The 66,713-nt window shown below is 44.5% G+C and overlaps 1 long non-coding RNA gene across 6 annotated transcripts; it reads right to left on the bottom strand.

Annotated features, from left to right (window-relative positions):
- Nucleotides 1–7,075: 7,075 nt before the first annotated feature.
- On the bottom strand, nucleotides 7,076–39,733 carry LOC132208464 (uncharacterized). 6 transcript variants are annotated; one of them, XR_009444560.1, is made up of 7 exons: nucleotides 39,374–39,733; nucleotides 31,621–31,767; nucleotides 28,391–28,659; nucleotides 24,261–24,460; nucleotides 23,616–23,762; nucleotides 13,116–13,190; nucleotides 7,076–7,197 (listed from the first exon to the last, which is right to left on the bottom strand). It is a non-coding gene; the product is annotated as an uncharacterized LOC132208464 (long non-coding RNA). The 6 variants fall into 6 exon arrangements; XR_009444558.1 differs by lacking the exon at nucleotides 39,374–39,733 and adding an exon at nucleotides 38,381–39,020; XR_009444559.1 differs by lacking the exon at nucleotides 39,374–39,733 and adding an exon at nucleotides 35,452–36,744.
- Between the last annotated feature and the right edge of the window lie 26,980 nt (nucleotides 39,734–66,713).

Raw genomic sequence — 66,713 nt, 5'->3', positions numbered from 1 at the left:
GGAGGAGGAGGGTGGGGGGGGGAAGGAGGACGGGGGTGGGGGGGGGGGAAGGAGGAGGGTGGGGGGCAAACAGAGGAGTGGGGTGGGGGAGAAAGGAGGAGGGGGTGGGGGATATTTTAAAACATCCCTCACACCCCGCCCCCGCCACAACCGCCCCAAGAGGATCCCCCTCGTTCTCACACACCACCCTACCAACCTCCGGATACAACGCATTATCCTCCGACACTTCCGCCATTTACAATCCGACCCCACCACCCAAGACATTTTTCCATCCCCTCCCCTGTCTGCTTTCCGGAGAGACCACTCTCTCCGTGACTCCCTTGTTCGCTCCACACTGCACTCCAACCCCATCACATCCGGCACCTTCCCCTGCAACCGCAGGAAATGCTACACTTGTCCCCACACCTCCTCCCTCACCCCCATCCCAGGCCCCAAGATGACATTCCACATCAAGCAGAGGTTCACCTGCACATCTGCCAATGTGGTATACTGCATCCACTGTACCCAGTGCGGCTTCCTCTACATTGGGGAAACCAAGTGGAGGCTTGGGGACCGCTTTGCAGAACACCTCCGCTCAGTTCGCAAAAAACAACTGCACCTCCCAGTCGCAAACCATTTCCACTCCCCCTCCCATTCTCTTGATGACATGTCCATCATGGGCCTCCTGCACTGCCACAATGATGCCACCCGAAGGTTGCAGGAACAGCAACTCATATTCCGCCTGGGAACCCTGCAGCCATATGGTATCAATGTGGACTTCACCAGTTTCAAAATCTTCCCTTCCCCCACCGCATCCCTAAACCAGCCCAGTTCGTCCCCTCCCCCCACTGCACCACACAACCAGCCCAGCTCTTCCCCCCCACCCACTGCATCCCAAAACCAGTCCAACCTGTCTCTGCCTCCCTAACCGGTTCTTCCTCTCACCCATCCCTTCCTCCCACCCCAAGCTGCACCCCCAGCTACCTACTAACCTCATCCCACCTTCTTGACCTGTCCGTCTTCCCTGGACTGACCTATCCCCTCCCTCCCTCCCCACCTACACTCTCTCCACCTATCTTCTTTACTCTCCATCTTCGGTCCTCCTCCCCCTCTCTCCCTATTTATTCCAGTTCCCTGTCCCCATCCCCCTCTCTGATGAAGGGTCTAGGCCCGAAACGTCAGCTTTTGTGCTCCTGAGATGCTGCTTGGCCTCCTGTGTTCATCCAGCCTCACATTTTATTATCTATGTCTTTTGCCAGGACACTTGTCCCAAAATGATTCTGATCGAGTCTGTACCACCAGAACAACTCCCTCCTTCCCCAAAGCGATGCCCATGTCCCATGAATTCAAACACCTTTCTGCCATGCCACCATTTGAACAATGCATTTACATCTTTAATTTTGTTCACACCGTGCCAAATTGCTCAGATAAGAATCCAGAGATTATAACCTTTCAGGTTCTGCTTTCTCATTCAGCACCTCGGTGCTCATAATCCCTCAGCAGAACCTCTTTCCTCTTTCTTCCATATCAATGGTACATGTGTGTACCACGATAGCTGGATTTCTACTCCTCCCACTTCAAGTTCCTTTGTTGCCGAGATGGAATATCCTGAACCTGGGCACCAGGCAGGCAACACTACTTTCGAGACTCTCGATCCTAGTCACAACGAACAGTGTTCATTCCCCTAACTACACTGCCTCTGATTATAACTACATAGAACATAGAAAAGCACAGCATAGTGCAGGCCCTTCAGCCCACGATGTTGTGCCGTGGAATATTCCTAATCCAAAAATAAAATAACCTAACCTACATTCCCCTCAATTCACTGCTGTCCATGTGCATGTCCAGGAGTTGCTGAAATGTCACTACCGACTCCGCTTCCACGACTACCACTGGTAAACTATTCCATGCGCTCACAACTCTCTGGGTGAAGAACCTCCCTCTGACGTCTCCTCTATACCTTCCTCCGACCACCTTAAAACTATGACCCCTCGAGGCAGGCAAACCTGCCCTGGGGAAAAGTCTCTGCCTATCGACTCTATCCATGCCTCTCATTATCTTGTGATCAGGTCACCTCTCTTCCTCCTTCTCTCCAGAGAGAAAAGTCCAAGCTCAGTCAACCTCTCCTCGTAAGACAAGCCCTCCAGTCCAGGCAGCTCCTGGAAAGCCTCCTTTGCATCCTCTCCAAAGCCTCCACATCTTTCCTATAACAGGACGACCAGAACTGGACACAATAATCCAAGTGTGGTCTCACCAGGGTTTTGTACAGCTGCAGCATAACCTCACGGCTCTTAAACTCGATCCCCCTGTTAACGAAAGCCAAAACACCATATGCCTTCTTAACAACCTTATCCACTTGTGTGGCAACTTTGAGTGAGCTATGCACTTGAACACCAAGATCCCGCTGTTTCTCCACAGTGCCGAGAATCCTGCCTTTAATCCTATATTCAGCATTTAAGTTCAACCTTCCAAAATGCATCACTTCGCATTTATACAGGGTGAACTCCATCTGCCATTTCTCAGCCCAGCTCTGCATACTGTCAATGTCTCGCTGAAGCCTGCAATCGCCCTCAATACTATCAACGGCACCTCCAACCTTTGTGTCATCAGTAAACATACTCACCCACCCCTCAACCTCCTCGTCCAAGTCATTCATAAAAACTACAATCTGCAGAGGCCCAAGAACAGAGCCTTGCGGGACACCACTCAGCACTGACCTCCAGGCAGAATACTTACTATCTACAACCACTCTCTGCCTCCTGTCAGCCAACCAATTCTGAATCCAGACAGCTAAATCACCCTGTATCCCATACCTCCTGGCTTTATGAATGAGCCTGCCATGGGGAACCTGATCAAATGCCTCGCTCAAGTCCATGTACACCACATCCACTGCTCGACCCTCGTCAACCTGTCTCGTGACTTCCTCAAAGAACGCAATAAGATTTGTAAGGCATGACCTGCCCCTCACAAAGCCATGCTGACTCCCTTTAATCATGCTATGCTTTTCCAAATAGTCATCAATCCTATCCCTCAGAATTCTCTCCAAAATCTTGTTGACCGCAGACCTAAGACGGACGACTGACTGGTCTGTAATTTTCAAGGATTTCCCTATTCCTTTTCTTGCAAAAAGGAACAACATTTGCCTCCTTCCAATCTTCCGATACGACTCCCATGGAAAACGAGCAAGCAAAGATCTTGGCCAGCGGCTTAGCAACCTCCTTTCTCGCTTTCCGGAGCAACTTAGGATAAATCTGATCTGGCCCTGGGGACTTATCAATCTTAATGTTTGCCAAAATTCCAGCACATCAACTTCCTCAATCTTGATCTGTTCAAGCCTGTTTTCCTGCTCCTCAAAGTTCTCATTCACAACAACGTCCCTTTCCTTAGTGAAAACCGAAGCAAAAAACTCATTTTGGGCTTCCACTATCTGCTCAGACTCCACGCACAAGTTCCCTATGCTATCCCTGATCAGCCCTACCTTCTCCCTGATCATTCTCTTATTCCTCACGTATGAGTAAAATGCCTTCGGGTTCGCCCTAATCCTTCCTGCCAAGCCTTTTTCCTGCCCCCTCCTGGCCCTCCTCAGTCCACTTTTGAGCTCCTTCCGAGCAAGCCTGTAATCCTCTAAAGCTGTGCTGGACCCTTGCTTCCTCCACCTTACGAACGCTGCCTTTTGCTTTTTGACAAGAAGCACCTCTGTACCCGTCATCCAAGGTTCTTTAATCTTACCCCTTCTTACCTGTCTCAGAGGAACAAATTTATACATCACTCGCAACAACTGCTCCTTAAACCGCCTCCACATGTCTGCTGTGCCCTTTCTGTGGAACAATTGCTCCCAATCTCTACTTCCCAACTCCTGTCTGATAGCGTCATAGTTTCCTTTTCCCCCGTTAAATATCTTCCCCTGGTAACTGCTCCTTTCCCTTTCCATGGCTATGGTAAATGTCAGGCTGTTGTGGTCACTGTCGCCAAAGTGTTCTCCCACCACGAGATCTGACACCTGTCCTGGCTCATTGCCGAGCACCAAATCCAAAATGGCCTCCCCCATCTTTGGCCTGTCCACATACTGAGTAAGGAAACCCTCCTGAACACACCTGACAAAAACGGCTCCATCCAAACCATCTGCACGAAGGAGGTTCCAATCTACATCGGGAAAGTTGAAGTCACTCATAACAACAACCCTGCTACGTTTGCACTTTTCAACAATAGGCCAGCCAGTGAGTTCTTCGATCTCCCTACTGTGATTTGGGGGTCTGTAGAACACCCCCAGTGAGGTGGCTGCTCCCTTGCTGTTCCTAACTTCCACCCATACTGACTCAGTCGATAACCCTTCCTCGGCAACCTCAGTCCATACCACCTCAAAAGACGAGTCCTCCTCAAAAGTTCTTTCAGCCACCGTTATACGTTCATAGAACATAGATCATTACAGCACAGCACAGGTCCTTTGGCCCTCGATGTTGTGACGACCTGTCATACCGATCTGAAACCCATCGAACCTACACTATTCCATGTACGTCCATATGCTTATCCAATGATGACTTAAATGTACCTGAAGTTGGCAAATCTATTACCGTTGCATGCAAAGCATTCCATTCCCTTACTACTCTGAGTAAAGAAACTACCTCTGACGTCTGTCCTATATCTTTCACCCCTCAATTTAAAGCTGTGCCCCCTCGTGCTCAACGTCACCATCCTAGGAAAAACGCTCTCATATCCACCCTATCTAACCCTCTGATTATTTTATATGTTTCAATTGTCACCTCTCAACCTTCTTCTCTCTCACAAAAACATCCTCAGGTCCCTCAGCCTTTCCTCCATACCAGGCAACATCCTAGTAAATCTCCTCTGCACCCTTTCCAAAGCTTCCACATCCTTCTTATAATGCAGCGACCAGAACTGTACAAAATACTCCAAGTGCGGCCGCACCAGAGTTTTGTACAGCTTCACCATAAGCTCTTGGTTCCGGAACTCGATCCCTCTGTCAATAAAAGGTAAAACACTGTATTCCTTCTTAACAGCCCTGTCAACCTGGGTGGCAACTTTCAAGGATCTGTGTACATGGACACCAAAATCTCTCTGCTCATCTGCAATACAAAGAATCTTACCATTAGCCCAGAACTTTGCCTTTCGGTTACTCCTACCAAAGTGCATCACCTCACACTTGTCTGCATCAAACACCATTTGCCACCTCTCAGCCCAGCTCTGCAGCTTATCTATGTCTCTCTGCAACCTACAGCATCCTTCGTCACTATCCACAACTCCACCGACCTTCGTGTCGTCTGCAAATTTACTAACCCATCCTTCTGTGCCCTCATCCAGGTCATTTAAAAAAATGACAAACAGCGGTGGACCCTACACCACCCCTTGCGGTACACCACTAGTAACTGGTCTCCAGGATGAACATTTCTCACCAACTGCAACCCTCTGTCTTCTTTCAGCAAGCCAATTTCCGATCCAAACTGCTATATCTCCCACAATCCCATTCCTCTGCATTTTGCAAAATAGCCTACTGTGGGGAACCTTATCAAACACCTTGCTGACATCCATATACACGACATCAACCGGTTTACTCTGATCTGTCTTTCACCAACAAAGCCACACCTCCCCCTCTTTTACCACCTTCCCTTACCTTAATGAAAGATCTAAACCCTGGAACCTGCAACATCCATTCCTGACCCTGCTCCATCCATGTCTCTGAAATGGCCACAACATCGAAGTCGCTGACTTGGGAGCAGGTCAGGACTGCAGAGTCATGTCGCTGGGAGCGGGTCAGGACTGCAAGGGCATGTCGCTGGGAGCGGGTCAGGACTGCAAGGGCATGTCGCTGGGAGCGGGTCAGGACTGCAAGGGCATGTCGCTGGGAGCGGGTCAGGACTGCAAGGGCATGTCGCTGGGAGCGGGTCAGGACTGCAAGGGCATGTCGCTGGGAGCGGGTCAGGACTGCAAGGGCATGTCGCTGGGAGCGGGTCAGGACTGCAAGGGCATGTCGCTGGGAGCGGGTCATGGCTGCAGAGGCAAGTCGCTGGGAGCGGGTCAGGACAGAGGGGGCAAGTCGCTGTAAGCAGGTCAGGACAGAGGGGGCAAATCGCTGTTAGTGGGTCAGGGCTGCAGGTGAAATTTGTTCAGGTGAATTCAAATATGAAATTACACGAAAGACAGCAAGGAATTTGAAGCATCAAGAGGAAAGGGATTTGGAATAGAGCATTAGTTCGTGGGGATGGAGCAGCGCTTGGAATATTGCCTTCAGTTTTGGTCGCTTCATTATAGGGAGGATGTGGAAGCTTTAGAGGGGGTGTAGAGGAGATTTAGCAGGATGCTGCATGGAATGGACGGCACGTCTTATGAGGTAGGGTTGAGGGGGCGAGGACTTTTTTCATTGGAGCAAAGAAGAATGATAGGTGACTTGGTAGAGGTATGCAAGATGATGAGAGGCATAGCTGGAGTGGATAGTCAGAGATTTTTTCCCAGAGCAGAAATGACTATTACGAGGGGGAGAAATTTTAAGGTGACTGGAGGAAGGAATAGGGGAGATGTCAGAGGTAGGTTCTTTACACAGAGAGTGTGTGGAATGCACTGCTGGCAGTGGGAGTGGAGTCAGATACATTTAGAGACTCTTAAGCGACTCTTGGATAGGCACATGAAGGATAGTAAAATGAAGGGTATGCAGGGTAGTTTGATCTGAGTGGGATAATAGGTCGGCACAACATTGCGGGCTGAAGGCCTGTACTGTTCTTTGTTCTATGTTCAGCCAAAGGTTCTTTTCTTTTGAGGAGAGGGTAATTGATTGTCGTTTTTAAAGACAGAACTGGAGGACAGAGAAAGATATCAAGGAAGGTTGCACGTTAGTGACAGTATCAACAAGTCCACAGCAGATGCACTCTGAGTAACTACACTGCTTTCAAGGCGAGAGGACCAATGATATCAGTTAAGCCCCCCTTGTTTTTGTATTGTGTACTTCTGATATATGCGCAAATGGACAACCTCACTCTCCTGCTAAGCTGCAGAATGAATAATGCGGCAATATTTGTCAACCCCCAAATGGGCATTGATACATTAGTAAATCTCACATCAATAAACTTACATCTCAAGGTTCTCACCTTCTAGGACTGTTTGTAGTGGTAAATAACCCAAGCGAGGATGTTTGGCAAAGTATTTCTTTGATCTGAAGTTATTTTTCAGCACCTTGGTGAAATCACACACATCTTCACCTGATGTGGTCTAAAAATGTAATATAAATCAAATTTAGTAAAGAATTAATAATGAAACAATCTACTCAACTCACTCTATAATCCACGCTATCCCTGCTAAATGTCTTTGAGGATGTAAAATTAAAGAGTCCAGGCGGAATATGAGTTGCTGTTCCTGCAACCTACGGGTGGCATCATTGTGGCACTGCAGGAGGCCCATGATGGACATGTCATCTAAAGAATGGGAGGGGGAGTGGAAGTGGTTTGCGACTGGGAGGTGCAGTTGTCTGTTGCGATTCATTGTGGCACTGCAGGAGGGAACCTGGGAACCCTGCTGCCTAATGGTATCAATGTGGACTTCACCAGTTTCAAAATCTCCCCTTCCCCCACCGCATCCCTAAACCAGCCCAGTTCGTCCCCTCCCCCCACTGCACCACACAACCAGCCCAGCTCTTCCCCCCCCACCCACTGCATCCCAAAACCAGTCCAACCTGTCTCTGCCTCCCTAACCTGTTCTTCCTCTCACCCATCCCTTCCTCCCACCCCAAGCTGCACCCCCATCTACCTACTAACCTCATCCCACCTCCTTTGCCTGTCCGTCTTCCCTGGACTGACCTATCCCCTCACTACCTCCCCACCTATACTCTCTCCACCTTCGGTCCGCCTCCCCATCTCTCCCTATTTATTCCAGAACCCTCACCCCATCCCCCTCTCTGATGAAGGGTCTAGGCCCGAAACGTCAGCTTTTGTGCTCCTGAGATGCTGCTTGGCCTGCTGTGTTCATCCAGCCTCACATTTTATTATCTTGGATTCTCCAGCATCTGCAGTTCCCATTATCCTTGAAGGTGGCAGGACAGGTTAACACGATGATTAAGAATGCGTGCTGAGAACTTGCCTTTATCAGTCATGGCACAGATGGTTTCAGCTGGAAGGTTAAGTTGGAATTGTATAGAACTTTGGTTAAGCCAAAGTTGGAATACTGTATGCAGTTCTCATCACCATGCTGTTGGAAGGATGTGATTGAATTGGAGAGGGTGCAGAGATTATTCACTCGGATATTGCCTGGGGCGGAGCACTTCAGCTATGAAGACTGGCTGGATAAGCTCAGTTTGTCGTCTTTAGAGCAGAGAAGGCTGAGGAGGGACGTGACTGAGGTGCAGAAGATTAGGAGGGGCAAGGTCAGCAAGCAGCTGTATCCTTAGTTGAAGGGTCAATAACAAGGAGACACAATTATGAGGTGAAGGGCAGGAGATGTAGAGGGGATTTGAGGAAAAATATTTTTACCCAGAGGGTGGTGGTAATCTGGAATGCACTACCCAGAAGGGTCGTTGAGACAAGAGAGCTCACAACTTTTAACAAAGTGCTGGGATGAGCACATGAAATTAAAGGTTATTCTCCAAGTGCTGCAAAGTGGGATTAGTGCAGTTAGGTTTGCATAGACTTGATTGGCTGAAGGGCCTTCTGTATGCCATATTCCCAAATTCAAATCATGTATCTATCTCCAAAAATCAGTGTCCTAATACTTGGGAAACTGCTAATAGCGATCTTCTCATCTATTTATCATAACTTGCTGCTTCTGTCCTTCAGCCATCTTTTTTAACCAAATTTGATAGTGACCTATATATTCCATGAATCTCAATTTAATAAATCAGTCTTTTATGTGCACCTTCCCCTCATCCTTATCTAGGAAAGATTGCATTGCTTCATGAAGGCAGGCTAAAGTAATTCAGCATTACAGCCATACTCTGGTAGTATAATGACAGCATCAGTGACAGTACAATAAGTGCCTTATATCAATTGTTTCAAAACTGGGTTCTACAGTAGAGAGGTAATTGGAGATCTACAAACCAAATCATCTGTCATAACTACAGATTAAATATATTGGAAAAAAGCATACTAACTAACGCGAGCTTCAATGGTGATAAATTAAATGTAACTAATTGGAACAGTAATATTCCTCATCCAACCTTGCTAAGCACTGCCTTTCTGCACTGATAGGCTGGAAAGCTGCAGTCAAGAAAAGATATTCACTATTTATCATCAAGTCGAAACAATTCTGGAATGCTTTTATCTATCATGCATGTTTAATTATTGCAGTTTGAAACTCTCAACTATATGTAAATCATGAATATGTGATGTGAAAAATATACAAAAGGATCCAGCCCTTTTCTTGATTTATCAGGCTAACAATAGAAGAGCATTTGGATAAAGTGGATATACATTATGAGTGCCCGTATCAAACACCAGTCCAGGGACTAACAGATATCACAGTTGGAAGCAAATACACACATCGGGGCAGCACAGTGGCTCAGCGGGTTAGCACTGCAGCCTCACAGCACCTAGTACCCGGGTTCGATTCCAGCCTCAAGTAACTGTCTGTGTGGAGTTTGCACATTCTCCCCGTGTCTGCGTGGGTTTCCTCCGGGTGCTCCGGTTTCCTCCCACGGTCCAAAGATGCGCTGACTTGGTGGATTGGGCATGCTAAATTTCCCATGGTGTTCAGGGTGGTGTGTCGGTGATAGGGGGATGGGTCTGGGTGGGATGCTACAAGGGCCGGTGTGGACTTCTTAGGCTGAAGCGCCTGTTTCCACACTGTAGGGAATCTAATCTCATCTCCATGATAAGCGTCAGGAAGGAGCTTTTTAAAAAGATGATTAGAACACTTCTTTACACGTAGCCCTTTGTATTATGAATATGCAATTAATAATAGATAGGTTAGTGATTGCTATTAATATGTAGGCATTCAATCAAAAAGGTTTGAGAACGATTGCCTACCTTAAAAGGTTAAACACTGGAAGGGGCTCACATTTAGAAGGTAGAAGGAACTATGCAAAACCCATCAGATACTTAGAGAATCACCAAGCAATACAAAATATACACTGCTCCTCAAACGGATTCAAAGAGGAAATTGGTTAATATGTTAAAGCATGTACAGTCATAGCAACAAGGAGCAGGAATAGCAAGGACAGGATTTGCTGCCCATCCATAGTTCCTCCAAATTGTTTGACTATTTCAGAGTGCAGTTAAGTGTCAACCACATTATTGTGGATCTGGAGTCATATGGAGGTGAGATCAAATAAGAATGGCAGAGCTCCTTTCTTAAAGAACATCGGTGAATGAGTCAAGTTTTTATAACAGTGAATAGTTTAACAGTGACAGTGTAACCGTCACTGAGACCAGCTTTGTTTATGATTATATCAATTTGAGCATGTGTTGGATAACTGGCCCCCTCAAGCCTGCTTCACCATTCAATAAGGTCGTGGCTGACTTGACTGCAATGTCGGCTCCACATTCCTACCTACCCCCAAAATTATATTGAACTGAATTCAAATTCCATCAGCTGTTACAGTGGAATTTACGCCTATACTCTACAGCATTGTCCCAGGCCTCCAGATTACTAATCCTGTGACATTAATAGTGCTTCACTGACTACCCCAGCATGTCAATCCCCGTTCTGAGCATACTTCTTGGCTGAGGCGCCACATTTTCTGGAGTACAGAATTACAAAGTTCACCTCTCTGTGAGTGAAGAGGTTCCTCATCTATCGCTGTTGTTACATTTTATTCTGAGATTGATCTCAGGTTCTACAGCCTGATCTCTTAATTCAAATTACAATAACTTGGCTTTTCAAACGCCCTGTCACATTATCCTTGCCAAGAGATTGAATGTTAATGTTATATATACAGCAGAAGAAATGTCCATGTTGATTTTTCTTCATTTAAGTGCCGTCACCAATCTTATAGTCACCATTCTTATACAAGTGCATTTTGTCATGGGAGAGGTTGAAGGAGCAAAATCGGACCTTCATTTCTTCCCCACCCCAGCCTCAAAAAGTTTTGTCTTCATTTCAAATTTTTCACATCCAATGGATAATTCTGTACCTTTCTGGTCGCTTCAAGAAGTGCATCCTACCCAAATTGTCCCGAGCGTCTCATCTTAAAAATGAGAATATCTTTTGATATCCTCACTGTCGAACTAATCCATTATATACTTAACATAGGATTCAGGTCAAGGTTTTTTTCCCCCCCACTGTTTGTTTAACTTCCTGGCCAATGCCCCACGATTTCTCAAGAAACTATTAGTCTCTCTCTCTGTATCAGAACATTCTTCAAAAAACTAATACTTTCTCCAAATCTTGATATAACAACTGGCCAGTTTCGGTGCGAGATGAGTTCCACAGCGCAAACTCATACTTGAACCTTTTAGCCATATAAATCATTTGACAAGCAGATTCTAGGGAGTCAATCTGCAGGATCAAGTGACATCTGAAATGCTGTACATTTACTGCAAACAGTCAAGTTCAGTTTTTCTGGCATCCACAAATCTTTGACAGCATGGCTGTGGGTGTGAATCACCTAGGTCTGGCCAAATCAGTAAAATCCCACTCCTTTTCTCATCTGAACACTGCCCCAGAGCAATATCATGTGAATGCACTGCACTTTCCACATACATGGTGGCAATGCCCAGGTCTATCTCACCACCCCCTCATGCATTTCTTCCACTGTCTCTACATAACCGGACAGTTTCCATCTATTAAATCTGGTACAGAACGAAGCCATTATCTTTGGTCCTTGAAAGGACGTCTGCTTGCTAGCTACTGGTTTTCGTTGTACCCTTTGTTATTTTGACCCAGAGTTTAAATTCTGGCCACATAGGCCTGATGTCACAAAGTCTACTTATTTTCACATCCACAACATTTGGCCCCAGGTAAGTCCGTTAGTTTTGAAACCCGACCGCATTGATTAACTCTGAACATGACCATTCTTATGAATATCAAGTTGGCCTCCCAAGTTCTCCTTTCTTTAACATGGCATCATTTCAAAGTCCATTGACTCTGTCTTAACACGCACCAAGTTCCATTCACCCAACTTTCTCTGCGCACTCTGATCTACAATGGCTCACAGTTAAGCAGTGCCTTGGTTTTCACATTGCTGTCCTGGCTTTCATATCCCTCCCTGACCTGGCAACACCCATGAACATCCCCTGACAATGTCGAACTCATAGCCCCTCTAGGCACATTTACGCCTTTCATTCCAGCCTCTCAACACAATTTGTGCTGTTCCATCATCGACAGCTTTACATTCAACTTCTTGGAGCCTAAGCTTTATAGAATTACCTTGCTGAACCTCTGCATCATTCTTTCCTCCTTCAAAACAGTCCTTAAAATCTACCTCTTTGATGAGGTTTTAATCAATCTACCTTCGGATCTCTTTCAATACTCAGTATCAAATTTTACTCTATAAAGCTCCTATGACATGCCTTGGGATGTTTTATAAAGTCATGTCATAGAAGCTGTTGTGGCAATTGCTCAGAATATGGTTTTATTCGGGGCTGAAATTCTCCATGACACTCATCATTGAAGTATTTTTCTGTTATAAAATGGGTAAATAGTACAGTGACTTCAGGCCAAGGGATGATGTGGTTAAACGCCAAAGTTGCACTCCGTGCTATTGGCATCATGAAGACAGTGTCTCCCTTTCATTTGAAGAAATCTTCTGTATTTTCTCAAATACTTTCTTCATTGTACTTTTGTTGTTGATGGTTTCCAATGAACATAAACCATTACTTGCCTTTTCAATTTCAACCTTCCTTACGTTCTCTTAATTTCTTTTGCTGTACCTGATTTGAAACAAACCATTCCTCTTTTAATTCACTGTCCTCCTCGGTCCTTCATGTGGTTGTTTCCCAATCATTAAGAAGACATCCTGTTGCTTTCCTCATTCACTCTAGTCTAAGATGCCTGGCTGCCCTTATCAGATTGCATTTTCAGCAACTTTATAGACAAACGTCCTTTGAGTGGAAGGTTGTAAGGTCATGCCGAACTGATGTCTCAACAACTGCAAAACCAAGCTAATTGTAATCAATGACATCTGACAACAGGCAAGCAAGGATGCTCACAACAAAACACAGCACGAGATTACAAATTCTGCAATGTGTGAATGTACTCACAACAGAGTGCTTTCTGGAGTCGGCGGATCTTCATTGCTGGCCGATATGCAGAAAAACGCACGGTGTTTAAATCACCTGCATTCAAAAAAATCTTTAGATACATTTTTCCTAACTGTTAGTACAAACCATTTCAATTGGAACACATTCTCAACTACTCTGCAATGAATACAGGGGGATAAATATCTGCTGAAGAATACAAGGCACAGTAAAAGGAAATGATAACTACTAGGTTCAATTTATTTCCACATATTTTCAAGGATGGGAACATCACTGACAGGACCAGCATTTGTTACCCATTCCTCATGTAGGTGGTCAAAAGCTACATGAAATTCATGTCATAACTGGCAAACAGCATCTGGTGAATACAGTGGAACTCACGGAAGTCTCACTGTCAGCTTTATAGTAGGAGAGAAAAGATTCAGATAATCATGCTTGGTGTAAAGTCTGCAATCTCGCCGCCTGGTTTTTCAGGGCCACAAAGGGTTTTGAGATCTGAAATTGTATATTTGACTCATGAGCACACATCAAATGCAAGTTGCCATGGATGCTATTCTGACAATTCTATGTTGCATGCAGCAAATATCTGATGAAATGATGTCGAGGAGGCAAGATATTGCCAATACTGTGATATCAGAGCTCAATGCTTAAAGTCCCTCAATGACACATTGCTGAACGTATGATCACCAGGAACATGAATAACCCCTCTGCCAGAGTTATTTAAAGACACTGTCAGCTACTTGCAGATTAATTACTGATGGATTCATAGAGCATACAAACATACAACAGTACAGCACAGGACTGGCCCTTCAGCCCACAGTGTTGTGCTGAGCTTTTACCCTCAACCTAACGTCTAGCTAACCTCCACCCTTACCTTATACTATCATCCATATGCCTGTCTAATAGCTGCTTAAATGCTCCTAATGAAGCTGACTCCACTCCCCTCTCTGGCAATGCATTCCACGCTCCTGCCACTCTCTGAGTAAAGAACCTACTTCTCACGTCTACCCGAGATCTATCTCCACTTACTTTTAAACTATGCCTCCTCATAAGAGCTACCTTCACCCTCGGAAAAAGTCTCTGGCTATCCACTCTCTATCGATGTTCATACCTGTTATTGCCAAAATGGATGTGTGTTGATATTTTTTAGACTTCTTTAAAGTTGCCAAGGTCCACATCTAAGTTCTGAAGGACTCTGTGAAAACTTCATGGCTGCTACGCAAATCATTCACAGACATGGATGCAGTAATAGACATCTGCAAAAAACCATGTAGGTCAATGATTCACATCCTGGCAAATGTCATAATGCTTTCAAGTTGCAAGTCTGCTTTGCCAGCCACTTTGGGCCATCAAAAAATTAAGGGATAGCTACTGAGCTAAAGAGCCAAGCCAATAACAACTGGGCTTCTGACTCTTACACACAACATAGAACATAGAAAAGTATAGCACAGCACAGGCCCTTCGGCCCACCATGTTGTGCCGTGGAATAATCCCACTCCAAAAATAACCTAACCTAATTTACATTCCCCTCAATTCACTGCTGTCCATGTGCATGTCCAGCAGTTGCTTAAATGTCACTAATGGCTCTGCTTCCACCACTACCACTGGCAAAGTATTCCATGCACTCACAACTCTCTGGGTGAAGAACCTCCCTCTGACATCTCCTCTATATCTTCCTCCTAACACCTTAAAACTATGCCTCGTGGCAGTCAATCCTGCCCTGGGGAAAAGTCTCTGGCTATCGACTCTATCCATTCCTCTCATTACCTTGTACACCTTGAGCAGGTCACCTCTCTTCCTCCTTCTCTCCAGAGAGCAAAGTCCAAGCTCAGTCAACCTTCTCAACCTGGTAAACCTCCTTTGCACTCTCTCCAAAGCCTCCACATCTTTCCTATAATAGGGCAACCGGAACTGGACACAATATTCCAGTGTGGTCTCACCAGGGTTTTGTACAGCTGCAGCATAACCTCGCGGCTCTAAAACTCGATCCCCCTGTCAATGAAAGCCAAAACACCATATGCTTTCTTAACAACCTTATCCACTTGTGTGGCAACTTTGAGGGAGCTATGCACTTGAACACCAAGATTCCGCGATTCCTATACACTGCCGAGCATCTGCCTTTAATCCTAGATTCAGCATCTAAATTCGACCTTCCAAAATGCATCACCTCGCATTTATCCAGGTTGAACTCCATCTGCCATTTCTCAGCCCACCTCTGCATACTGTCAATGTCTCGCTGAAGCCTGCAATAGCCCTCAATACTATCAACGGCACCTCCAACCTTTGTGTCAGCAGCAAACATACTAACCCACCCCTCAACCTCCACATCCAAGTCATTTCTAAAAACTACAAACAGCAGAGGCCCAAGAACAGAGCCCAGCGGGTCACCACTCAGCACTGACCTCCAGGCAGAATATTTACCATCTACAACCACTCTCTGCCTCCTGTCAGCCAACCAATTCTGAATCCAGACAGCCAAGTCACCCTGATTTCCATACCTCCTGACTTCATCAAAGTGCCTGCCATGGGGAACCTTATCAAATGCTTTGCTGATGTCCATGTACACCACATCCACTGCTCGCCCCTCGTCAACCGGTCTCATGACCTCCTCAAAGAACCCAATCAGATTTGTAAGGCATGACCCGCCCGTCACAAAGCCATGCTGACTCCCTTTAATCACGCTCTGTGCATGTGCCACAGCACATCCACATGAAATTTGACAGGGCAGGTCCTCGTCTTCCTGAAACAAATTTTCTGCTGTCTGGATAACTCTGGGGAGGCTTCCAGCGCTTGGCAGGGGCAGCAATTGACAGAGTTGCATGATTGGGACTACAGTAGGTGAAAATAAAGGCATCACCTACTCACTAACACTCAGTTGGGTTTCTACCAGGGCCACCCAGCTCCTGGCCTCATTGATGCCCTGGTTCAAAAATGGACAAACGAGGTGAGGGAGTGAGGGCGACAGTCATTGTTCTTGACATCAAGGCCACACTTGACCAAATGTGGCATCCAGGGAACCGAGCAAAACTGGTTTTAACGGGAATGGGGGGAAAGCTCCCTGCTCGTAGGAGTCAGATTGAGCGCAAAGAAGATGGATATGTTTGTCTGGAGTTAGAATCTTGGTGGCCCACTGCATGGAAATAAGCCTTTCTGCCCAACACATTATGCATCCAGAGATTATGACATTGAAGGCTCTGCTTCATGGTGCCAAATTCCTCATTACAACTATTCACAAACTCCTTTTTTGTCCTGCCTACAATGTCTGGATTCTCCACCTCCCACCGCAAGGTCTTTTCCCGTCTGAGCAAATAAGACCCGAAGATATATGAGCAGAATTAGGCCATTCTGCACACTGAGTCTGCTCTGTCATTCAAGCACGGCTGACATACTTCTGAACCCCATTCTCCTGCCTTCTCCCCATAACCCTTGATGCACTTACTTGTCCACAAACCTATTTATCTCTGTCTTAAATACACTCAATGACTTAGCCTTCGCAGTCTTCTGTGGCAATGGCTTCCACAGTTACAGACTCTCACTCTTTGCTACACAGAATAGTGTCAATCCCACTGATTATACTACATTGCGTTTATCAAGCCCCTTTGAAAGTGTGTTTTTTACCACAGTGCGATAGTCAATTTGCACATCCACCCTAAAGCTCAGGCATTCTAGTTCCGCTATCAGCCTCATTCAGTCACAGAAGAACATGGAAACTAGAAGCAGGAATAAGCCAATCAGCCCTTCAAGCCAAGTCCACCATTCAATAAGATCATGGCTGATCTTACATCTCGATATCATATTCCCACTTTCCTGTATACTTATTGAATCTTTTAACATCTAAAAATCTATCACAAAATCAAAGAATCCCTACAATGCAAAATGTTTTCAGCTGATTAAGTCGACACTGACCCTTCGAAGTGCATCGTGTCCAAGACTGGCCCCTCCATCCTTGCCCCATAACTATGCATTTACCATGCCTTATCCACTTGGCCTGCATATTTTTGGACTGTGGGAAGAAACCGGAGCACCTGGTGGAAACCCACACTGACACAGGGAGAATGTACAAACTCCACACGGATAGTTACCCAAGAGTGGAATCAAAACAGGTCAGTGGCACTGTGAGGCAGCAGTGGTGAGCCACCGAGCCACCTTGTCTTGTTCTTGAATGCATTCAGTGATGGCCCCCATGGTCTTCTGTGGTTGAAAATTTCACAGATTCACTCTGCTTGAATGACGAGATGTTGTCCTCATCCTAGTCCTAACTGATCTACCCCAAATTCTGAGACTGTGACCCCTGGTCCTAGCACCACAAACAGGGAAAATAGCTTCCCTGCATTGAGTTCATCTGGCTCAGTTCCAACTTTCTATATTTCAATCAGATCCCCCCCTCATCTTTTTAAACTCTCATGAACACAGGCCCAGTTGAATTCATAACTCACCACAGGACAGTCCTACTTTCCCCAGTATTAGCGTAATGAACCTCCACCATCGACCTCTCCTGCGCCTGAAGACTGACCAAATCAGACAAACACAAACTTAAGGGCTGTGACTGCCTCTTGGTGCAAAGAATCCTTCTGATGTGTCCCAGCATCCCTAGATCAGCCTCCAGCTCATAAACAGAAGCTACTCAAACATTAAGTGCTTACAGCAAACATGCTTGCACCAGACCATAGTGGAACACAGGAGCTCTTACATGTTGTAGCCGAGTTCTAATTAATGACTTTGCTATTTTTATTTAATTATATATATTTACTTATGTTTTCATAAAGCTTATTAACTTTACCATCAGTTGCATCATGTTAAACCATGGGAAGAGAATAAGCCACAATCACCACTTCTTCTCTAGCACTGGAAGAATCAATTACTGAAGGCTGAGAAGTTAGAAAAGGCAATCGTAATTTTTTTTCTTGATTCAACCTCGGGATGAGGGCGTCACTGGCGAGCCAGCATTTATTGCCCAGCCCTGATTACCCAAAGGGCAGTTAAAAGTCAACCACATTGCTGTGGGTCTGGAGTCACATGCAGACCAGGCCAGGTAAGGATGACAGTTTCCTTCCCGAAAAGGCATTAGTGAACCTGTTGAGCTTTTCCAACAAGCAACAACGGATTCATGGTCATCATCAGATTGTGAATTCTGGATATTTATTGAATTCAAATTCCACCATCTGCCACAGCGGGATTTGAATCCAGGTCCCCAGAACATGATTTGTCTCTCTGGATGAACAGTCCAGTGACAATACCGTGAGGCCATCGCCTCCCCTAAGATGGATAATTTATACATCCCTAACACAAAAGGCTGAGTTAACTCAGTTGAGACTTGGGTTAATCAAGCCCAAACGCTCTTCAAAGGTGAATTTGTTAAAACTCCACTTAAAATTGGGAACTTCTGAACTTAAATTGCACAATTCAGTTATTGCTAATAAATTACAAATAAAATTAGGTTTGTCCAAAGGGTTAAGACTTTCTTACCCACAAACCACCTGTATTCAGTTCAGTGGATCTACATTCTGGCCAACACTTAGCATTCAATCAATATCACAAAGTAAGTGGTCATTTTTACAGTTCTGTTTGTGAAAGCCTTCTGCGCATATATTTGTTGCTGTGTTTCCGACATTACAAACATACTTCAAAAAATTACTTCATTGGTTATACAGTGCTTTTAGTTGTTTAGTGCCTGTCGAAGCTGAAATATGAACCAAAGTTCTTTGTTCTTGTTTTTCATTTAATGTCACAGATGTTGTCTGTCACTCCTAATTATACATTATTTCAAGTATTTTTAGCCGACATGAATGCATCTAAATAGATCTAAACACATAGGTATATTTGCCTAGAATCCAGAATTTACTTTGGTACCTTTTGGAGTCACAATGATCTGACAGTGGCACAGAACCAGAGTCCTATTATCAATCTACTGACCGAATGAGTGAAAATATTCAGTCATTTTTGGATGGTCCCAACAGGTACTCTGAGTCTGGTGGCTAGATAGAGGATGCACAAAACATAGAAGCTTCCACTATAACACTCTGAAAACATTTCTTATCAGAAGTATTATCTATTAATATATGAGATTCAATGGCAAGCCATTCAGAACTGAAATCAGGAAGCACTTGTATCTTAATACAAACAACAGTCAAGATCTCAAATACTCTCTCATAAAAGAATGTGGGTGCTGGATCAATAACAATGAGTGTAACTGAAATTATTTTTGATAGCTAAGGCTATGAAAGGACATAGAAGAAAGGGAGGTAAACAGACTGACGACAAAAAATGCCGGAGACCACAGTAGGTCAGGCAAGCAGCCATGGAGAGAAAGCAAGCTAATGTTTTCAGTCGACATGACTTTTCAGCAGGTAAACAGAGTTGAAGCTCAGACTAGCTGTGGTTTAACTGAATGGTTTATGCACAGAACAGCAAAACCGGTCTGCTTCTGCACCCATTTAGAATGGTTCCTTCTGTTTTATGTACTGTTTTTCGAACCAAACTTAACCACTTCACAATTTTCTGTATTACATTTAATCTACAACATCAACTGGTGCCTCTCCTCACCTTGACCTCTAACTTGCAGCCTCTCTCCACTCCCAAACCTCTGGGTTGTGCCCTCTCCTGCTTCTCAATCTCCAAGTAAGAGCCTCTTTTCCTTCCCTCCGTGACCTCAGGGTTGCAGTCTCTGCCTCCTCACCTCCTGCTGCTATTCAACAATAAATAAAACACAGAACACAGAACATTACAGCACAGTACAGGCCCTTCGGCCCTCGATGTTGTGTCGACCTGTCAGACCGATCTCAAGCCCATCTAACCAACACTATTCCATGTACGTCCATATGCTTATCCAACGACGACTTGAATGTACCTAAAGTTGGCAAATCTACTACCATTGCAGGCCAAGCGGTCCATTCCCTTACTACTCTCCGAGTCGAGAAACTACCTCTGACATCTGTCCTGTATCTTTCACCCCTCAATTTAAAGCTATGCCCCGTCGTGCTCGCCGTCACCATCCAGAAAAAAGGCTCTCCCTATCCACCTCATCTAACCCTCTGATTATTTTATATGTTTCAATTAAGTCACCTCTCAGCCTTCTTCTCTCTAATGAAAACAGCCTCAAGTCCCTCAGCCTTTCCTCGTAAGACCTCGTAATGTGGCAGGGGGATGGGAGCCAAATGCACAGGTTAGTGGGCAGTAACAAGATAATAACTACAGCCTGTAAGGAACTAGATAATGAAGTCAGTGTGACTAAGAGGAAGAGTAGACACAGAGCAGATGATGAACGCTGATGGACAGGTAGTCTGAGGTACATTTGTTTCAATGCAAGAAGTGTGTAGTGAGCTATCAACGCAAGGTAGCTCAACTGTGGGGTCCTGACAAAAGTTCTCAAAACTGAACGAGTTGAACTGCTGGGACAGGACAGATTTAGCAAATATCATGTGTGGCACAGCACAATTTTTGACAAAACAAATCTGAATTCTCAGACAAAGATGCATGAAAACTGATGCTATCATAAATCAGGAACTATATTCAGAATTCTCAGAAAGCTCAATGAGAAACTATGAAGAACTACTGCAATATTTATATTTTATTATCTACAATCTGATTTAAGTATTTCACAAACAATGAAAACGCATATTTTTTCACATTTTTCATTTCAGTGGTTCAGCCAGTTATTTTCTAACCACCATCTTTATCAGGCCGAAAAGCCATAACTAGTGGAGTGCCACAGGGATCAGTCCAAGGACGAGAATTATTTACTCTCTATATTCATAACTTAGAGGAGGGGACAAGGCATAAATTCATTCAAATTTGTTGATGCTACAAAAATAGAGTAAGGGAATGTTGTCATGAGGACAGAAAGAATCTGCAAGGGGATAGACAGGTCAAGCAAGTCGGAAAAAAGTTGGCAGAGAGAGTTTAATGTCGGAAAGTACACTTTGGTAGGAAGGATCAAAAGATAGACTCTAAAGAAAATGCATGGTAGGGGACTTGGATGCTCTCGTCCATGAAACACATACTAGCATGCAGGTGAATGATTGCTTTGTTGCTGACACATGTACTGAGATACTGTGAAAAGTGTTGATTTGCATGCTGTGTAGGCAAATCACACCGTACAAAGTGCAGAATAGTGTTACAGCCAGAGAGAAGAGGCTGAGAGAGAGAGATCAGAATTAACATTTGAGAGGTCCATTCAAAAGTCACAACAGGAAAGTGGCTGTTCTTAAATCTATTTGTACGCTTATTCAAACTGATATCCTCTGCCCGACAGAAGAGGACGGAAGAGAGTATAATCAGAGTGAGGGGGTATTTTGATTATGTTGGTTGCTTTCTCAAGGTAGTGGGAAGTGTAGATGGAGTCAATGGATGGAAGGCTAGTTTGCGTGACGGATTGGGCTGTGCTCATGATTCTCTTTCGCTTCTTGCGGTCTTGGGAACAGCAACTGCCATACCACACAGTGATGCATCCAGATAGGATGCATCTACAAAAACAGGTAGGGTCCTCATGGACATGCTGAATTTCCTTAGCCTCCTTGACCATCATGTCGACATGGATTGGCCAGGACAGATTGTTGGTGAGCAACATTCCCAGGAACTTCACACTATCAACCATCTCCACCTCAGCACCATTGCTGCAGACAGAAGCTTCCTGAAAAAAATGACCAGCTCCTCCATTTTGCTTATGCTGATGGACAGATTGTTATCTTTCCATCATGCCAGCAAGCACTCAATTGCTTTTCCTGTAATCTCACTTATTGTTGTTTGAGGTCCGACCTACAATGGAAGCGTCATCAGCAAACTTGTAAATGGAGTTGGGGCCACGCAGTCATGATTGCATAAGGAGTATAGAGTAGGGGCAGCTTTGCTGGGCACCGGTGTTGAGGCTTACGGTGGAGCAAGTGTTGTCATCTATCCTTACTGATTGTGGTCTCTGGGTCAGGAAGTCGAGAATCCTGTTACACAGAGGGATGCTGAGGCGCAGGTCTCAGAGTTTAGAGAGGAGTTTGTTTGGAATTACAGTGTGGAAGGTGGTGCTCTGATCAATAAGTAACAGACTGATGTAGGTATCCTTGTTATCCAGACATTCCAGGGATGACTGTCAGGCCAGGGAGACGGTATCAGCTGGAGACCTGTTGCAGTGGTAGGTGAATTGCAAAGGATCAAAGCACTTTGGTAGGTTGGAGTTGATGTGAGCCATGACGATGGTGATGCAAGTAATTAAGAAGGCAAATGGAATTTTGGCCTTTATTGTAAGGAGGTTTCAGTTTAAAAATGGGCAAGTGTTTTTGCAACTGATCAGGCTATTGAGGAGGTCACACTTGGAGAAATACAAGAAAGGATACACAGCCATAGGAAGCAGTTCAAAAGAGACTCACTGGGCTGATTCATCGGATCATGATTTATCAAGAATGGTTGCACAGAAGGTCTTTATTCATTCAAGTTTAGAAGAATGAGGGGTGATCTTACTGAAACACAAAATTTTGAGAGGGCTTGACAGGCTAGATGTGAAGACAATGTTTCCATTATTGTGGAAATCTCAAACTCAGCAACATAGTTACAGAAGAAGGGAACATTTATTGAAACCTGAGATGCAAAGGAATTTCTTCTTTCAGCAGGTAGCGATTGTTTAGAACACAAGAGAATTGTGAAAGGTAGATCACTGGAAGTATTTAAAGAAGGTGGTAGATAAGATTTTTGAAATAGAGAACTTGAGCGGTCTGAGAAGCTGGTATAGAAGAGGAGTTGAGTCCTGGGCAGGTCAGCCATCTCTTATCGGATGGTGAGGTAGGGTCAAGAGGTAGAACATCCAGATCCTGGTGCTATTTATGTTTTTGTCTGCTTGCTAGAACCGATAAGGAGTTTTATTGTGCTACATGGCCAAGCGAGCTGCTGACACAGAACAAGACTGAAATAATTTGCTCAATAAAACATTTCATGCGGCTTTATGGGATAAATAAAACTTTCATCTACTACTTTGCTGACATCAATCAAAATCTGCTCAATTGAAAGAAATACATGCAGTTCAGACAACTTTATGTCATTCTTCCCTTCAATGTATCAAGTATATCTTTGTTGTAATTCATTAAAGTATGTCTTTCTCAGGGACTTAAAATATGAAACAATACATAATACTGAAGTGTACAGCAGTGAGCACAATGTTCCAATTCCAAATTCTTTTAGATGGATCGGGAAAAATGCCTGCTACCTGCAGCTTCATCCTGAATATATTCAAATTGTTCCAGTCCTGAACCATTTCAGACTGTAGTTCGGATGCTCACATCTCTCACTATTTGGATTTTGTTTTGCGATTACATTCTAAAGTGCAAACTACAGACAAGAACATTGTATTTTTGAAAAAGGAATATGATAAAATTGGATAACTTCATAAACCATGATAATAAAATATTAATTGCTTGCTTCAGTTGAAAGGGTTCTTTATCTTGCTCATATATTTGAAGCCAAATTATTTGGACATACTTTCTTCAACAGATTGGCTAGTTTAGAAAATGTTTTCACTGTTACCTGTATAAATTTCAACCTCATATTTAGGTCATCAAGCTGGTGAGAAATCTTTGGAGAGAAAGAGACATTAAGCGGAGATAACTGACATCCCAGATCATTTAATATTTTGACTTCTTGTTTGACTGGGGCAATTTCTTCTTTAAAAACCTAATGGAGAGGAAGCGTATAAAATCTGAGAAACATCCTGAAATTAATGATTAAATGTTAATAAGAAATTAAGTTAAAACTAAAATCCTAATATTAAATATAATATACAAAAGCATCTGCTGGAAATGACATTTAATTAATAAAGATCTCGAGTTAAAAGTAACAGTGACGATGAAACTATCATAAATTATTTTAACAGAAAACTGAATTCACTAATCTATTCTTTCGGGAAGGGAATCTGCATCCCTTCACAATTCTGGTATCTGACTTCAAATTCACAGGAATATGGTTGACTCTCTACTGACTTCCAAAATGGCCTACCAAGCCATTCCTGGATGGGAAATGAATGTTAGCCTTGCTATCAGTGCCCTCATCCTGTGAAAGAATGCTTTAAAAAATGTGGATTTAATAAATGTAAAAGTAAGGAACAAAACAGGACAAATCAACTCAACAAGGCTTTGAAGGATAATACTACTTAGTCCTGTTCTTCTTTCTTACGTTACGTTCTCTCGCATGAAGGGTCGAGGCCCGAAATGTCAACTTTTGTGCTCCTGAGATGCTGCTTGGCCTGCTGTGTTCATCCAGCTCCACACATTGTTATCTCGCATTCTCTAGCATCTGCAGTTACCATTATCTCTCGCAAGCAAAGGTTGATGTGTTTCAAAACCCAATCTCAGATTTTGCAGGCAGTCCTTAACCTGAAAAAATACCAAATATGTACAAAGAAGAAAACTGGAGGTGAAACCATTCAAACAATTTTCATTGGCACAACAAATGTTCAAACTGTAAAAGCAGGTTAAGCACCTGTATATGAGGACACTGTACTCAAACTTTAAACAGACACTTACAGCCAACAAATGCGAGAAACATCCATTTCTTTCTGGATTACCAATTTTGCTGTTGAGAAAATAGGCCTAGACTTAGCAATGTAAATTCAAACAAGATAGCACCCTCTCAGATCTCAACACTCACAGTCATAGAGTTCTGTTTTCACAGGTTGGAGTATAATAGCATCAAGTACAATACACCAAATCTTCTTTGGTACCTTTTCCTTCCATAAAACTGCTTGTAATAGATGCGCACAGAATTCATTTTATACACATTTAAATGTTTCTAAGTTCAAGAGGCCAGTTCCAGCACTTCGACTTGCATCTTCTTCATCATCACAACAGAACAAAATAAAGACCCACTCTTTCTAAGTCACGTTTTCAATTGTTAGTGACAAGGTGAAGTGCGAGAACTGCTCACTCGATGTTAAAATCACTTAACTATGTACCTATATATTTCAATCCTGTGAAATATGTGGAATGAATTCGAGAAAAGGATTAATTTTTTTGCTCTGGGAGAGAGCTGGTACAGATAAAATAGGTTGAATGGCCTTCTCCCATGCTAAAAATGTCCATAACTGTTCTTGGCGCTGCTAAATTAAAGTGGGCATCCTTTCATTATGACTGTGAGGCGCAGCATGTTATGATAGATGGCATAATGGAGAAATCCTTTGTTATTAATAAACTTTTCAGCACGAGGCATCCTTCCGAAGTCAAATGTTCGACCTATGCCTGTTGCACTGACTTGGTTCCAAACACTTATAATGTGGAGGTGCTGGTGTTGGACTAGGATGGACAAAGTCAGAAGCCACATGGCATCAGGTTATAATCTGACAGGTTTATTTGAAATCACACAAGCTTTTGAAGTGCAGTCCCTTCATCACGTGCGGTCAGAGAGGAAAACACACAGGCACACAATTTATAAGCAGACAGATCAAAAGATCATACAACTGGTGTGAGTGGAGTGTCAGATAATAAGTCTTCATCCAGGATGTTTGTTTAGTTGCAGATATTTTGTTGAAGAAACACACAGCTTGTAGTCACAGTCAGTGTGGTGTGTTATAAATTCCTGGTTTTGAAATAAAGGTTAAAACTCTAAGACAGATTCTGAACACAAGCCTCTAAACTACAAGTCAGAGTCTGACCCGAGATGTCACCTTGTACATTCCAGTTGCGCTGCCTGAGTATCATGACAGCACAGCACTGACATTGACTATATAAACACTTTACTTGCTTATACAGGCTACCAAGAGTGTTAGAGAGTTATTATCTGACACTCCACTCAGGCCAATTCTATGATCTTTTGATCTCTCTGCTTATAAATTGTTTGTCTGTGTGGTCACCTCACCAACTGCACCTGATGAAGGGGCTGCACTCCAAAAGCTTGTGTGACTTGAAATGAGCCTGTTGGACAATAAGCTGGTGTCATGTGACTTCAAACAGTCATAGACTGTGTTTTCAGTCCTACCGTGACTTGACAAGAAGCCAACTTCTTAAAATTTAGAAAATGAGAAGTATGTCGAGCCTTGAGCCTTTAAAAAAGGAAATATTACAACCATAGTACAGTCAGACAGTAAAGACAGAAGGAATGATTTAATCAACTGTGTCTGACACCACACAATTAATCCCCCTGATGGAAGAAAGGTTGGCTGTGTTCTCTTTCTTCAGGAACATTCAGCTAATACCACCTTACTACTGCTTGTTTTATTCATCTGGTGTTCCATCCAATTCCTTTCAGTCTTGGTCAAACCTTCATGTAATTTATTTAAATTTTCAAGAAAATAAATTTAACTTTATATTCCACAATTTTAACATTTCCTTTGAAGGTTTGAATGGTTCACTTAGTACACTTCACATGTGGTGTTCATAATTGGAGAAGATGGTGGAAAAATCAAGATATATTAACAAGTAAACAAATGGCTAACTTCTGTTTTCTTGTCAGTAATGCCTTTTGAACAGAACATAAAGTTGCGGAACTATGTAGAGATAACAATTTAAAACTGGGAAGACCACTGTTTGTGGTCCCCACACCAACCTCTATTCACTGCCTACTGACTGCATTACTCCGCCTTGGCAACAATGTAATGTTACGCTTGTCTCAGCACAACCTTGGCATCTTGTTTATCCCACGATGAACGTCCGACCACACATTCATGCAATCCCTGAAGCTGTCTCTTTCCATCTTTTCAATCCTGCCTACCTGTCTCTTGTCTTGGCTCATTAGCAGTGAAACCTTCATCTGGAACTACTTCACTCTGGGCCTGACAATACCAATGCATTCCCTGCTGGAGTCCCACTTTTGCCCATTGAACACTTGAGGTCATCTAAAACTCCAGTGCATGAGTCTCATCTTGAACCAAGTCCTATTCTCTGTACTTTCCACCTAACTGATACTATTAACAGTAATTTTATTGAATTCTCATTTTTGTTCCTTGGCTATGCCTATCGCTACTTTGGTAATCCCCACCAATCCAACCATACTTGAGGATATCGGCACTCGTCTAATTACGTCCTCTTGCCCACTCTTGATTTCAAACGGCCCACTACTGGTTGCCAAACATTTAATTGTGTAGGCTTCAAACCCAAGAAGAGACTTCCTCCACCTTCAGCGAGCAAACTCGCATCCAGAACCTCAACCTGAGCACAAATCTTTCAAAACTCACTAACTTCCTACACCTCTTAGCCTCTGTACATTTCCTCTTTTAAGGCACTTTTTCAAACAATCCTCTTTGATCAAGCTCTTGATCATCTGAACTAACAACTTAATAAGGCTCAGTTGTATTCTGGGATCGTTAATACTCCTTTCAGATGTCTTCAAAGTATCCCTCCATTAAAGAGATTTTATAAGTGGTTGAAGTCATTGCCAAGCAGAGGGGGACGAATTGGGGAGTTATTTCAAAGAGCTATGATATGCCAAATGACCTCCTTCCACACTGGCCAACTCTGATTGCACAAAAACAAAAATGATTTTCAGACTTGGGAAGATCCTTCAAAAATGTCACAAGTAACCAGCTTTTGGGCAGAGTCAAGCTGCTGAGATGATAGACCAGGATTTAGGGGTACCAGGAGTGATAATATGCTGAACACAATCAAATTTTGAGGTTGTACAAGGATGTGGTCTTCAGCATTTTTGACACTTGGACCATCTTCCTTCCTTTCCACTGAACAAGTCAAATAGCGGCAGCACAATGTTGCATGGCCGCTCAAGCTTGCTCCACCATTGATGATGATTGTGGCTGGTCTTCCACATCAATTAAACTTTTGCTCATATCTCATCCGCTTTTCAAAACATCGATCTATTCAGTAGTATCCCTCTCGTGTAGTATCCCTCTCGCTAACTTCATGAGAATTCTATTCAAATTCCGTGGGCTGAACAGTTGGTTTGTGATGCAGAGTGATGCCCTGCAGAGAGGGCTCAATTGCCACACCAGTGACCTTACCACAAAGGATCTTCGCCTCAACCCCTTTACTTGCCCGAGGCATGGTGATTTCAGGTTAAATCATAACCAGTTGTGTCTCTCTAAGGAGTGGCCAAATGGCGTGGTCAGACTTCACCTTTAGTCCTGATAACATGGCAACAAGCAGATAACTCACTTGATGTCACTGACCAATAAAATCCTCAATTATACTCATATTACCAATGTGATATCATCAGAAGGCATGCTCAACTAAGTTTTAATTTACAAATTAAGTTAACAACCATTCAATCAATATTACTTCACTACTCATATTACTGATCGTCTCGATACAACATTGCGGTTACATCTGTTCATAAGTGAAGTGTAAAGTAATTGCACTTACTGTGGTTTTATCCATGTGATCCTGCAATGCGTCAATAAACAGGTCATTCACAGGTTGCCAATCAATGTGGACCCCCTCAGGTGTTATCACATGAGACTCAAGATCATCCAGAGCTTTCTGCAGTTCTTGAAGTTTCTCTAACGCCTTTTCCACCTTGTTCTGCCAGTTGCTCGCATGGGTTTTCAATTGCTCCCAATTTTCCTTCACGTCAATTGACTGCTTGCAGACAGCTTTGGCAATTCTCTGGGCTCTCTCTTCCGGGGTAGATTCTGGAAATATGAAGTGCAAATAATTTATCAACTATTCATGACTTGGATCTATAGAACTTAAGTGTTCTTTCTAAACCCCTTTCCTTTAAAAGGTCTCTGGACTTTCTCCTGAAATTGGGAATACATAGTATAAGACTAAAGATTTTATGACAGGCACATCAATGATAAATTCTGTAATTAGCTAGCAGGTCACGGAGCCATTAACGGGGAATCACGGAGAACCAATACAAAGCCGAATAAAATTCGGCCGATATTTGAAATTTATGACTACCAAGCAAACTTTAAAAAAGGAAAAGGATTAGAGTGACTAAACGGGTAAAATTCTCAACAAAAGATATGAAAAATCCTTTCAGGATATCTTTCATAGCTATGAAACAAACATCCAAAATAAACCAACTTTCATCTTTCAGGACAGGCAAGTTAGAATGACAAACCCTAAGTCTCCCCTGCATAGTTCTCTCCAGAACTCACTTAATGAGGTTGTTAAGACACATCGAGATCACAAAGTGTGCAGCTGGACGAACACAGCAGGCCAAGCAGCATCTCAGGAGCACAAAAGCTTAGATGTTGGGCTGAGACCTTTCATCAGAAAAGGGGAAGGGGGAGAGGGTTCTGAAATAAATAGGGAGAGAGGGGGAGGCGGATTGAAGATGGATAGAGGAGAAGATAGGTGGAAAGGAGACAGACAAGTTAAAGAGGTGTGGATGGAGCCAGTAGAGATGAGTGTAGGTGAGGAGGTAGAGAGCGGATAGGTCAGTCCGGGGAGGACGAACAAGTCAAGGAGACGGGACGAGGTTAGTCGGTACGAAATGGAGGTGCGGCTTGAGGTGGGAGGAGGGGATAGGTGAGAGGAAGAACAGGTTAGGGAGGTGGGACAAGCTGGGCTGGTTTTGGGATGCAGTTGGGCTCGTTTTGGGATGCAGTGGGGGAAGGGGAGACTTTGAAGCTTGTGAAGTTCACATTGATACCATTGGGCTGCAGGGTTCCCAAGCGGAATATGAGTTGCTGCTCCTGCCCCCTTCAGGTGGCATCATTGTGGCACTGCAGGAGGCCCATGATGGACATGCCGTCTAAGGAATGGGAGGGGGAGTTAAAGGAGTTAAAATGGTTGGCGACTGGAAGGTGCTGTTGTTGATTGCGAACCGAGCGGAGGTGTTCTGCAAAGCAAACATGAGATTTTTGTCTTCAACCTTGCACTCACTGGAGCACTGCAGCAAGCCTGAGACAGAGATTTTGGCCAGGGATCATGATGGGGTGCTCAAGTGACAGGCAATTGGAAACCTGGGGCCATTTTTATGGACAGAATATAGGTGTTCAGCCAAGTGGTTGGTCAGTCTGTGTTTCGTCTCCCCGATGCAGAGCGAGACAATATTGAGAGCAGTGAATACAGTAGACTAGATTGAGTGAAGTGTGGGTAAATCGCTGCTTCCCCTGGAAGCCTTGGATAGTGAAGCGGGAGGAAGTAAATGGGCAGATGTTATGCCTTCTGTGGTGGCATGCAAAGTGCTGTCGGGTTATGGGGAGGTGTTGTGAACGGATCAGGAGTGGACCGAGGTGTCCTGATGGAATGGTCCCTGCGGAAGGCTGACAAGGGAGGGGAGGGGAATATATGCCTGGTGGTGGGATCTTGTTAGAAATCGTGGCTGATGTTCTTCTCGATGTGGATATTGATGGGTTGGTCATTGAGGACCAGGGTACCTCATCAGGGGTGAGGCCAAAGTGTAGGACATGGGTTGGACATGGCCGAGAGCTCTGTCAACCACGAACGCAAGGAATGCTCAGTTGAGGAAGAATGCAGACATTTCGGAAGCCCTCCAACAGAAGACGATATCATGAGAACAAGTGGATCTGTCTGGACAGTCCTGTTTGAAGATTTTAGGAAGTAAGACTCTGTTGTTTGTCATAAAGGATATGGTTAAGTGATCATATTCAAACTGAAGAGACCAAGAATGTGAGCCTGCAGAATGGGTGGAGAACCATGCCTCTAGGAATTCCTCTGCGTGTCTACACTTGGCTTGGGCCACTATGGTTACCTTGTCCCAGTTTCATATGAGTGGCGTGATTCTCCACCCATAATGCAACCAACAAACAGATACAATTGGACCGCACATACAAACCCATACAGATCAAAACCCGAAATGACAGTACTCATGGTAACAGACCGGACAGTATAAATTCCAGACAGAGTAAAGTAACATTGTTTCGTTGGAGGCTCTACTGGTGATGTCACCAATCATGGTGACGAAACGTCTCAATGAAAACAAGCCAGCTCGGCGAGCAAGTCAACAACCTCAATTTGAGCTACCTTGTTCAAGTGTTTCATTTTTGATCTTGAATGTTAAATCTCGCTCCAACACAGGGACGGAGGATTACTGTTAACAGCTGCATTCTAACTAATTCAAATCGAATCATTGTTTTGACCAGTCCAGAGATGTGCAGGTTAGGTGGATTGGGAATGCTGAATTACCCACATTGCCCACATACGTGTAGGTTAGGTATATTAGCCATGGGAAATGCAGGCTGACAGGGATAGAGTAGGGAATGGGGATGGGTCTGGGTGGGATGCTCTTTGTAGGGTTGCTGTGGACTTCTTGAACTGAATGGCCTGATTCCACACTGGGGATTCTATAAAACTAGGTTTTACTGAATTAGTGAGAAAGTGAGTTTATCAATTGCTAAACGCAAGAAGTCATAAGGCACCACAAATACACACAAGTTAGAAACAAGAAATTAGCTCAAAAAACATAACCGTTAAGAGGGATACGGATAGTTCAGCCTTTGGATTGTTTGTGAGGAATAGAAAGTGGGATGTTGTGGCCACTACATTGGGCGATCCCCGGAATGCTTATGTGAATTCAGCAGTTAATTTTGAGATTCTTGTTGAAACTTTTGACCTTGGTTCCTTTTTGACATTGCCCTGGTTTGCAGAGCTCAGAGCAAGAGATTTTCTTTTCTTCTTACCTGCAGCAGAGGCCTATGAAATGGCTGTCCTAGAACTGTGACCTCCACAACTCCGTAGACCACACGAGCATAGTCGCCCAGGAATACACACACACTGACATTAAAGAACTATTGGGATAACAATACTCAGCATGGGACTGGAAAAGACTGCATGTAGAAACAGAAAACAGCTGTAAATAGTGTCAAGAGGTGAAATAAAGTTATAAATCAAAATTAATGACTCTTTGCTTGCGTGCTCATTGTATTCAGAACAAAATCAACAAATTCGTAGCACACATACAGGTTGACGGGCATGATTTGAGAGCTATTACAAAGACATGGTTATAAGGCGATCAACACTGGAGGTAAATGTGCAGGGCTACGTGACATTCCAAAAAGACAGGCAAGAGGGAAACTGACTAAGCGATGAAATTACTGTGAGAACAAGAAACGATCTTCAATCGGAAGACATAGAATCCAATTTTATTTATTTGCTAATGGGAGGACGACATCACTAGCTCGGCAGTGTTTATTGTCCATCCCGAATTGCCCAGGGGACAGTTCAGAGTCAATCATCTGGCTGTGGGTCTGCAGTCACATGTAGGCCAGACCATGTAAGGATGGCAGTTTCCTTTCCGAAAGGACATCAGTGAAGCAGGTGGGTTTTTCTGACATTTGACAATGGATTCATGGTCATCATTAGATTCTTCATTCATGATTTTCTTTTGTATTCAATTCAAATTCCACCACCTGCTGTGCTGGGATTTGAACACAGGTCCCCAGAATGTTATCTAAGTCTCTGAATTAACAGTCCAGCAATAATACCACTCGGCTATTTCCTCCCCAACCTTGGAACAAGAAAACCTGTAGTTGACTCCCACATGGGGAAAAACACTGAACCAGGAGCTTCTTAAACGGGGTGATCGCCTCTCCTTACATTTTAAGATAGCTATGAATAATCAGGACCTTGGGGGAAGCTACGAAATTGTGGGAAGGAAAATTACATCAGTATTAGGTAGGAGCTGAGCAGTATTAATTGGGAGGAGCTTTGATTGAACAAGTCGGCATTTGATACGCGGGAGATATTTAAAGACCTACTGATCAGCGTTCAGAACTGGCCTATTCCAGGGAAGGAGGAATGACAAGGATGGCAATCTAAGGACATATGGACAGAAGAAATAAAGGAGTAGGTCATCTGTCTCTTCCAGCTCGCTCCGCCATTCAATAAGGTCATCGCTGATCTTTTTGCGGACTCAGTTCCACTTACCCTCCCATTCACCATAACACTCAATTCCTTTCCTGTTCAAAGATCTATCTGTCTTGGCCTTTAAAACATTCAACCAGGGAACCTTGACTGTTTCACTGAGCAGAGAATTCCACAGATTCACAACCCTTTGGATGAAGAAGCTCATCCTCAACTCAGTCTTCAAACTGTTCACCCTTATTTTGAGGCTGTGCTGCCTGGTTGTAATTTCACCCATCAGCGGAAACAACTTCCGTGTTTCTTTCCTATCTATTTCTTTCATCATTTTAAAAGGTGCTATTAGAACACCCCTCATTCTTCGAAGTCTCAGAGAGTGCAATCCAAGTCTCCTCAATCTCTCCCCATACAGCAACATTTTCAATTGTGGAATCAATCTTGTGAAGCTCCTTTGCACCCCCTCCACTGCCAGCACATCCTTTCTCAAGTGAGGAGACTAAAACTGTACAAACTATTCGACATCAAGCCTCACCAGCACCCTATACAACTTAAGCATCCCCTCCCGATTTTTAAACTCAATTCCTTTGCTGTTCAAAGATCTGTCTGTCTTGGCCTTTAAAACATTCAACCGGGGAATAGCAGCATGCTACAATTTTTCACCATTTAACTAATACTCCATTTTGCCCTAATTGCTACCAAAATGGAGTCTCACATTTACCATCGTTGCACTCCATCTGCCATTGTCCATTCACTGACACTTTCTGCGTCCTTCTGCAGATGTTCATTATCCTTTTCACACAACACTAAAATGAGTGGTAGAGTAATCTGTGAACTGTAACTGAACATAGAAGAACACAACGCAGAACAGGCCCTTCGGCTCTCCATGTTACGCCGACCTGTGAACTAATCGAAGCCCATTCCCCTGCACTATCCTATTGTCAAACATATGCTGATCCAAGGGCTGTTTAAATGCCCCTCATGTGGCTGAGTTAACTTCATTGGCAGGCAGGGCATTCCACGCCCTTACCACTCTCTGAGTAAAGAACCTGCCTCTGACATCTGTCTTAAATCCATCACCCCTCAATGTGTAGCTGCACCCCCTTGTACAAGCTGAAGTCATCATCCTCGGAAAAAGACTCTCACTGTGCACCCTATCTAATCCACTGACCATCTTGTATATCTCTATTAAATCCCCCTGAGCCTCCTTCTCTCCAATGAGAAGGGACCCAAGTTCCTCAGCCTTTCTTCATGAGACCTTCGCTCCAGACCAGGCAACATTCTGGTAAATCTCCTCTGCACCTGTTCCAACGATTCCACATCCTTCCTGTAATGGAGCGACCACGCAATATTCGAACCGAGGCCGCACTAGCGTTTTGTAGAGTTGCAGCATGACATCACGTCTCCGCAACTCAATCCCTCTACCAATGAAACCTAAAACACCATCAGACTTCTGAACAGCACTATCAACCTGGGTGGCAATTTTCAGGAATCTATGTAGATGGACACCAAGATCCCTCTGCTCATCTACACTGCCAATAATCTTTCCGTTGACCCGGTGTTCTGCCTTCCTATTATTCCTCCCAAAGTGAATCACCTCACATTTATCCATATTAATCTCCATTTGCCAAATTTCGGGACAATTCTGCAGTTTATCCAAGTCTCCCTGCAACCTGCAACATTCTTCCACACTGTCCACCACTCCACCGACTTTAGTGTCATCTGCAAACTCACAAACCCATCCACCAATTCCTGCGTCCAAGTCATTTATACAAATGACAAACAGCAGTGGTCACAAAACAGATCCTTGAGGCACACCACGCGTAACCGGACTCCAGGCTGAATATTTTCCATCAACCACCACTTGTTGCCTTCTTACCGAAAGCCAGTTTCTAATCCAAATGGCTAAATCTCCCTCAATCCCGAGCCTCTGTATTTTCTCCGAGAGCCTACCATGGGGAAACTTATCAAAGACTTTACTGAAGTCCATGTACACCACGCCAACTGCCCGACCCTCATCCACATGTTTGGTCACCTTCTCAAAAAACTCAGTGAGGTTTGTGAGACACGACCTGCCCTTGACGAATCCATGCTGACTATCTCCAATCAAGTTGTTGCTTGTTGGATGATTATAAATCCTGTCTCTTATAATCCTTTCCAAAATTTTTCCTGCAACACACCTAAGGCTCACAGGTCTATAATTGCCTGGGTCATTCCTACTGCCCCTCTTGAACAAGGGCACAACATTTGCAATCCTCCACTCCTCTGGTACGAAACCTGTAGATAATGAGGACTCCAAGATCAAGGCCAAAGGCTCCACCACCTCCTCCCTAGCATCCCAGACAATCCTCGGAAAAATCCTATCAGGCCCAGGGGCTTTACCTACCGTCACACGTTGTGGAATTGATGACACTTCCTCCTTACTAACCTTAACCCTTTCAATTCTAGTAGCCTCTAACTCAGTCACCTCCTCTACAATATTCTCCTGTCCCTCAGTGAAAACAGATGAGAAACATTAATTTAGCACCTCTCCAATCTCCACAGCGTCCACACACAACTTCCCACTTCTGTCTTTGACTGGCCCTATGCCTACCCAAGTCATCCTCTTATTCCTCACATACCTATCGAAAGCTTTCGGGGTCTCCTTTATTTACCTGCCAGTGTCTGCTCGTGTACCCTCCTTGCTCTTCTTAACTCTCTCTTTAAATCCTTCCTAACTAATCTGTAGCTCTCCATCACCTCATGTGAACCATCTGGTCTCATCGTCACATCAGCCTCCCTCTTCTGCTGAACAAGAGATACAATTTTTTTAGTAAACCACGGTTCCCTTAGCTGATCGCTTCCTCCCTGCCTGACAGGGACGTACCTATCAAGGACACGCAATATCTGCTCCTTAAACCAGCTCCACAATTCAATTGTCCCCATTGCCCTGCATTTTGCTAACCCATTCTATGCCTCCTTAGTCTTGCCTAATCGCACTACAAGGGAGGAATGGAGAAGCCGATAGTGAAGGGGACTATCAGAGGTTACAGCAGAACATAGGTAGACTGGAGAGTTGGGCAGATAAATGGCAGATGGAGTTCAATCCGGGCAAATGCAGGGTGATGCATTTTGGAAGATCAAATTCAAGGACGAACTATACAGTAAATGGAAAAGTCTTGGGGAAAATTGATGAACAGAGAGATCTGGGTGTTCAGGTCCATTGTTCCCTGAAGGTGACAACGCAGGTCAATAGGGTGGTCTCGAAGGCATATGGCATACTTTCCTTCATTGGATGGGGTATTGAGTACAAGACTTGCCAAGGTCATGTTGCAGTTGTATCGGACTTTGGTTTGGCCACATTTGGACTACTGTGCACAGTTCCAGTCGCCACATTACCAAAAGGATGTGGATGCTTTGGAGAGGGTGCAGAGGAGGTTCACCAGGATGCTGCCTTGTATGGAGGGTGCTCGCCATGAAGAGAGGTTGAGTAGACTAGGATTATTTTCATGAGAAAGATGGAGATTGGGGGGGACCTGATTGAGGTCCACAAAATCATGAGGGTATAGACAGGGTGAACAGCAAAAAGCTTTTTACCCCCAGAGTGGAGGACTCAATTACGAGGGGTCATGAGTTCAAAGTGAGAGGAGCAAAGTTTAAGGGACATATGCATGGAAAGTTCTTTACACAGAGGTTGGTGGGCACCTGGAACGTGTTGCCAGCGGAGGTGGGAGACGCAGACACGTTAGCGTCTTTTAAGATATATTTGGACAGGCACGTGGATGGGCAGGGAGCAAATGGACACAGACCGTGAGAAAATAGGTGACAGGTGAGACAGAGGATCTTGATCGGCGCAGGCTTGGAGGGCTGAAGGACCTGTTCCTGTGCTGTAATTTTCTTAGTTGTTTTGACTGACTAGAGGGAGCGAGGGAGGGAGGAATGGATGGCTGGTGGGAGGGAGCGAGGGAGGGAGGGAGGGAGGGAGCGAGGACTGACTGGAAGAAGGAATGGATGAATGGAGGGAGCAAGAGGAAGGGGGGGCAAAGGGGCAGGAGGAGGAGGGGGGGCAAGGGGCAGGAGGAGGAGGGGGGGCAAAGGGGCAGGAGGAGGAGGGGGGGCAAAGGGGCAGGAGGAGGAGGGGGGGCAAAGGGGCAGGAGGAGGATGGGGGCAAAGGGGCAGGAGGAGGAGGGGGGGCAAAGGGGCAGGAGGAGTGGGGGCAAAGGGGCAGGAGGACGAGGGGGCGGGGGGGCAAAGGGGCAGCAGGAGGGGGGCAAAGGGGCAGGAGGAGGGGGGGAACGGAGGAAGGGAGATGAACACAGCAGACAGGCTGACATCAGCTTCCCTGGCCTCTGATGCTGCATGTCCTGCTGTTTCATGCTCATGAACACCTCGTTACCTCCCATTCTCTTTTGTTTGTGTTTTATCACTCTTCCTCCCTCACTCTGATTCTCTCCCCCTCTCTCACCTCTGCTGGCCCTAATTTCACTCCCTTGTCATGCTCCTTTATTTCCATCTTTCTGTCCCTTTTCTCTCTCCCACCACAAACTCTCTCTCTCTCACTCTGGCTTTATTCACAGGGGGAGAGAGTACAAGAGCAAAGGAAACCAAAGCACGCAGCGCCTTCGGCTGAGAGAGAAATGAAGCACTGCCGGAGATTTTCCAAACCCTGACACAGGGGTTGCCTCTCTCTCTCTCTCGACAGTCTCTGTGACTGCCCCATCAAACCCCGCACCCATTCCCTTCCCATGGTGTCTCACCACAAACCCACCTCCGGGTAGAAATGCAAACACAAGTTGCTGAAAATGCTCAGCATCTGTGAAGAAAAAGTACCGAGATAACGTTTTGGATGCGATGACCCTTTCCCTCAGAGCTCCGGCTAGAAATGCTCCAGCCTCTGAGACAGGGTCCCCTTGTAGTCGGAGAGCTGCGGGTCGATCTCGGCTGGTCGCTTGGTGCAGGGCATCAAGAGCTCCCCATAGCCCCTGGAAGGGGTCTGTTCAGCCCCTAACCTTATACTGACCCTGGTTCTGTCCTTCCCTCATCCCCAGGAGCCCCTCCTGCCTTCCCACCTTGTCGTCGGAGTGCTGTGCGATAAAGATCCTACTTCCCACAGCGGCGGGGTGAGGGAGCATCCCCTCACTCCGAAAACACCTTCTCCCATCTCATCTTGTGGCAGTAGCTGTTCAGCTGCAGAAAGCAGCTCTGCCCGTGACCCCAAACCTCCCTACAACACCCCTCTCCTAAACCGACCCTTTTGCAGTAGCTGTAAGCCATTCAGTCACTGGGCTGTACAATAGTGACTCTCACCATGTCCTCTCACTTCCAGGACGGCTATCCTCGAAACCCCACCCCATTCCAACCCCCTCCTTCCCTTTACCTTGTAGTACGAGAGCAGTAGGCTGTTCGGCTACGGAAACCCGCGCAGGGCTGTATAATAGACACCCTCCCAATGTCCCCAGCCTTCCCTCACCCGAGGAGGGCTATTCTCACCCCCAAAACATACATTCCCAACCCCTCGCCTTGTGATAGGAGCGGCGCAGGATGTGAAACAGGGACCGTGCTCATGTCCCCAGTCCTCCCTTCACCCCAAACCCCGCTCTCACCTTGCAGTAGGAGATAGTTTTCGGCTACTCAGCCCCGGAAGGCGTCGCGGACCCTAGGCCGGGTGCTCGGGGAGCGCAGGCTCGGTGCCAGGCAGCTGTTCAGGCAGGTAGCTGTGCCCAGGAGCCGGGCGAAGAGGCCTTCTCCCACCTCGGATCCCCGCTCCCGGCAAAGGCGGCGCAGGGCTGAGCCACTGAGCAGCGAGCGCTCCGGCAGCCCGGATGCCTGCTCCTAGCCCGGTGGTCATGCTGGAGGCCGCTGGAGAACAGGAGGTTGTAGGGGTCCAGGAGCGTGGTGCGATGATCCCCGCTGCCGAACCGCTGGGTCCTCAGCCCACTCCTGGGTAAAGGGATCCAGACAGCGGACTCATCGCCGAGGCAGAGTCGGGGGGTGGGAAAAGGCGTGAGTAGGACCAGGAGAGGAAGGGGATTGACTGAAAGGGAGAAAGAGACAGTGTGTGTGTGTGTGTGTGAGAGAGAGAGAGAGAGAGGGGGGGGGGGGATTAGAAATGCAGTCTGATTGCGGATGGGTTGGGTTCAAACAGAGATCTTTAAACTTTGTTCGAAAGAAACTCACAACGCTCCCTGCTGAGCGGGTGGAGAGGCTCGGCTAGAGAGTAAGAGAGATGGAGGAAAAGGCGGGGGGAGGAAAAGGCGGGGGGAGGGGCGGCGCAGAGTGGGTGGGGGGTCGACGGAGAGAGAGAAAGGCAGAAGCACATACAGAGGGAGGCAGAGACAGAGAGGGGCACACACACACAAAGACCAAAGAGACAGTGAAAGAGAAGGAGAGAGACAGAGAAGTGCACAGCGAGAGAGAGAGAGACACAGACAGACAGAGAGTGAGGCGCACACACACAGAGATGGAGAGACAGAGATTGTGTGTGTGGTGGGGGGTGGGTCTGGAGCAAATGAGAGAGGGGGAGGGGGAGGGGGAGGGGGAGGGGGAGGGGGAGACAAAGAGACAGAGTCGCAGAGTTGTACAGCAGGGAAACAAACCCTTCAGGCCGACCAGATATCGTAACTGACTAGTTCCATTTGCCAGCATGTTGCCCATATCCCTCCAGACCCTTCCTATTCATGTGTCCATGCAGGTGACTTTTAAATACTGTGAGTATAATAGCCTCTGGCAGTTCATTCCATACACAAACTACACCAGGGAGGACACATTGGCTCCAAATCCATCTCCCATCCTCTGAGAGAAAGAACAGGAAATGACATCACCAACCCAAGGAAACCGAAACACTTGAAGAGAAAGCGGGACCGAACTCCAGCGCTTCACCGGAGGCTCACTGATGATTTTACCTGGAATGGTGACGAATCATCTGAAAACTAACCTTCCAGCTCATTGAGCAATCTTACATCCAGAACCTGAACCCTGAGCTACAAATCTTCTCAAAACTCGATAATGCTTTGCCACTTGATTAACAGATGCATCCTATTTTTAAAAAAAAATAAAGTTTTCTTGCTGGATGTATGACTGACTGATCAATGTTTGTTGTCCTTCCTTAACTGAGCCTTGGGAACTCTGCAGCCCAATGCTATCAATGTGGATTTCACAAGCTTCAAAATCTCCACTCCCACCACTGCATCCCAAAACTAGCCCATCTCGTCCCCACCTCCCTAATCTGTTCTTCCTCTTACCCATCCGCTCCTCCCAGCTCAAGCCAAGCCCCATTCCCTACCTATGAAGCTCCTCCCACCCCCTTGACCTGTTCGTCCTCCCCAGAGTGACCTATCCCCTCCCTCCCTCCCCACCTACACTCACCTCTAATGGCTTCATGTCCAGCCCCTTAAGACCACAAGATACAAGTCGAAGTTGGGCCATTCGGCCCATGAAGTCCACTCCGCCATTTAAATCATGGATGATGGGCATTTCAACACCACTTCCCTGCACTCTCCCCGCAGCCCTTGATTCCTTTTGAGATCAAGAATTTGTCGATCTCTGCCTTGAAGGCATCCAACAACCCGGCCTCCATGCACTCTGCAGCAATGAATTCCACAAGCCCACCACTCTCTGGCTGAAGAAATGTTGTCTCATTTCAGTTTTAAATTTACCCCCTCTAATTTTAAGTCTGTGCCCACGGGTCCTCGTCTCCCCTCCTAACGGAAACAACTTCCGAGCGTCCACCCCTTCTAAACCATTCATTATCTTGTAAGTTTCTATTAGATCTCCCCTCGACCTTCTAAACTCTAATGAGTACAATCCCAGGATCCTCAGCCGTTCATCATACGCTAAACCTACCATTCCAGGGATCATCCATGTGAATCTACGCTGGACACGCTCCAGGGCTAGAATGTCCTTCCTGAAGCATGGGGCCCAAAATTGGACACAGTATTCTAAATGGGGCCTAACGAGAACCTTATAAAGCCTCAGAGGCACATTGCTGCTTTTATATTCCAACCCTCTTGAGATAAACGACATTACATGCGCTTTCTTAATTACTGACTCTAGGGACTATTAACGTTGTCCTACTATGAACAAACGGAGAGAGGAACAGACCAAGAAATTTATGGCCAGTCAGAATAATCTCAGCACTGGAGAAGCTATAAAGAGGCATTCTTAGGGGTAGAATGTACTTGCATGAATTAATCAGGGATAGTCAGTATGGATTTGTTAAGATGAGGTCACATTTCAGAAATTTGATCCTTTTTTGAGGAGATGTTGGAGTGTTGATGAGCTTATGCATTTGATGTGGACTTAGTAAAGCCCGCCTTGGCAGAGTGATCAAGAAAACAGCAGTCAACGGGATCAAAGGCAAAGAGGCACACTGGAGCCAAAACTGGCTGAGGCAGAGAGCACAGGGTGATTGACGGTAGAGAGATATCTATCTGACAGGATGTTTGCTTTGAGTGGGGTTGTGCAGGGCTTGCCACAAGGGCCCTTGAAATTTGTCAATGAGATTCATCATTTCAGCTTAAACACAGAGTGTATGACCGTGTCGCTAGCAAATCACTAATTCAGTGAGGAGGATATCGGTGGAATGGTCATGTAAATAACAGCCATGGGATCAAAGGCAAAGTGGCACACTGGATCTAAAATTGGTTGACAGGCAGGATGAATAAACTTCAGGAGGAGATCAACTGACTGGTCAGCTGGGCACAGCAATTGGAACTCAACCAGGAAAAATGTGGGCTAACGAACTCTGGAGGGCTAACAAGGCCTAATGGGTGGTGACCAAAACGCCACACACGACTCCAGCTGTGGCCGAAACAAACTTTTAAACAGCTCCAAAGTGACCTCCCCATTCTTAGAATCTACGCCACGACTGATAAAGGGAGATGTCCCATATGTCTTTGTAACAACCCTTACTAGCCTGTCCTGACCCCTTCAGGAATTTATGAACAAGCACCCCAGCATCCCTTTTCTCCTCTAAGCTTCCCAGTGTCCTGCTATGCATTAGATTTAGATTTAGGTTTTATTATCACATGTATTCAATACACGGTACAAGAGTACAATGTCACCTCAGATGGTGTCATCTCAGGGACAAAGTACCTTGGTACGAAATTTTAGTTGCAGAAGTAGAAAAGGTATCCATCCTTCTTTACTCAGAGTCGTAGGGGAGTGGAATGCAATGCCGGAGAGGGTAGTGAAGTCAGCCTCATTAGGGGCATTTAATTGGCTATTAGACAAGCAAATGGATGACAATATAAGGTAGGGGTGGAGGTTAGATAGACCTTAGGATGAGGGTAAAAGTTTGATACAACATCGTGGGCCGAAGGGCCTGTACTGCGCTGTACCGTTCCACGTTCTATGTTAGAAAAATAAATGAATAAGTTAAAAAGTTCAGCACGACAGTCTTCTTAGTATAACAGTAGAAAAATAAAAACAAAAGTTTAAAAAGTCAAACATTACAGTCCTTTCTTAAGCCACGAATTTGCAGACACTCTGAACGAGGCTTCCCCCGTGACGGTTTGTATTCCCCTGCGTTGGGCTAGGGCCCGCCCATCCTTGCCAGTGGACTTCACTGCTGACTGCCATTGCTGACCTCCATCGGGCACGACAGGCTTTGCCACGTTAAGTACTCTCATCTTATTCCTTCTTCAGGCTACATCAATCCGCCACTGACCTGCCCATCTGACCGATGCCAAGATTGGAGCAGACTAGGGGACATGGTGAAGGTGTTTAAGATTTTGAAGGACATGGAAAGGTTAACTGGAAGTTGCTTTTTCCATTCGTAGACATGTCAATAAACAGGGGGCACAGATTGAAGTTCACAGGTAGAAAGCTAAGAGGGGAGCTGAGGAGAACCTATTTTCCCAGTGTGGTGGGAGTCCTGAGCTCACTGACTGAAAGTGTGACTGATTCAGAAAGTGTCTGAATATTTAAGCAGTATTTAGATGTTCACTTGTGTTGCCGTAGGCTCCAGGGCTATGGGCCAAACAATCAAAACGGAAATCAATGCCATGTGAGTTCAATGTAGACAGAGCTTTGTTGAGCAGTGCAGGAACTACGGACCGCACGGCCTCCTCCTGTGCACCAAACATCCATGAGTCTATAATTACACAGCTTTTCTTTGAGGCATTTCTCCACTTGACTGATTCTTTGTAAATGCAAGGCCGACAAAATAAATCCTTTTATTAAAAGCTTCCATCTCACTGAGAAAGCTTCAGGCCAATTTGATAATCTGCTCTCAAAAATCTGCTCATATTTTGATAGTTATGACAAATTCTACTATCAGGGCTGACACAATCCACAACATTCTAAATCAATCAACAATATTCCAGAAAGATGATCATTTGCCGTTCCTACCAATTTTAACAGATGCTTTAGAAAATAGAGAAATAAATCTAGATCTGTCAAGAACTAATCAGTTCTTCCTTGGACCATACTCATATGTATCAGTTTTCAATGAAATATGCCCATTAGTTTGTGAGTTACATTGCTGACCAACAGAACAACAAATGGGCAAAAACATGACCTCACATTAAGTGTTATCACTGCTGCAAGTGAGCAGTAGAGTCATACCACACTTCTGAATATTTTTCCCAGTATTCTAATGATGAAAACATGATTGGGAACAAAAACAGCTGCTGAGGCTAGTGTCTTTGAGAAACAATAGCATCATACATATGTAGCGCATCATTTATCTTGCAGGAATGCACTGTGCACATTCTGCACAGACCAAGTTATGATTTAACACTCATCATGGCAGTGACTAAATACAGAAATATACTAATACAGCAAACCTTTTGTTAAACAGCACCTGTGGTCCCAGGAATGTGCTGAATAATCAAAAATTCCAGTTGATCAATAGGTCCACACACACAAAAAACACACACTCGATAATAGGAACATAATGCACAGGATATACACATCACTGTTCTCCTTCATTTACAGCATAAATAACTTCAGTAATGATGCAACTTTGCGTGAACTAAAACTTACTGGCAGAGAGCCTTCTCACTTGCACCCTCACCAGACATCACAGAGATTATGAGAAGACAGTAAACATCTGGTATGTAATTTTTGTCAGTTTATTGAGTGTGCTAGTTTATTAAACAAAGTTTACCTCCAGTTAAACCTACAGTTTACAAGTGTATCAGCAATGATAGATTTAGTACTGACACTTGTATTTTTCCTCCAGTTGACGCTTGGATGGACAGATCAAGACAATTTTCAAAGAAAGCACTCTGATTCTTCGACTCCAACCCCTGGAAAAGGAAATTGCAGAATGTCACTGACTCACTTTACTGATTTGAATACAGCATAAGATACATAGAACATCGAACAGTACAGGCCCTTCAGCCCACGATGTTGTGCCGAACTTTTACCCGAAACCTCAGGTCTATCAAACCTCCACCCCTATCTTATATTACCATCCATATGCCTGTCTAATAGTCACTTAAATGCCCCTAATGAGGACGATTCCGCGACCCACTCGAGCTAAAACAAAGATCTCTTTGAATTGTCATTTGTCAGACATGTATTGAATCAAAAAACAAATTTCTCACTTCCATAGATTTCTATAGCACCTTAATATGATTTGTGAAAATTAATATTTCACCCTTTCATTTTATAAATACAACTTTAAACAAAATGCTACTATATAGAACTTCTATGTTGGTATTTGCGCATATGCCATTTCAGTTTGTGTGATCTGTTTCTATACAACGAGTGATAAATACTTCGATTAAAATGGTTGAGAGCAGTATATGTGAGATTTAATACCATGCTTTATCGGCAGACAGTCCATGAGCGGGTAGTTATTCACGAGACTCAACTGACATCATGTCTCAGGGGGGCTTGTGGCCTCTGGGTTACGTACTGTTTGACCATTGCCTACTGGTCACTGGTTGAGAGCAAAGAGAACTACTGGCTGCTATCCATTTTCAACAAGTGATCACGATAATCTACCTGCGTTTCAATGTCCCATCAACATTCAAGAATTGTTGCTCGAAGAGGCTACTGTGTCACAAACAGGAGCAGAATCAAGATCAACCAGAGATAATGGGAACTGCAGATGCTGGAGATTCCAAGATAATAAAATGTGAGGCTGGATGAACACAGCAGGCCAAGCAGCATCTCAGGAGCACAAAAGCTGACGTTTCGGGCCTAGGCCCTTCATCAAGATCAACCATGTTCTTTTCCCTATCTGAACAAGCTGCCAACACCAGAAATATGGGACCGTCTGAATCAATCTTATACAATTAACTTTTACAGTAGACAACAGGTGCAGAAGTAGGCCATTCAGCCCTTCGAGCCAGCACCACCATTCATTATAATCATGGCTGATCATCCACAATCAGTATCCTGTTCTTGCCTTATCCCCATAACCCTTGATTCCATTATCTTTAAGAGCTCTATCCATCTCTTTCTTGAAACGATCCAGAGACTTGTGCCTCTATTGCCTTCTGGGGCTGAGCATTCCATACATCCACCGCTCTCTGGGTGAAGAAGTTTTTTTCTCAACTCTGTTCTAAATGCCCTACTCCTTATTTTTAAACTGTGTCCTCTGGTTCTGGACTCACCCGTCAGCGGAAACATGGTTCCTGCCTCCAGAGTGTCCAATCCTTTAATAATCTTATACATCTCAATCAGACCCCCTCTCATCCTTGTAAGCCAGGGCCCTGTACAGCTGCAGAAGGACCTCTTTGCTCCGATACTCAATTCCTCTTGTTATGAATGCCAGCATGCCATGAGCTTTCTTCACTGCCTGCTGTACCTGCGTGCTTGTTTTCATTGACTTCTGTACAAGAACACCTAGATCTCGTTGTACTTCCCCTTTACCTAACTTGACTCCATTTTGATAGTTATCTGCCTTCCTGTTCTTTCCACCAAGGTGGATAACCACACATTTGTCCACATTAAACTGCATCTGCCATGCATCCGTCCACTCACCTCGCCTGTCCAAGTCACCCTGTATTCTCATAACATCCTCCTCACATTTCACACTGCCGCCCAGCTTTGTGTCATTGACAAATCTGCTAATATTACTTTTAGTGCCTTCATCTATATCATTAATGTATATTGTAAACAGCTGCAGTCCCAGCACCGAACCTTGTGGTACCCCACTGGTCACCGCCTGCCATTCCCAAAGGGACCCGTTTATCACTACTCTCTGCTTCCTGTCAGACAGCCAATTTTCAATCCAACTCAGTATTTTGCCCCCAATAACATGTGCCCTAATTTTGCTCACTAATCTCCTCTGTGGAAATTTATCAAAGGCTTTCTGAAAGTCCTGGTCCACTCCATCCACTGGTTCTCGCTTGTCCATCTTCACAGTTACATCCTCAAAAAATTCCAGAAGATTAGTCAAGCGCAATTTCCCCTTCGTAAATCCATGCTGGCTCTGACCTATCCTGTTACGGCTATCCAAATGAGTTGTAATTTCATCTTTTATAATTCACTCCAGCATCGTTCCCACCACTGACGTCAGGCTAACCGGTCTATAATTTCCTGTTTTGTCTCTCCCTCCTTTCTTGAAAAGTGGGACAACATTAGCCACCCTCCAACCTGCAGGAACTGATCCTGAATCTGTAGAACATGGGAAAATGATTACCAATCCGTTCACGATTTCTAGAGCCACCTCCTTAAGTCCCCTGGGATGCAGACCATCAGGTACCGGGGACTTAGCAGCCTTCAGACCCAACACCATTTCCTGATGAATATAAATACCCTTCAGTTCATCCATTACCCTACGTCCTTCAGCCACCATTACATCTGGGAGATTGCTTGTGTCTTCCCTAGTGAAGACAGATCCAAAGTACCTATTCAACTCTTCTGCTATTTCCTTGATCCCCATAATAAATTCACTCTTTTCTGTCTTCAAGGGCCCAATTCTAGTCTTAACCATTTTTTTTTCACATACCTTTTTCTATCCTCCTTGATAATGGGAACTGCAGATGCTGAAGAATCCAAGATAACAAAGTGTGGAGCTGGATGAACACAGCAGGCCAAGCAGCATCTCAGGAGCACAAAAGCTGATGTTTCGGGCCTAGACCCTTCATCGAGGCCCGAAACATCAGCTTTTGTGCTCCTGAGATGCTGCTTGGCCTGCTGTGTTCATCCAGCTCCACACTTTGTTATCCTTACTATCCTCCTTAATATTTTTGGTCAGTTTTCCTTTGTACCTCATTTTTTTCTCTGCGTATTGCCTTTTTAGTCAACTTCTTTTGCTCTTGAAAACCTTCCCAGTCCTCCGGCTTCCCACTCATCTTTGCTATGTTATACTTCTCTTTTATCTTTATAGAGTCCTTAACTTCCCTCGTCAGCCATGGCCGTCCCTGCCTCCCCTTAGGATCTTTCTTGCTCTTTGGAATGAACTGATCCTACACCTTGTGCATTATATCCAGAAATACCTGCCATTGTTGTTCCACTGCCATCCCTGCTACGGTATTGAACCATTGAACTTTAGACAGCTCCTCCCTCATCGCTCCATAGTTCCCTTTGTTCAACTACAATACTGACACTTCCGATTCTCCCTTCTCCGTCTCAAATTGCTGATTAAAACTTATCATATTATCATCACTACCTCTAATGGCTTCCTTACTTCGAGGTCCCTGATCAAATCCAGTTCGTTGCCCAACACCAGATCCAGAATTGCCTCCTCCCTGGTAGGCTCCATACTGACTCTGCATCTCCTGATTCTATGTCTCCACTCGCAAGGGGCTGAAGATTTTATATTTCTTTACATTCATAATTTCATATTCATTTTACTATTTACTATTTCTTTATTATTTCATTTTCTTTACTTCTGACTATTTTAAATACGACATGTTTTCTTATGCTACATCAGTGACGACATTTCAAAAGTAGTTTAGCTGCCTATAAAGTACTTTTTATACCGGAGACCATAAAATATGCTACATAAATGCAGTTCTTTCTTTTATTAACTGCTGTAGTTGTGTGCTTCTTTGCCAATGGAGGATTGGCTACAATTACGCAGAGGAGCATAAGTGAAATACATTTCCCATGACAAAATTCCAAACCAAAGTTACGAAATTAGAATAATAAAATATTGCCTGTTTGCAACTGAACTGTAGATGAGCAAAGGTCACTTAGTCAGTAAAGTACAAATTAACTATGTTCCCGACATGGAGAATACAAATGAAAACTACGGTAATGCTCACAGGAACTTGGACAATGTTCTACTTTATGATCATAGCAATGCCATATCATCAACACAGGTTTTAATAGATAATAAGTCAATCTGGGATATTTATTCATTTGTTTTATATCCTCAAGATCATCTTCGCAAATCCTGTGAACAGGGACCACTGAACAGCTGACTTAGAATTTTTTTCCACCTATAATATCCATGTTTTATCCTTCTCCCCTCGAAGTTTGTCTGCAGGAAGATGAGTTTACAGGGGCCTTACAGTTTTAATTTGTACATATATGTGTCCAATCTTCGTAAATATCTGTCTGTAGTGAGAATCCATGCATTTGCAATAAATAGGCATTCTTGTTAAGAACAGAAACCTGGACCGTGGTCTTCATCAGTTTGGATCTAAAAGACAGGTAAATTAGGGAAATTTACATACTTTTTAAAATCTTCCACATTGGGATTACTCTGGAAACAGCAGGCTCGAATTGCAGCATGGTACCCTTCTGAATGTAACACCTGAAATCACGAAAGTAATAAATTCCTTGAAAACGAACACAGATTCTATACATGAAGGTTACACAAATCCACGAGCTACAACATGGGGAAAAATACAGTGGATGCTATTTTTAACGAACAGTGTGACTACATCAACTGTTCTGTCTGAGAGTGAAATCTGAGAAATGAAAAGTGAAAACTGCCGGGTTAGAAAGATCCAGTTACGTGCTTACCTGATGGAAATGCATTGATTGTGATATTAATATATATATGATTGTTAATTGAGAGTACTGATGAATTTTGCTTATTGTTTCTGTGATCATCTCAACAATCCATTTGTCAACACAATAAAGTAGATATTGTTATTGTAAAACACCCCTGTAAATCCAAAGAAAATTTCAAGAGGGGCCAAATAAGTAGTGTTGGGGAACAAAGAAATGGCAGAGGAACTGAACAAGTATTTTGCATCAGTCTTCAGGTTGGAAGGCACCAGTAGTAGAACTTTAAGGGAGTCTGAAGCAGAAGTGAGTGCGGTGGCCATCACTAAGGAGAAGGTACAGGGGAAGCTGAAGGGTCTGTGTGGAATTTGTACATTCTCCCCATGTCCGCACGGGTCTCCGCCAGGTGCTCTGATTTCCATCCACAGTCCAAAGATGTGCAGGCAAGGTGGATCAGCCATGGCAAATGTGAGCTTGCCGGGACACAGTACAGGGCTGGGTCTTGGTGGGATGTTCTTGACGGAGATGGTGCAGACCCAATGGCCTCTTTCCGCTCTGTAGGAATTCTATAATTCCGAGAAGATGGTAAATTACATGGACCAGATGGACTGCCCCCCAGAGTTCTGAAGGAGATAAGTAAGAAGACCATGCAGGTATTGATGATCTTTCAGGAATTACTGGAGTCAGGGTGGGTCCCAAAGGAGTACAAAATGGCAAATATAACACCCCTGTTTAAAATGGAGGGAGGCAAAAGACAAGAAATTAAAAGACGAGAAAAACCTGTTAGCCTGTCATTAGGTCAGATTTTAGAATCCATTATTAAGGATGAGATCGGAGAGTACTTGGAAGGACATGGTAATACTTGGAACTACATGTTAAATTGGGCTGAGAAAACACAACTTTGTCAAGGGAAGGTCTCTGTTAGATTCTTTGAGAATGTAACCAGTGAGTAAAAACAAAAGAGAGCCATTGAACTTTATCTGTTTGGATTTTCAGAAAGCCTTTGACAAGGTGCCACACAGGACGCTTCAAAATAAAAAAAATGAGCTTATGGTGTTAGGGAGTAGGTACTGGCATGGATAGAGGATCGGCTAACTGGCAGAATGCAGAGAGTGGCAATAAAAGGGTCTTTTGCAGGATGGCAGCCAGCAACTACAGGAGTTCCACAGTCATCAGAGTTCAGACTACAGCCATTCACGTTATACATTAGCAATCTGGACAAAGGAACTAATGGTATTGTTGTCCACAGGGGGTTGTTGCTAAGTTTGCAGATGACATTTCGATAGGTGGAGAGGCAAGTAGAACATAGAACATAGAACATAGAACAGTAGAGCACAGAACAGGCCCTTCAGCCCACAATGTTGTGCCGACCATTGATCCTCATGTATGCACCCTCAAATTTCTGTGACCATATACATGTCCAGCAGTCTCTTAAATGACCCCAATGACCTTGCTTCCACAACTGCTGCTGGCAACGCATTCCATGCTCCCACAACTCTCTGCGTAAAGAACCTGCCTCTGACATCCCCTCTATACTTTCCTCCAACCAGCTTAAAACTATGACCCCTCGTGCTAGCCATTTCTGCCCTGGGAAATAGTCTCTGGCTATCAACTCTATCTATGCCTCTCATTATCTTGTATACCTCAATTAGGTCCCCTCTCCTCCTCCTTTTCTCCAATGAAAAGAGACCGAGCTCAGTCAACCTCTCTTCATAAGATAAGCCCTCCAGTCCAGGCAGCATCCTGGTAAACCTCCTCTGAACCCTCTCCAAAGCATCCACATCTTTCCTATAATAGGGCGCCCAGAACTGGATGCAGTATTCCAAGTGCGGTCTAACCAAAGTTTTATAGAGCTGCAACAAGATCTCACGACTCTTAAACTCAATCCCCCTGTTAATGAAAGCCAAAACACCATATGCTTTCTTAACAACCCTGTCCACTTGGGTGGCCATTTTAAGGGATCTATGTATCTGCACACCAAGATCCCTCTGTTCCTCCACGCTGCCAAGAATCCTATCCTTAATCCTGTACTCAGCTTTCAAATTCGACCTTCCAAAATGCATCACCTCGCATTTATCCAGGTTGAACTCCATCTGCCACCTCTCAGCCCATCTCTGCATCCTGTCAATGTCCCGCTGCAGCCTACAACAGCCCTCTACACTGTCAACGACACCGCCGACCTTTGTGTCGTCTGCAAACTTGCTGACCCATCCTTCAATCCCCTCGTCCAAGTCATTAATAAAAATTACAAACAGTAGAGGCCCAAGGACAGAGCCCTGTGGAACTCCACTCACCACTGACTTCCAGGCAGAATATTTTCCTTCTACTACCACTCGCTGTCTTCTGTTGGCCAGCCAATTCTGTATCCAAGCAGCTAAGTTCCCCTGTATCCCATTCCTCCTGACCTTCTGAATGAGCCTACCATGGGGAACCTTATCAAATGCCTTACTGAAGTCCATATACACCACATCCACAGCTCGACCCTCATCAACTTGAGGCAAGTAGTGTTGAGGAAGTGGGGAGGTCACAGAGAGTCTGTAGAGAAGTGGCAGTACAGGCATAGGCTATTTTCGAAATGGGGAAAGACTTCAGAAATCTGAAGCACAAAGATGCCCCAGTTCAGGATTCTTTTAACATGCAGGTTCAGTTGGCAGTTGGGAAGGCAAATGCAATGTCAGCATTCATTTCCATACGGCAAAAATACAAGAGCAGAGATGTATTGCTGAGGCTGTGTAAGGCTCTGGTCATATTGCATTTGGAATATTAAGAGCAGTTTTTGGCCATCTGTCTAAGGAAGGATGTGCGGGCCTTTGTCAGGGTCTAGAGGAGGTTCTCAAACATAATCCTGGCGATGAAGGGACTGTCATGTGAGGAATGGCTGAGAACTCTGGGTCTGTACTCGATGGAGTTTAGAAGGATGAAGGGGGTCACACTGAAGGTAATTCAGGCCTGGATAGAGTGGTCATGGAGATGATGTTTCCACGAGTAGGAGAGACCAGGACCTGGGGGCACAGCCTCAGAGTCAAAGGGACTACCCTTCAGGATGGAGATGAGGAGGAATTTCTTCAGTCAGAAAGTTGTGAATCTGTGGAACTCGTTGATGCAGAAACCTGTGAAGGCCAAGTCAGAGTTGATTTCAGGCGTAGATAGATATGTTCTTGCTTAGTATGGACACAGGAGAATGGGATTGAGAATGATTGATCCCACTCAATGGGCTGAATGGTCTAATTCTGTTCTTAAATCTTCAGGTCTAAAACACTGGAATGAATCAGTTCAGTGTCATTTTTATTGCACTGCAATGACAGTAGCTCTCCAAAAGACCGAACAGATTTTCTCACGCTGTTGTGGCAAACCTATTCAATAACTGGCAACAATGCTCCTATTGTGCCTCTCTCAGCCGATGCTAGTTAGTTCTCCTACTCATCGTAACTGGACCATCCTGGTATTACTGGCACTAGTGCCATGTTTAAAGGCTATTGTGAACCAGTAAAATGCTCAGAATCCAGAACTGCCTTGTACAGTTCATAGCATTTGTCCCAGACAGGGTAGGAAAGGGGAAATTAGCACCTTATTTTACAGTTAGGGACCTGGAAGTCCTGGTGGATGGATTGGTGCAGTGCAGAACTGTCCTCTTTCCCAAGGACAAGCACAGGAGGCCATGACACAAGACTCGGCCAGACTCATCTGAGGCTGTCCAGTGTCAATGCAGTCTCAACCACCAAAAGAACCATCCAGCATTGCTGCAAGATCAGTGACCCCTGCTCCAACAGAAGAAGAGCCTCATTGTTCTGTGCTACCTCACATTCACACTCTCTCTAATTCTGCACCACCCTTCAGCACAGCTCATGTAATACCATTCTCACCAAAGCATTCAATGTCTGTCTTCGCTTGCTCTCGTCTACTTGAGGCCCCAAGGCTATTATTCCTGTATGTTCTCTGTGCCTCTTGCTCTCACCCAGGAGACCTCACCTCCCTTCCCAAACATACATGAGCACTAACAAATGCACCAGCTCATTTCATCTCACTCAATCCCTCCCTTTGTTTCATTCCAGGAAAAACAGCCCACAGTAGGGCAGAAAGAGCCAACACAGGTAGTGAGGTGTCTAACGTTTGACTTCTCACAACCTATGAGGATAGTGTCCTGACCATGATCATTCTGAGCAGCCAACTGATTGCATCCAAGCCCCTCGAGTGATATCAGACAATGCCCTGGAGTTAGCTAGATCTGCTGCCTGAAACTGCCTCCCTTGACTGGAGACCATTCCCCTCAGAACATGAAGCATGACCATGAGGTTGGAGACAATGCAACGCATTCTGTGCTTCTGCAGCTGGCACATGCTGCAGGTGTGAGATCAACATATCACGGTGCTGAACGGCAACACATCCACTCCTTTGATTGATGACTGCTGACAAACATGACAAGCTGTCTGGCTTGGTCTCGATGCCAAAAAGTTAATCAATATACTAGCATTATGAGTCTGTGAGATGTGGCAGAGGGGGCAACCCATAAAAAGACAAGGCAAATGAAGACAAGGCAGAGGAGCTGTTAGCATTCATGCGGGGACAAAATGAGAGTGGAGAGCTCAAGCAAGGTGTCCTGATGTGTAACGTGGCCCAATACACGAATGGGTGCCTGTTCCTGCATATAAAAGTGCCCTGGCAGCAGCACTGCAATGAGGGGGGCTGCTGCAATCCAAAATGCAGCAATGAAGTACAGAAGAGTACTGAAAGCAGATCTGAGATGTGCCATGATGTGCTGAGGCTGGAACATGCCACATGTCAAAACTGTGGACATGGGGTGCTACTGATGGGTGTGGCTGGAGATGCTGGTGACTAGTGTCCAAGTTGGGGATCCAGAGGAGCATTGAGCAATGTGGAAGCACCACACACCCACTCTGAATTTCATTTCGGTAATTCTCAGCATCTAGTTCCTGTCTGGCAGGTAGAAAAAGGGAATAATTATTAATGAGGGTGGTACTGAGAAATAATCTATGCCTTTTTGTGCTCCCTAGCGCGAATTTCTGCTCAATGTCTGCAATTTTACTGCAAAATGAAACATTTTGGTTTTGACATCCAGAAGGAACTTGAGCTGCAATCAATATGACGGGTACGCACCAAATGAAGAATGTCAAAATTGACAGTCGCAAAAATGATTTAATATTGGAACACATCTCATGCAGACAAAGCTCAACTTTATACAAATGAAAAATTGGAGGTCATGTCGGGTGCAGAGAAGGACACCGAAAGATTAACCCCGGACTTTCATCTCCAAGTCCGAGAATTATATCCAGCTTGGACTGAAGGAAAATAAAATTCTCTCCGCTTGCAAGGATTCCCCAATATACTGTCACAGTCTTAATACATTTCCAAGTGAAGTGCATAACATTATTCCGGAATGGAGTTTACTAAACAATCTGACTGAGATAAGCTGAAGGACAATTAGCCTGGAAAATACCACAATGGCACAGTTAATGCTCTTCAAGATACTGGCTAGGTTAAAAAGTCTCAGTTATGAGATAGACTGGTATGCTGGGTTTGTTTTCCTTGGAGCAGAGGAGGCGGAGGTGTGGGTGGGGATCTGATTGAGGCATAGAAAATTATGACAGGCACGGGCAGAATACATGGTGAGAATCCATTCCCCATGGCACATGTGTCTAAGACCAGATGGCACAAGTTTAAGGTGAGGATTAAATGCTTTGGAGGAAGTCTGAGGAAAAGCTTTTTCATCTAAAAAGTGGCAGACATATGGAGCACACTGCCTGAGAGGGTTTTTGATGCAGGTATTCTCAACATTTAAAAAGCATCTGGGATGAGCATTTAAAATGCTAGGTCAAAGTAGGCTCTGGACCAAGTGTTGACAAATGAGATTAGTGCAGCTTGGTGTTTGTTGGTAGGCATAGATATGGTGTTTCTATGCTGTATGACTCTATGAGATTGAGGGTCATATGAAAATTTATTCTACATCTGGCCGTTTATTCCTTGACATTAACTGGATGATGTTCATATTGTGTATTTTATACACGTCATTCTCTAGCACTAACATTTGTCACCGTGAAGAGCATTACAATCAGAATGTCAAGATGTCTACATGATCCTGGGCAGATCTGACCAAATGGAATCAAAAGTATATCAGTTTCAATTTTATTGATTTAAAACAAAAGTCGCTAAAACTGTCAACTACTTTATCTGTTGAACTGAAATGAAACTAGAACATACTGAAACCTTATGTCAACAATACTCGGATTGATTTTAATCAGTCGACAATCTTCACATTTACTTAACTGATCCTGTACATATCAAAATCCAATATGTCGCATGCAGTTTAGTGCACCTTAGGACAATCTAAACTTACTACATTAAAGTGTAAATCATACATAGGTATCAAAGACGTTCAGCAGCTAGTTCAGACACATTTCGACACAGAGTGGCACGTTGACCAAGTCCTTGTGATTTTGTTCCAAACCATCATAAATGGTCATTAAACGGTTGATTACTTCAGTCACATTTAGAAGTTGCTCATTTTGTGTCAATTTGTGTTGAGCCAAGACGCGTTGTGCTGTGTGCAACTCCAACAGATACACGACAAAGGAGGAAGAAAACTAACTTCGATTACAGTTTTAACTTATTGGAGCTATTAAATAAAATTAATTCCTGTATTTGGCCCAGAAATAAATACAAGGATTCACAAAAGTACTCTGGAATGATGGAAACAGGCCATTTCCTTCTCAAATGCAACATGTCAAATCCAACGAGGGAACCGTCAGTGATGCTGGTCATATACTGTTGTTTGGTTCAGTAATTCCTGCAGAACAATGGTGGAGGAACAGTAGCTTTGTATGTCATGAAGCCCTCCTTTGTATTTATGAAGCAGGACTCAGAACAATTTAACCTGAAACATCCATCTTTTTCAAGCGATGTTCATTCTCACTACATCCAAATCCAAAGTACAATCTAATTGGCTCTTTCTCCGTTTCAAATAGTGGATCTTACAACCCTTATTTCACTTCTGGTCATCAGCATTCTTTTAAATCACACTATGCCACAGCTATTAAGTGTGTTAATTATATGTTCTTGTTAATTTTAAAAAGGTGCTCTGTTACCTCGGTTTTGAACTAGATTTCTCTTGTAATTTTGCTATTTTGTCATACATATGGTATGTTCTACAGCGTCTACCAAAAATAATTAGTAGTTAAGCAAGTATCAATTCAATGTTAGTTCACATGATGCCAACAAAATCTGGCAAACTTTGTCAAAACATCGAATGCCAGTCAAACCACTCTAAATATAACAGAACCTCCATAAATAAAATCTAATGGCAATATGAGGAACGAAGCTCCCAGAGATATGCATTCATGTGACTGAAATCATTTATTTTCTCGGCTTCTAACCCTTCCACAGGCAGCAAGATCCTGGCCCATGAACCTTCACTGCTTGAAAAAAATTCCTCCTAACATCCCCCTACATCTTTTCCCCAAAACATCAATGTATTCCATTCTCCTTGTAACATCATCCATCAGCCATGGGAACACAGACTTTCCACGTTTATCTTATCCCAACCAATCATAATCCTTTATGTCTCCATTCACTACTTATTAATCCCCTGTACTCCAATGAAAATAGCATTAGTTAAATTTGTTGATAAAATGTCACATTCTTAAAACAAGTTGGGTAAATTTCATCATTATTACTCAATATTACCAAAATTATTACTCTTTAAGTTTAGTCACCAGATTTGGGTGTATCATTCCAGTCCTATTTCAAGGTTCAGGATAACTTCTTTGTTTTAGCACTGCATGAGCTACATTATAAAGCCCCATCCCACAGATACGAAAGTGGGAAGAAACACATAAAATCTGGAGGGCACTGTGTGTACATGTGTGGAAGTTCTGGGGAACTGTCAAGCAGCCTGCCTATCCTTTGACCTCCTGAGACTAATTGATGGCAATTTAAGGGATCCCCTCTATTGCGTAAGGAGATAGATGTCAATCAGGAAGGCAGTCAGCTTTACATGCACAATCCAGCCTCGAAAAACTGAGTTGGTAGGGGATCCTCATCCACAGGCCCCTTGGCCTGATCCAAGGCACTTCACGCCCTTAAACTCTCATCCAACGTTTCAACAACCCCGAACAACCCTCGACCACTCCGCACCTCTAGTCCGGGACCTGCCATCCAGCCATCAGCAACTTCAGACTCTTCTGGGCTCTAAGTGGCCAGGAGTTCTACAAGGTAGAACTTCCATCCAAGAGGGCGCCCCATGTCCTGCCTCCAGCCATTTAATGCTGCAGGGCAGCTGTGAAGAGCATGGGCAGGGTCCCATTTGGCATTTCAACTGGGAGACACCTGAGCAGGAGTGGGGGCAACAGCACCATGTCGAGTACTATTCACCAGACCAAAACTTCCATATCCTCAGCATTCTCTCCAATGTTCTGCCAATTCAACAGTCAGTGCCCAAGGTTAGTGGGAAACCAGAAATAAGGAAAGATTTCAAAGCCGAGAAATAGAAAAGAAACCGACAATAAGAGCTTATTTAAACAAATGAAAAGGAAGGAAGAGGTCAAAGAGAACGCAGATCCCTTAAAGAATGGAGGCTGCAAAAATAATAATGGGGAATCAGGAAATGGCAAATGAGACAAATAATTACTTCATATGAGTCTCCATAGCAAAAGAAACAAATACAATCTCAAAATTACTTACTTAACAAGGTACAAAAAGCAGACAGGAAATATCACCAGAGAAAAGGTGCTCGGGAAACTAATGGGGCTAAAGGTCAATAGGTATCCTGGACCTGATGTACCCTGCACTAGGATATTAAAAGATGTAGCTCCAGAGATACTGGATGCACTAGCAGTAATCTTCCAAATATCCCGGGAATCTGGAACATTTCAAGCAGTAGATTGGAATACTGCCAATGTAACAACTTCATATGAAAAGGAAGGATGACAAAAAATAGGCAACCTCTCATTAGGAAAATATTGCAGTCTGTTATAAAAGATGCAACAGCAGGTCATGTGGTCTGGCAATACTATGGCTTTAAGAGGTGTATTTTGTCCTGGCTTGTGTTCTTCTCTAAACCAATAAACAGCTCGAGAGGCCTTGGGGATGGGTAACTTCCGAAGAAGGGTCTCGACCCAAAACATCAGCTTTCCTGCTCCTCTGATGCTGCTTGGCCTGTTGTGTTCATGCAGCTCTACACCTTGTTATCCAAGATTCTCCAGCATCGGCAGTTCTTACTATCTCAGTATGAATGGGTCATGTCAGGCTCCCACAGAACCAAGGTTTTAGTTTAGATTTCGACAGTTGTTGAGGTTTGAAGTTGGCCGTGGAAGCTGTTATCTCTCTCCGTATCTCCCCATCTCTCTCTGCGTTACAGCTAAAAGCAGGGGTTCTCTTTCTGTGACCAGAATCATGTGAGACAATCTGTTTTACTGACTTTGTCTTTGCCAAGGTGTGTTTATGGGATATTATTATATTGGAACAGTTGTTGTTTGGTAGTTAAGTAATATATTATTCAATTAAGTTTTCCAGTAGAGTTAAACTAATCTCAATTCTTCTTTCTTTTGTTTGCATTTTAACTAGGGGGAAAGTGGTTTTGCTTAAATCTGAGTGGTGTGCCTAATCGATTTACATCTAGAACAGAGCACCCGAGACTTGTCTTTAAATAAAAGTTGGAGTCTAGGTTATCTCCTTGATACATATGTGTTGGGGACTTGGTCTAGTCCATAACTGTGGAAGTAGATAATATAATCAAGCAAAGTCAGCATGGCTTCATGGTGGGGAAATTGTGCCTGACAATTTTTTAAAAATTCTTTGAGTAAGTAACAGACAGGATGGATAAAACAGAACCAGTAGAAGTATTGTGTTTGGATTTTAAAATGGCACTTGAAAAAATATCGCCCTAAGTTTACCTAATATAAGAAAAAAAACACTTAATTTTGGGATAGTATATTAGCATGTTTTCAGAATTGGTCAAAGAATAGAAAATAGGCAGTTGGGCTGAAGGGAGAGATAATGGGAACTGCAGATGCTGGAGAATCCAAGATAACAAAGTGTGAAGCTGGATGAACACAACAGGCCAAGTAGCAGTGACAATGGGAACTGCAGATGCTGGAGAATCCAAGATAATAAACTCTGATGAAGGGTCTAGGCCCGAAACGTCAGCTTTTGTGCTCCTGAGACGCTGCTGGGCCTGCTGTGTTCATCCAGCCTCATATTTTATTGTCTAGGCCAAGTAGCATCTTAGGAGCACAAAAGCTGAAGTTTTGGGCCGACACTGTTCATCAGAGATGGGGATGGGGAGAGGGTTCTGAAATAAATAGGGAGAGAGGGGGAGGCGGACCGAAGATGGATAGAGGAGAAGATAGGTGGAGAGGAGAGTGTAGGTGGGGAGGTGGAGAGGGGATAGGTCAGTCCAGGGAGGACAGACAGATCAAGGAGGCGGGATGAGGTTAGTAAGTGGTAAATGGAGGTGTGGCTTGAGGTGGGAGGAGGGGTTAGGTGAGAGGAAGAACAGGTTAGGTAGGCGGGGATGAGCTGGGCTGGTTTTGGGATGCAGTGGGGGGAGGGGATGAGCTGGGCTGGTTTTGGGGTGCAGTGGGGGAGGGGGAGATTTTAAAACTTATGCAGCCCACATTCATACCATTGGGCTGTAGGGTTCCCAAGCGGAATATGAGTGGCTGTTCCTGCAACCTTCGGGTGGCATCATTATGGCACTGCAGGACGCCCATGATGGACATGTCGTCTAAGGAATGGGAGGGGGAGTTAAAATGGTTCGCAACTGGGGGGTGTACGTGTTTATAGAACAGAGAACATTACAGCACAGTACAGGCCGTTCGGCCCTTGATGTTGTGCCGACCTGTCATACTGATCTGAAGCCCATCTAACCTACACTATTCCATGTATGTCCATATGCTTATCCAATGACGACTTAAATGTACCTAAAGTTGGTGAATCTACTACTGTTGCAGGCAAAGCGTTCCATTCCCTTACTACTCTCTGAGTAAAGAAACCACCACTGACATCTGTCCGGTATCTTTCACCCCTCAATTTAAAGCTATGCCCCCTCGTGCTTGCCGGATAAAGGATAAAGGCTCTAACTCTCTGATTATTTTATATGTTTCAATGAAGTCACCTCTCAAACTTTTTCTCTCTCACGAAATTGCGAACCGAGTGGAGGTGTTCTGCAAAGCGCTTCCCAAGCCTCCGCTTGGTTTCCCCAATGTAGAGGAAGCTACACCGGGTACAGTGGATACAGTATACTACATTGGCAGATGTGCAGGTGAGCATCTGCTTAATATGGAAAGTCATCTTGGGGCCTTGGATGGGGGTGAGGGAGGAGGTGTGGGAGCAAGTGTAGCACTTCCTGCGTTTGCACGGGAACGTGCTGGGTGTGGTGGGATTGGAGGGGAGTGTGCAGTGGACAAGGGAGTCACTCGGGAAGGCAGACAAGGGTGGGGATGGAAAAATGTCTTGGGTGCTGGGGTCGGATCGTAGATGGCGGAAGTGTTAGTTGGGCTGAAGGGAGGTGTAACTAATGGAGTACCACAGGGATCAGTGCTGGATCCATACTTATTGTCAAAATATTACTGACTTATATACTTGAAGCAAACATACTATTGCCAGGTTTGCAGATGACATAAAAATAAGTGGGAAGGCTATTCAGTTCCAAGAACGACCAGGAGGCTGAAATGTTCAAAAGCAGAAGCTTGATTATGAAACAAAAAAACTCAACAGGCCTGGCAGCATCAGTGAAGAGAAAACAAAGCCAATGCTTTGAGTCCAACAATCCAAAGTTAGAACATAGAACAGACAACAGTACAGCACAGAACAGGCCCTTCAGCCCACGATGTTGTGCCGGCCATTGATCCTCATGTATGCACCCTCAAATTTCTGTGACCATATGCATGTCCAGCAGTCTCTTACATGTCCCCAATGACCTTGCTTCCACAACTGCTGCTGGCAACGCATTCCATGCTCTCACAACTCTCTGTGTAAAGAACCCTCCTCTGACATCCCCTCTTTACTTTCCTCCAACCAACTTAAAACTATGACCCCTCGTGTTAGCCATTTCTGCCCTGGGAAATAGTCTCTGGCTATCAACTCTATCTATGCCTCTCATTATCTTGTATACCTCAATTAGGTCCCCTTTCCTCCTCCTCCTTTTCTCCAATGAACAAAGTCCGAACTCAGTCAAACTCTCTTCGTCAGATAAGCCCTCCAGTCCAAGCAGCATCCTGGTAAACCTCCCCTGAACCCACTCCAAAGCATCCATATCTTTCCTACAATAGGGTGACCAGAACTGGATGCAGTATTCCAAGTGCGGTCCAACCAAAGTTTTATAGAGCTGCAACAAGATCTCACAACTGTTAAACTCAATCCCCCTGCTAATCAAAGCCAAAACACCATATGCTTTCTTAACAACCCTGTCCACTTGGGTGGCCATTTTCAGGGATCTATGTATCTGCACACCAAGATCCCTCTGTTCCTCCACACTGCCAAGAATCCTATCCTTAATCCTGTACTCAGCTTTCAAATTTGACCTTCCAAAATGCATCACCTCGCATTTATCCAGGTTGAACTCCATCTGCCACCTCTCAGCCCATCTCTGCATCCTGTCAATGTCCCGCTGCAGCCTACAACAGCCCTCTATACTGTCAACAACACCTCCGACCTTCGTGTCGTCTGCAAACTTGCTGACCCATCCTTCAATCCCCTCATCCAAGTCCTGTATCCAGACAGGTACGTTCCCCTGTATCCCATTCCTCCTGACCTTCTGAATGAGCCTACCATGGGGAACCTTATCAAATGCCTTGCTGAAGTCCATATACACCACATCCACAGCTCGACCCTCATCAACTTTTCTAGTCACATCCTCAAAGAACTCGATAAGGTTTGTGAGGCATGACCTGCCCCTCACAAAGCTGTGTTGACTGCATTTAATCAAGACATGCTCTTCCAGATGGTCTTAAATCCTATCCCTCAGAATCCTTTCTAACACCTTGCAGACGACAGACATGAGACTTACTGGTCTGTAATTGCCGGGGATTTCCCTATTTCCTTTCTTGAAGAGAGGAATTACATTTGCCTCTCTCTAGTCCTCAGGTACGACTCCAGTGGAGAGCGAGGATGCAAAGATCTTCGCAAGTGGCGAAGCAATTGCATTTCTCGTTTCCCAAAGCAGCCGGGGACAAATCTGGTCCAGGCCTGGCGGCTTGTCAATCTTAATGTTTGACAAAATTTTCAGCACATCAGCTTCCTCTATCTCTCTCCATTCCAGCAAGCACACCTGCTCTTCAAAGGTTTCATTCACTACAAAGTTCGTTTCTTTCGTAAAGACAGAAGCAAAAAACTCATTTAGGGCTTCCCCTACCTCCTCAGACTCCACACACACAAGTTCCCTATGCTATCCCTGATCGGCCCGACTCTTTCTTTGACCATTCTCTTATTCCTCACCTAAGTGTAAAATGCCTTTGTGTTCTCCCTAATCCGTTCTGCCAAGCCTTTCTCGTGCCCCCTCCTGGCTCTCCTCAGACCATTTTTGAGCTCTTTCCTCGCCTGCCTGTAATCCTCTAGAGCTGAGCTTGCCCCTAGCTTCCTCCACCTAATGTAAGCTACCTCCTTCCTTTTCACTAGAAGCTCCACCGCTCTTGTCATCCAAGGTTCCTTTATCTTACCCCTTCTTGCCTGTCTCAGAGGGAAATATTTATTCTTCACTCGCAACAACTGTTCCTTAAACCATCTCCACATGTCTATAGGGCCTTTACCATGCAACAACTGCTCCCAGTCCATGCTTCCTAACTCATGTCCAATCGCATCATAGTTTCCTCTTCCCCAATTAAATATCCTCCCATTTTGCCTAATCCTCTCCGTCTCCATAGCTCTGTAGAATGTGAGGCAGTTATGGTCACTATCACCAAAATGCTCTCCACCACAAGATCTGATACCTGCCCCGGCTCATTTCCGAGCACCAAGTCTAGAATGGCCTCTCCCCTCATCGGCCTGTCAACGTACTGAGTTAGGAAACCCTCCTGAACACACCTTACAAAAACAGCTCCATTCAAATCTTCTGCTCGAAGGAAGTTCCAATCAATATTGGGAAAGTTAAAGTCACCCATGACAACAACATGACTACGTCCGCACTTGTCCAAAATCTGCCGACCTCTGCTTTCTTCAATCTCCCTGCTGCTATTGGGGGGCCTGTAGTAAACCCCTAACGAGGTGACTACTCCCTTGCTGTTCCCAATTTCCACCCATACTGACTCAGTAGGCAGATCTTCTTCGACAATGGAAGCTTCTGTAGCTGTGATACCATCTCTGATTAGTAGTGCTACACTCCCTCCTCTTTCTCCCCCCCTCCCTATTCTTTTTAAATGTTCTAAACCCTGGAACATCCAGCAACCATTCCTGCCCCTGAGAAACCCATGTCTCTGTTATGGCCACAACAACATAGCACCAGGTACTGATTCATGCTCTAAGTTCATCACTTTTATTCCTGATACTCCTTGCATTAAAGCAAACACACTTGAACTGATCCCTTGGTTCCTTCCCAGGAAAATCCTTCCCACTAGCTGGTCTACCTCTTGCTACTGCCTCACCTGCATCAACTCTCCCCTCTGGTATACAGCTCAGGTTCCCAACCCCCTGCCATACTAGTTTAAACCGTCTCGAACTACTCGAGCAAACCTTCCACCCAGGACATTGGTCCCCTTCCAGTTCAGATGCAACCCGTCCGTCTTGTACACGTCCCACCTTCCCCAGAAGGCATCCCAATTGTCTACATAACTGAAGCCCTCCCTCCTACACCAGCTGCGCTGCCACGTGTTAAGCTGCGCCCGCTCCCTGTTCCTCGCCTCGCTATCTCGTGGCACCGGTAGTAAACGAGAGAACACTACTCTGTTCGTCCTGCTTTGCAGCTTCCATCTTAACTCCCTGAAATCACTTTTTATATCCTCAATCCTTTTTCTGGCTTTATCATTAGTGCCAATACGTAACACGATTTCTGGCTGTTCGCCCTCCCCTTTTAGAACCTTATACACCTGATCGGAGACGTCCCGGACCCTGGCACCAGGGAGGCAACGTACCTTCCGGGAATCCCGATCCTGACCTTTAAACATGCGTTTCCTTAGCTGTGATGGAGTGATGACCCTCATTCCCCACAGGAGACCTCCTCCTTGTATAGATAGTTCTAGCTTACACGTGACAAATGGTTTCAGTTCCGGTTGCTCCCTTTGCAGTACCACACCCACCACTCACGTAGTCGTGGGTCATTTTGACTGTCTCTCTTAATTTGTCCTACCGTTGCCAGAGTGTTCCCTACTTGCTCGAAGTAGAAAATGTCTACATAGGGACTGTTCGTTGTCAACTCATTTGGCAAAGGTAATCTAAAATCCTTCAGCAATCTCTCAGTTTCTGATTTACAGCATCCCACAGTGAACTTCAGTTTTTACTTTTGAAGGGGGCTTGTATAATCCCACGGCATCAATGATATGGCCTTAGTATTGTATGGAAATTATTTTTTAAAATCATAGTCATTTTTCCTCACTTCTTCAAATCTAACTTGTGAGGGTGCTCTTTTTTAGGTTCTCCCTGTGAGTAAAATATTGTCTTGGCAACACTAGACTCCTTTCAATCCACTTCAAATCTGATCCATGGCATGTTAGAATAATCCAAGCAAGGATGGATTTCAAATGGAAATCTCTAGTTATTGAATACTACTTTACGTGTTACAATAATCAAGTATTTCCGTGACTCAGGAACTCGATTAATCTGGAGATAGATTTGACTAAGTTCAATCTTACTGAAAAGCAGACCTCTAGCTGGTCCAACAAGTAGGTCATCGATTACAAGCAAAGCATACTGCTCAGCACATAGTGCTGGATTAGTAGCGAACTTGTAAGCAGCGCAGATGTATACTCCATCTATCAGTGGAATGATAGGTGTGGGCCAATCATTTTTGGATTCAAGGATTCCCATCTTGACCAGTGTCACTCAATTATGGTCATAGTGTCATAGAGACGTACAGCATGGAAACAGAACACTTTGGTCCAACTCATCTACGTGAACAGAATATCCTTATTTTTCTAATCCCATTTACCAGTATTTGGCCCATATCCTCTAAACCCTTCCTATTCATGTACCCATCCAAGTGCTTTTTAAATATTCTAATTGTACCTGCTTCCGCCAGTTCCTCCAGCAGCTCATTCCTTACACACACCATCCTCGGCTTGGAAAACGTTGCCCCTTACGTTCATTTTAAATCTTTACCCCTCACCTTAAAGCTATGCCCTCTAGTTTTTGACTCCCCTACTCGAAGGAAAAGACCTTGGCGATTCATCCTCTCCATGCCCCTCATGATTTCATAAACCTCCAAGTTCACCCCTCAGCCTCCAAAACTGCAGGGAAAGTAGTCTATTCAGCCTCCCCATAGCTCAAATCCTCCACCCTGGCAACATCATTGGAAATCCTTTCTGAGCCCTGTCAAGTAGGTTTAATTCTGCCTCAAGCTTTAGTCTGATTGCACGAGGCACTGATCTTGCCTTGCAACATTTTGCTGGACTCTCACACTTGATTTTCAATTCGACAGATGTCTTCTCCATGTCTCCCAGATCCCGATGAAAATAATTGCACGCTTCTTTAGAATTTTGCAATGAATCAGTTTCAGAATCTGACAAGCAACTTAGTTCAACCCAACTGAGTTTGATTTTTTTTCCAGCCATGGTCCTCCCAGTGAAACTAGCAGATTATCCATGCTGTCATTGTTACATGTAGATTTTTTTCCAACTCTTCACTTTCAGTACTTTTGCTGTACACTGTTCATATTTCTTTCTCAAACACACCCATTCAATGGGCCCTTTATTGCCGCAGTTTCTGCATACGACTAATTTATACCAGCAATTTGCTGTTGATTGAAGTGCTCTTTCACACCAATGGCAGTTGTGAGTCTGTGTTGGTGCTCATCTCTCAGCTGCCACTATTCCTACCATTTCTTCATAAGTTTTGAAACCCGGTTTCTCTAGCGGTACCAGGCTCCTCAGGCAACGAAGGACATTCCCACACCCTGCCATAATACCAGGAACAATGGATTCTCTGGGTGGAGGAATTTCAGGTCTCTTTACTATAAAATATTTAACAGCTGAACTGTGGCAAGATCAAACAGGGACAGCATGGATTTATGAAAGGGATAGAGGGAAATCATACTTGACAATCTTTTGGGATTCTTTGTGGATGTAACTCATTCAGTTGATGAGGGGGGAACCACTAGATGTGGCTTCTTTGGGCTTTCAGAAGGCTTTTAACAAAATCCCACACAAGAGATTAGTGCTTTAAATTAAAGCCCATGGGATTGTCGCAATATACTGAGATGGAAATAAAACTGGTCAGCAAGTATCAAAGGATAGGAATAAATGGTCTTTTTCCAAAGGCAGAGACAGGTGGTGTGTCGCAAGGATCTGTGCTCAGACTCCGGCTACCCACCTATTCAAACGAAGGAATCAAATGCACTATCTCCACATCTGCAGATGACACAAAGCTGGATGAGAGGGTGAGCTGTAAGGAGGATGCAGAGATGCTTCAGTGTCATTGGGACAAGCTGAATGACTGGGCAAATGTGAGACAGATACAGTATTACACGGATATATGTGAGATTATTCACTTTGGGAGCAAAAACGGAAAGGTAGATCATTACCTGAATGGATATAAATTAAGACATGGGTATGTAGAATAAGATCTGGGCAAACCTGTACTTAAGTCATTGAAGGTAAGCATGCAGGTGCAGCAAGCAGTAAAGATGGCAAATAGCAGAAGGGCCTTCATAGTGAGAGAATTTGCATTCAGGAGTGGGGATGTCTTGCTGCAATTACATACCAAGAATATTACGTGCAGTTTCGGCCTCTTTATCTGAGGAAGCACACTCTTGTTCTAGGGACAGTGCAGCAAAGGTTTAGCAGACTGATTCCTGGAAGGCAGACTGGCATATTAGGAGAGGTTGCGTCAGATAAGATTATACCACTGGCATTCAGAAGAATGAAGGGGCTTCTCATCGAAGCTTAAAATTCTTACAGGACTAAACAAGTCAAATGG

This window comes from Stegostoma tigrinum, unplaced genomic scaffold, assembly GCF_030684315.1.
Source record: "Stegostoma tigrinum isolate sSteTig4 unplaced genomic scaffold, sSteTig4.hap1 scaffold_408, whole genome shotgun sequence".
NCBI classification, from domain to species: domain Eukaryota; kingdom Metazoa; phylum Chordata; class Chondrichthyes; order Orectolobiformes; family Stegostomatidae; genus Stegostoma; species Stegostoma tigrinum.
Note: the sequence above shows the minus strand (reverse complement) of the source record. Positions and strands in the feature narration are given on the sequence as shown.